This window comes from Ambystoma mexicanum, chromosome 9 (assembly GCF_040938575.1).
Source record: "Ambystoma mexicanum isolate Mex_15411 chromosome 9, UKY_AmexF1_1, whole genome shotgun sequence".
Classification (NCBI taxonomy): domain Eukaryota; kingdom Metazoa; phylum Chordata; class Amphibia; order Caudata; family Ambystomatidae; genus Ambystoma; species Ambystoma mexicanum.
In genome coordinates this window covers 572,566,023-572,638,111 of record NC_090931.1, presented here as the reverse complement: position 1 = coordinate 572,638,111, position 72,089 = coordinate 572,566,023, and the positions used below count along the sequence as shown (strand labels likewise).

The 72,089-nt window shown below is 46.7% G+C and overlaps 3 non-coding genes across 3 annotated transcripts; all 3 read right to left on the bottom strand.

Moving 5' to 3' along the window:
- Positions 1 to 29,957: 29,957 nt before the first annotated feature.
- Positions 29,958 to 30,010, bottom strand: LOC138490578 (U7 small nuclear RNA). Its single transcript, XR_011275522.1, has one exon. It is a non-coding gene; the product is annotated as a U7 small nuclear RNA (small nuclear RNA).
- A 19,963-nt stretch (positions 30,011 to 49,973) lies between these two features.
- Positions 49,974 to 50,026, bottom strand: LOC138490579 (U7 small nuclear RNA). The gene has a single exon (XR_011275523.1). It is a non-coding gene; the product is annotated as a U7 small nuclear RNA (small nuclear RNA).
- Positions 50,027 to 65,670: 15,644 nt separating this feature from the next.
- Positions 65,671 to 65,723, bottom strand: LOC138490580 (U7 small nuclear RNA). The gene has a single exon (XR_011275524.1). It is a non-coding gene; the product is annotated as a U7 small nuclear RNA (small nuclear RNA).
- Positions 65,724 to 72,089: the final 6,366 nt, after the last annotated feature.

The window sequence follows — 72,089 nt, the reverse complement described above, 5'->3', positions numbered from 1 at the left end:
GACACTCACCGTGTTCGGATCGGTCTTCAGTAGGCCTGCATCTTTCTTCTGCGCTCAGCTCCTGACAGAACAAGAACACCGTTAGGAACAGCCTTACCTTGCGGCGCTTCTGGCCATCATTCATCGCTTCTTCTGTTCTGCGAGCATCTTCAGCGGTGTCATTCCCATCCCGGCACACCGCTTCCTAAGGAAAATGGAAAAGAACAGAAAAAAGGCATTAGTAAGCATTCTGCAAATCTTCGCTTATTTTTAAATACTGTATGAGCTTCAAACGCTTACCTGAATCCCAGCCCTCTGGGGGAACTCTGTCTCCGGAACTTCTCATCCATCTGCAAGAGGGAAAAGTCACTCCAGGTTAGCGTGGAAACATCTAGAGGCGCTGCATACCACGCTTACCCACCGCATGTGTTCTTCATAACCGGCATCCATGCTGAAAACGTTGTGCACCTAAAAGATACAGAAAAATAACTCAGTTCAATGCAAATACGAAAGGGGTGCATTGCACATCGTGCTCTCACTCACCTTCAGCGCTACTCATCTCAGCAGCACGCCGCCATCCCCGGACGCCGGCCATCATCTAAGGAAGGAAAGGAACGAATTTAGAGAACTGTTTAAAAGACTCATTATACTTACCTGTCGGACTCTTGCCAGTGAAGTAACTAGGCAACAATGAGCCCACATCAATCAACGCGCCCCTGCGCTGAAAGTAGGACGGAGAGCACACTATCCAAGAAAACAAGGTGAGCTGTGGATCAAAGGGAAGGGTTGGACCCCGGGGAAGAAGGGGTTCAAGCACACAGAGACAATAGGGGGTTAAACTCTACCAATCTGTGTTTCAGGCCCAGTCTCCAGTCGAATGGCCTCCAGGGAAGGGTTTGAGGTCGTAAGAGGTCAGAACAGGCTGAGTGACGTCCCCATGGATACCAGGTGAGCGTTACACATGGGTGTCGCCGTTGGTGGTGGTTCCAAAAGCTGATGGTCGCATTCGCCTATGCGTGGACATGAGGAGCCCTAATGTTGCTATACAGAGAGAGAGACATCCTGGACCTAGCATTGAAGACATGATTATTCGATTAAATAGAGCAACAAGGTACACAAAACTTGACTTGAATCAAGGTTATCACCAACTTGAAATTGATCCTGAGTCCAGATATATTACTACATTTACAACTCACGAGGGTCTGTATAGATATAAGAGACTCAATTTTGGAATATCTTCAGAGGTGGAAATATTCCAAGAAGCAATCAGGAGGGTAATTGCACCTATAAAGAATACATTCAATTACAGTGATGACATATTAGTATACGGTATCACTCAAAAACAACAGGATGATGCATTGGAGGAAGTGTGTATGGCACTGCAAAATAGTGGACTGACTTTAAATTAATCTAAATGTGAGATAAATAAAGAAGAATTGCGGTTCTTTGGGCACATATTTTCTGAAAAGGGAATAAGAGCAGGTTTAAACAAAGTAAACCCCATTCTTGAACTAAAGCCGCCAAAGGATGTGACTGAATTAAGATAATTCTTAGGAATGACAGGCTACTGTGCTCGTTATGTGCCTGAGTTTGCAAGGCTAACAGACCCTCTGCGGCAGCTGTTAAAGAAAGAGACAGTATTCTTATGGGATGGAAAATGCAACAGCAGCTTTGAATTGATAAAGAAAGAACTTGTCAATGGTCGACAGCTAGCTTATTACAACCCTGAATGGGAAATGGAAGTCACTGTGGATGCTAGCCCTGTAGGACTTGGAGCAATTCTTGTGCAAATTGAGCCAAGAAATGAGGATGGAAGACATGTCATAATGTATGCTAATCGGGCCTTAAACAAAATGAATAGGCATTTTCGCAGGTAGAGAGAGAGAGAGAGAGTTTAGCCGCTGTGTGGGCGTGTGAGAAATTTCAACATTTCATAATTGGAAGACCATTGAGTCACGCTCATCACTGATCATCAGGCTCTGGTATCATTATTTGGAAATCCGAGAGTCAAATTTCCGCAAATTGAAAGATGGGGAATACGCCTACAAGAATATGACTATATTATCATACACAAACCTGGAAAAGAGGCAAACCCGGCTGATTACCCATCTCAACATCCAACAGAAACAAGTGATGATAAAATGCAAAGAGAGGCAGAAAATGATGTGTCATATTTGTCTTCTAATGCCTTACCACCGACCATATCAAGGACAATATTTGCTGAAAAAAGCAAAGCTGATCCAACAATTTTGGTGGCCATACGTCTGAGTGCGACTGGTCAGTGGAAAAAGATGTTGAAAGAATATGAGATGGAAAGAGAAATAGACATGAAAGAGTTGCAGAGGTTGGTGAGAATCAGTGGGGAATTGACATCAACAGATGATGGTATGCTCCTTAGAGGAAATAGACTGGTGGCACCTAAAAGTCTAAGGAAAACGCTAGTAATGATTGCACATGAAGACCAGAGAGGAATAACAAATACGAAGAAGATACTAAGAAAACAGGTGTGGTTCCCGTGGATGGATATTATGGTTGAAGATATCGTAAAAAAAATGTTTGCATGCCAAGTATCTGCATCAGAGAGCAGTACTTGTCCGCTTCAAACTGTCCCACTACCAGATGCACCTTGGAATCGAATATCCATGGACTTCTACAGGCCTCTGGAAGAAGGGGGATACCTGTTAGTAATACTGGATGAATATTTGCGATTCCCTCTGGTAAAACATGTGTTGTCGACAGCATTTCATCATGTGGTAGGAGTTTTAGATGAAGTGTTCAGTGAATGGGGAATCCCAGAACGGTCAAGACGGATAATTGACCTCCATTTCAGGGACATCAATTTGAGAGGTTTGCAGCATATTTAGGTTTTAAACACCAGAAGATAACTCCTTTCTGGCCACAGGCTAATGGAATGGTTGAGAAGTTTATGCTCAATTTGAAAAAAATAAGACAAAGAGCTGTACTCCGCATGAGATGACGGGGTATTCGCCATCTGAGCTAATGATCCGATATAAACCCCAAACTCGGATCCCGCAACTTAATGACTAAACACTTGAAGAAGATGAAGAGATAAGGAGACGGGATGAAGAAAGGAGAAAGAAAGTCAAAGAATGGGCTGATTACAAAAGTAGAGCAAAAGACAGTAGTGGCCCTCATTACGAGTTTGGCGGTAACCATGCCGCTATTGGCGGCATGGCTGTCGCTGAAATTGCGTCGGGGTCCGGGTCCTCGGAATGAGGATTTACCAGGCCATTCCGAGTTCGGAAGGCCCGGTAATTCCTCCCTCCGAGGACACGGTCCTTCCCCATTCCCATTTCAGCCCCCATAGGGCTGAATGGGAATGGGAGAGGGAGAAAACAACGGGGCATTACGAGATGGCCCGTTGTTTGCTCCCTCTTCCCCTCGCGGGACCCGGTAAGCACGCCTGTTTTTCCCAGGAGTGCTTACCGTGTCCCGCGAGGGGAACCCGTAATGCGGCGGTATGGAGTGAACAGCGGCGGCACCTTTTACGGCGCCGTTCACTCTGTACCGCCAGGGTCGTAATGAGGCCCAGTATGATTAAAGTAGGAGAACGTGTATTAGTACGGCAGAGGATACGGTCTAAGTTAGAATCAAGATACAAACAGGTGGTGTGGAAAGTTAAAAGAGTAAAGGGACCCATGATCACTGCTGTTGATGAGAATAACCATGAAGTAACAAGGAACGCATCGTTCTTTAGGAGGATGTTTCAAGAGGACTATGATGGCAAGGCTGGAAGCAGAATGGGATGTAACGTTAATGATGAAATAATTGACAATGACATGTGGAACGACATAAACTCAAAAGATACTGCTCAGAACGATAGAGAAATGAGTGGAAATGAGGGTGGTGGTTGTAGCGATGGTTATTTAAGTCCAAGAACCGAGGTGTTACATCCTAGTGAGTCAGGGTGTGACGGATTGAGAGAATATGATTCCGGAATGATGCAGGTGAGAAGTCGTCCTCAGCGCGTGGTGCGTAAGCAAGACCGACTAATTGAGGAAATGTAGATGGTAATTCACTGACCTGTGAGTACAAAACACCAATGTTAATGTCATATTTTTATAGTTAATGGTTTGAAGCATCTCATGTCATAACTAATTTAAATGATAAGTAAGGGGGGGTGTTGTATTATTACTGTTGTTAGAATGTTGGAACGATACTAGGTCATGGGGAGAGAACGATGGAATCTGGTGGGAAAATGTAGAATGTAAAGTTGACAGTTGATTTGTAATGATTAAAGAATATGGTTGTGTGTCAATAGTCTCCAGTTAATTAATAAGTAGGCCGAAAAAACAGTGTTCAAAAGCTTTTTTATTTCTCCTGAGCTTTAAACCAGGGATTACCACGTTTGGGTTTAGGTAGTTTAGTTTTAAGTGTGGCTACTTCATCAATGGTTGATTTAAGGTATCAGTGGAAGGAAGGGGATATAATACCTGGATTGGAGGTATTGTTTGGGTGGTCCTTTAGCAATTTAGTGAGGATGGGGGATAATTTGTCCTGGGTGAGCTCATGTGAGTTTGTCACCAATGCTGGGATGGTTGGTACAGATCGTACTTCTTTGGAGTTGATAATTGAGACATTAAAACAAATTAGGTAATATCCTAACCAAAAGACATTGCTGATCTCTACTAGGGATACTTTAGTGTTCAAGGTGAGTATCCAGTCAAGGATTCTACCTTTGGTGTTGGTGGGTGCATTAACAATTTGGGAGAATTGCATTTCCTGTAATGCGGTATGGAATGCTGTAGCTCTATGGTCAAGAGGGTCATTGAAACTGAGGTTGATATCACCTAATAATACTAGTTTAGTATTAGGTTTTAGTATGGGGGTAATGTGTAATGGGATGTCAATGTCGGGATGATTGGTGGAACTTGGTGATCTATAGAAAAGAAGGAAGTTAATGGTTGTTTTAGGATCAGTGGTAAGTTTAAGGGGAAGGAGCTTGAAGACCTCTATTTTGTCAATGCTGCAAACTCTGAATTGTAGGGAGGATTTAGCGATGATTGGTACTCCTCCTCCCACTGAGTCTTGTCGGTCTGATCAAAGAATCGTGTAGTTTTTGGGATGACTAGCGTAAGTAGGGGGCCTGGTAGCCAGGTTTCAGTGAGAGCTATAAAATCTAGTTTGTGTTCCAGAATGAGGTCATGTATTTCAGAGGCATGTGCACCTAGTGATTGCACATTCAATAGGGCACCTTTCAAGTGTGAGTTAATAACTATATTCTGCGGGCAGCGTGTGACGGATGGGTTCATATGTGGTTTGTTACAGGGGGGCAGTGTTTTAGGCAGGTGGCACAGCGGGTTAGAGGCGCCTGTTACTGGAGTGGAGGTTTGATTAGTGTGGGTGTGAACTGGGGTATTTGGCAATTTGTCCTGTTTTACGAATGCTGGGGTGCGTTGGTGAGAATGTGAGAAGAGTCTAGATTTCCTGTTTGCTCCTACTATATGGATGACAGATGGTGGGATGCTGTCACAGGTTCTTACTCGTAGTCGTTTCTGGTGCATTGGACCTTGGCAGGGGACTGTGAGGGGAGAACTGACTAGCAGGGGGGCGTACAAGGCAGGTGGGATCGGGATCCGATGTGGTTGATCGGCTTGCATGTATAGTGTTGGTAGTGTTCTTGGAAATGCCGGTAGATGGGGGGATTCCAGGTGGGAAAGGTGCTGTTTTGGGTAGGCAAGGCATGGGACAGAGTAGTGGGTAGTGCCTTGGGCAGTAGACAGGGACCAATCCCAAATAATGGTACGCATAGGTGCCTTTGGTGCAGGGTAAAGAGAGCTTGCCAAAGAGAGCTTGTGTGAGGTTCATGATGGTGAGCAATGTGTCAGGTGGGTTAGAATGTAGGTTAGTGTCAATAAATATATCGTGGGATAGACAGAGCAGATTGAGCAGTTGGAACATTGCAAAGATAATCTTCTGGGCACAAAACATTTCCCGTGATTGCAAGGTGGACTTTACTTAATGGGCAGTATCGTAACTAAAGAGATGCATAGTGTCAGAGTAAAAGGATTACTGAATAGCATAATGTGATATAGTAAAATAAGAATACACAGGTGAACATATCAATCGTGGTATGCTGGAGCGTACAGTTAGTTGCATACAATTGCAGTACCGAGCTAAAACAGTTCACTGTTGGTAGCTGACGTATATTGTATATTGCTATAAGACATAATTAGTTGAAGTGGACATGGACAGAAACTAGGTGTGTCTACTTTTTAGGGCGAAACATACATTTATAGATGTGCGTTACTGTTAAGCACATCAGGGTGGCAAGCTACTTATTTGTATTACAGCGGCAAAAGGGGGAATCATAAGATGCTGTTGACAGTGAAGGAGAAAAGTAACACTGGAAAGTCCCTGAGAGCATTAGCTGCAGGGCACGCTTACCAGGAAGTGTGGTCTATCGGTTAATCAAACAGGATGTTAGGTCATCGGCAAGGGATTTTCTTTAACAGGAGAAAGGTCGGCGGTGGTCTGTCCAGGGAGATCAAGGGATACAGGGCAATATAATGGCAATCAGCAGACAGTCAGGCAGAATATTGTGCTGTGCAGCCATAACGGCCCGGACAGGCACAGACAGGCCTGTGTATTTGAGGGAGGGTCGGCTGATGCCTTCCGGCACGGCCGATACCAGCAAATGCAGTTGTCAGGCCAATGGGCATCAGGGCTCGTCGAGCGGTTGCTATGCAACCAAATACACAATAGATGCAGCAGCCATTACAGTGGCTCCTCCTGTGTAGAAACACGAACAGAGGGACAAAATGTGTAAAACCTCAATTTGTGTGGCAGCCTAAGATTCAGGGGATCTTGCAGGAAAGTGGGAGCCAGGTGTGGGTGCTAGATGCACGTGGCTCACACCACCTTACCCTGCTGCACGCTCGGTGCTGGCGGAAGAGGAACTACTCCTAATGCGGCGATGAACGTTGCGGGCTGGTCTCCTGCCCACCCGAGGATCACGAGGGAAGTGGTAAGGCCACACATAGGCCTGCGCCTTTGTGGAATGCATTGTTGTGTGGGAGGGCCGGCTGATACCTCCCGGCTCAGCCGATTCCAGGAAATGTAGTTGTCAGGCCAATGGGCATTAGAGCTCGTCGAGCGGTTGCTATGCAACCAAATACACAATAGATGCAGCGGCCATTACAGTGGCTCCTCCTGTATAGAAACACGAACAGAGGGGCAAAATGTGTAAAACCTCAATTTGTGTGGCAGCCTAAGATTCAGGGGATAGAGTGGGGGGGGGCAGATCTCTCTCCAGCTGGTGCCTCCCTTGAGAACAGCTTCCCTGCCCCTCGCAGACCTCATTAAGTTACAGAAACTGCTCAAAACTCTGCTCTTCTCTACATCTTTCCCTCTTCCGCTCTCTAGCTCATCACCCCACTGCTGCTGTGACCGGTGGCCTAATACCCATGAATCCCACACGCTCTCAGGCCCTTCCTCCCAGCCATTACCAGTACCCCCCACACTGCATTGCTTTGAAACACAATCCTGTTGTATAAATGATTTTCAAATGATCAGTAAATAAATAATGGTGCAAACACCAGCTCCAGATTAGGGTTCCCGGGACGACGTCCTTAATTGGCTCTCCGGTTATTGGGGTTTTATGGGCAGAGTGTCTCGTTGACTTACATCTTTTTCTGAGATTAAAATAGCGAAGCAGAGTTGTACTATTTGTGAACACAAAACATTTTAAAATGTTTGAAGCACCCACGTTATACATAGATCGTCCTCACAAGCAATTTCACGGCAACCAAAGGCTGCAATTCTGCATCAAACCGAAATATGTCGGTTTGTCCTCCCAAGCAATTTCACGGAAACCGCGTGGATCTACAAACTACCGGCAGATTATTATTATTATTTTTTTTCCCCTCCCCACGTTGGATTCCAACTTCCCCAGTTACATTTTTTCGCGTGAGGGGCTTTTGAAGTAAGGTGAGGGGGTTCCAGTTCAGCCCAGGTTACTAAGCCCAGCTCCACCGAGGTCCACTTCAGGTGTTGCCTTTGCTTTTCTGCCTGGGCTCTCACTTTCGCCCCCGCCTCGTTCGTGGCCCCCACAAGGTTTCAACCAGGGTTTAAAAGCGCAGCACAGGCCCAGGGTCTTTCACCCTTGACACCTCGCATTGCTTATGGCCCCACCATAAAGTTCATTGATCACCCCCTGGCAGGAGGAGGCACCTCTCCCTCTTGGGAGAACGAGACCACTCCGTGATCATGGTGTCTCCCCTGCCAGGTAAGTATAAACTACCGGCAGATATCCTCACGAGCAATTACACTGCATCCAAAGGCTGCAGTTGTGCAAACAACCGACAGATGTCCTCGCAAGCAATTTCCAGCAAACCAAGGGATGTAGTTGTGAATTCAACCTGCAAATGTCCGCACCAGATGATTAATACAAATCATAGGCTACAATTCCGCATACAACTGAGAGGTGCCTTCAAAACAGACTTCAGTCTGAAAACGGGCTGCAGGAAGAAATACGGGCACTTTTCAAGTACCTATCTAGGGCCTGATTCATTGATTTTTTTTGCGAAGTGCAAAGTGACTTTGCACTTCTGTAAAGTGACTTTGCAATAGCAGGGCAAAGTCACTTATTGTGGCTTGTGGTGGGAGGTTAGGGGGATCAGCCCGGAAACAAAATGTGTACTCCTGGTGGGACATCCGAAGACCACTAGCATACACAGAGTTCTCAACTTCCCATGACCATTCCTGAGAAGGCCATCCATTTCCTTCAGTATCTCTTTGGATTCAGGTGTTTTTCTTTCCATTTGAAATTTAGGAAAACTAGAAGTCCCAGAATAGGACTGGATAGACTTTTCACGCATTGTCACAGGTGATTTAAGAGCTACTACGAGTCGCACTTACTGTCTCCAGGGAAGCGTGCTTCGCCATGCTGACTGCATGGCAGAGACAGACTGTGTCCCTTTACCCTTTCCTCCAGGTCCGGTTTCATCCATACCGGTAGCACGCTTCACTGTCTTGTTGGTGGGGGCAGGCTGTGACACCTGATGTTGGGACTGGCAGAGCCGGATCCAATCTTCGTCGACAGTTGTTGTGGGGCCCCTGGGTGCCAAGCCCAAATGGTTAGAGGTGCTCTGGGAGGCAGAGCAGCAGCTCCATGGTCATTGTGCATGCTGTGAACCCTGGCTCGGCACCAACCATGAGATCCCTGACTCTCCCAGCTCTACAGTCTACCCCTTATCTCACTCGCTGCCTAGCTTCACCCACATTCCGAGAGCAGCTGTTGTGGGTCACCATGCAAAAGTCTTCAGAGTCCGGCTGCTGTCACATATTGAGCAGCGCACCTCCCTGTGCTTTAAGTGGGCTGGGGCCAGCCGGGACGGAGACCGACAGTCTAAAAACAATTGGGCTGAGCATGGGCTCTGCCGGGGTTTCCCAGTCCCACCACACTAAGGCGGAACATTATCCCACCATGGCCGCAGCTGCAACGGGACATTTGCCTGCTGCTATGATGAAGTCAGGCAGCTGTGACTGACAGAAGTGCCAGCCACAGCGTTGGGAAAACTGCAACTTCCTCTAGTGACCCGTGAGAGGAAGTTGCATTTTGCGCAATACTTTGGCTGGCACTTAGCTGTAGTGAGTGTTGTATGGTTTATGCTTCAGCGACTCCATTGTTCAGATTTAATGGTCTGGACATTAGCAGGGTTACACTCCTAGTGTACGCTGAGTGGGTAGTGTGATTTATGGACAGGAGGGTCACCCCACTTTGGAATCCCTGGCCAAGTATAATCGTGTGGATCTGCGCAAACGGGCCCTCATTGTTAAACTTTGCAATAGGCTGCAAGACTTATCCTTGGCCTCAAGGCCAGCGACCGTATCTCTCCAGCCCAAAATCTCTCCACTGGCTCCCAGTGGCTGCAAAGATCAAATCAAGACCCTCTGCATCATCCACAAGGCGTTCTGGGGCCTGGGACCAGGCTACCTTGAACTCTCCCTCCCTAAATTCTCCCCTGCTAGAGCCCTACACTCCTCTAATTCCAACTTTCTGACTGTCAAACGCTACTCTACGTAGAGAGTGGGGGGCATATCTCGCTGCGGCTGGTGCCTCCCTTTGGAACAGCCTCCCTGCCCCTCTCAGATTTGAGCTGGACCTCTTTAAATTCAAGAAACTGCTCAAAACTCAGCTCTTCTCTACCGCTTTCCCTTTTCCCCTTCCTAGCTAATCACCCCACTGTTGCTGTGACCGTTGGCCTGTTCCTCACAAATCCCACATGCTCTCAGGCCCTTCCTCCCAGTCATTGCCAGCACCCCCCCCCCACCCCCACTGCATTGCCCTGCGGGCCACTAGCTGGTGGCTCCACATACCACCCTTGAGGGCTGCCTTTAATGTACTTATCCTGAGGTGGTCCTCCTGCTCCCCTTAGCACGTCCCCCTTGGGCCCTCCTCCAGCACTTGTCCACTCCTCTGCTCCCCTTTTCCATCTCTCTTCCCTGCACTTCTCATCAATACACTTGCATGGCGAATGCCACAAGGCCTAGTAGAACCATGACTGTATATATATTATTGTTTTTTGTTTCTTGCCACTGTTATTATTTTTCCTGTTCCCTTCCCATTTAGCCTTGTGGTGCTTTGTAACACAATCCTGTTGTATAAAGTGCCTTACAAATGATCAATGAATAAATATATAATGCTGCAGCAGATGATAAATTAAGAGATTTTGTGCATCAACTGGCGAGCGCCAGCTCCTGATTAGGGTTAACGTCACATGTCCTTGATTGGCTCTCTCCGGTTGTTGGGGTTTTGTGGGCAGATGCCGTAGGAACCACGTGTCTCCAACTTAATCAGCTAATGTGGGAAGCTTTGTGCGATCTGCAGACTGCACTTCTTGTGAACAATGGGATCCACCATGCCGACACATCTGGACAGGATTGCACTTTTGAAGATGCTGTGGGTTCATACAGTTGTGTATATACTGCCTAGTTTCCTTAGTCCCACAGACAGCATCTAGATTTCAATTAGGCTTTAAGCAGTGGACGAAGTGTAAAAAAAAAAGGTAATGGAACTATGTTTCCTCTGCCCCGCCCCCTTTTCTGCTCACTACCCCCATTCTCACTGTCACTATCACCATTCAATCCCTATGCCTGGGTCCTTCCTTTCCTCCACTCCACCCTGCAACATTGTGTTATACAACATTTCTTGTAAGTCTGAAGAAAACACAATGAAGGAAAATGGATTTAAGTGATCATCCTTATTGTGTCATTGTCCCACTTAGCATCCACCTTCATACAGTTCCCCCTTCACAAACTACCATATGCACAACTTAAAGAACACGGCCAGCCACAGACACACCCCTCCAATTGCCTGGAAACATGTCTAAGCCTTCAGCCCTTCATATGCAGTTCCCAATCACCTGGGCATTTTGGCTGCTTGGGAATGGGTTTTGTATCCCAGGCAGCCTATTGAAATAAATAATCTTCTTTCAGCACCTGAGAGATTGCGCAGTACCATGTTGCAATGGCTTGAAATCAACAGAGCACAAGTTCGAGCCCCCCACAAGAATGAAGTAAATATTACTTTTAAATGTTGCCATCACGGAACAGTGTTGTGGTCCCTAAAAGTAAGGGAATGATGACAGGTTACCTCGAAAAAGTAAGTTTAGTTCCTGCACACTTTGACCTCTGGCTGTGAGTAGGCTAATGAATGCGAGTGAAGTGGATTTGCATGTTCATCTTTAGGTCACGCCCATCAAGACTAGAGCGTGAACATCATGCAAGCCACGCCCCCGAATGAGCCCACCCCCTCAATTTCTCATCCCACTCAAAGCACTGGCACCTCCCGTGCCCATGCCACTTTAACCAGAATGTTTATTTTTTTTATTAAACAAATTTCCGAAGCCTCCGTTTTCGCCTCAAAATGTTATTAATTTCTGTCCCCCTTGCGTCAAGCACTAGCACTCAAACAGATGCAACTAAACGCAATAGTAGAAACTGCTCCAATAAGGCGGCAGGGTGTTGGTGCCTTTGAGGAGTGTCTCGTTGACATACATCTTTTTCTGAGGTTAAATTAGCGAAGCAGAGTTGTACTTGTAACCACAAATTATTAATGACGCACCCACAAAATAGACAGAAGACAGTTCGTCCTCACAAGCAATTTCACAGCAACCGCAGGCCTTGGTTCTACAAACTACCAGCAGATATCCTCACGAGCAATAACACTGAATCCAAAGGCTGCAGTTCTGCATAAAACCGACAGATGTCCTCGCAAGCAATTTCCAGCAAACCAAGGGCTGCAGTTGTGAATTCAGCCTGCAAATGTCTGCACCAGATGTTTAATAACAATCAAAGGCTACAATTCTGCATACAAGTGAGAGATGCCTTCAAAACAGACTTCAGTCTGAAAACGGGCTGCAGGAAGAAAAACAGGCACCTTTCCGGTTTCCTATCTGAGGCCTGATGAATGATATTTTTAGCGCAGTGCAAAGTGACTTTGCACTGCTGTAAAGTGATTTTGCAATAGCAGGGCAAAGTCACTTTGCAGCAGTGCAAAATTACTTTTCACCGCGTTAGAAATTCCATGAATCAGGCCCCTAGATAGCAAACACCAGTGGTCTTCAAACTGTGTGACTGGCCCGAAGAATGCCCAGGGGGGTGCGAAGTACTTAAAACACAATTACACTGACTGTTTTTTAGTAAGAAATATAAGCATTTAATAGAAAATATAAGCATTTATGGCTTGTGGTGTGAGGTTGGGGGGATCGGCCTGGAAACAAAATGTGTACTTCTGGTGGGGGGTCAGCATAAAAAAGTGTGAAGACCACTAGCATACACAGAGCTCTCAACTTTCCATGGCCATCCCTGAGAAGGCCATCCATTTCTATTTTTATCTCTTTGGATTTTAGTGTTTCCAAGTCATTTCCAGCAACCTCCCTCGTACCTCCCCCCCCACTGCATTGCCCTGCAGGCCCCTGCCTGGTGGCTCCACAAACCACCCTTGAGAGCTGCCTGTACTAGAACTTAGCCTGAGGTGGTCCACTTTGGCTCCCCTTAGCACTTCACTCTTGGGCCCTCCTCCAGCACTTGTCCACTCCTCTGCTCCCCCTTTCCTTCCCCCTCCCCTGCACTTCTCTTCAGTACACTTGCACGGCCGGATGACACATGGACTAGTATATATATATTATTTCTGTTTTTTGTTTCTTGCCACTGTTATTATTTTTCCTGTTTCCTTCCCATTTAGCCTTGTGGCACTTTGAAACACAATCCTGTTGTATAAAGTGCCTTACAAATGATCAATACATAAATAAATAATGTTGCAGCAGATGATAAATGAAGAGAATTCGCACATTAACTTGCGAGCGCCAGCTCCTGATTAGGGTTAACATCACACGTCCTTGATTGGCTCTCTCTGGTTGTTGGGGTTTTGTGAGCAGATGCTGTAGGAACCACGTGTCTCCAACTTAATCAGCTAATCCGGGAAGCTTTGTGCGATCTGCAGACTGCACTTCTTGTGAACACTGGGATCCATGAGGCCGACACATCTGGATAGGACTGCGCTTTTGAAGATGCTGTGGGTTCATACAGCTGTGTATATATTGCCTTGTTTCATTAGTTTCACAGACACCATCTAGATTTTAATTGAGCTTTATGGAGTGGTCGAAGTGTAAAAAATATGTAGTGGAACTATGTTCTCTCTGTCCGCACCCTTTTCTGCCCACTACCCCCATTCTCACAGTCACCCTCCCCATTCAAACTCCATACCTGGGTCCTTCCTTTCCTCCACTCCATCCTGCAACATTGTGTTTTACATTTCTTGTAAGACTGAAGAAAACACAATGAAAGAAAATGGATTTAAATGATCACCATTAGTGTGTCATTGTCCCACTCAGCATGAATAACCAGCCCTACCCACGACAAAGGTCGCACTTTTGACTGGCTGGCAGACTGTAATTGCACCACGACCATCCAACACTCCACGCCCGTGGTCAGACCACAATCTCTTACTCTTCACCATCGATGACATGTCACAAGAGACAAGCACCCCTGATCTCATCCAGCACGCCTTAGCAAGGAATCCTCGCAACCTCCCCCACAACAACCTACTCCCACACAGTATGCCGCTCACCTCAGGCCCCCCACCCTGACCTTAACCCCAAGGATATGGTCACCCTGTACAATAACACCATCCCCAATGCCATCAATAAAATTGCCCCACTGGGCATGCACAAACCCAGACCTGCCACACACCACAACTCTTGGTACACCCCCAACTCATAGCACTACACCTAGAAAAAAGAACAACCGAAAACACATGGAAAAGTAAAACCCCACTGCACGTCAACAAGCAACAATTTGTCACATCAGCATAAAATTACAAAAAAGCTATCCTCCAAGCTAAAGGAAACTCCTCCAACCAAAGAATCCTGGAAGCCAAATACAGAAAGCTCTTCCTGATCTTATGAGCTAGAACCCCCAGCCCTCCCCTGACCATTGCACGAAAGATTCACAATGGTGCATTAACAACCAAGAAGCTCTCCTGGGCAAAGTCGCCACACTCCAAAACAAAATTAACTCAAAGAAACCTAAGCTAATGCCCCCTCTCAACGCAATGACCAGGCCCAACCCAGCCCACGCTTATCTATCCCGAAATTCAAATTCACCCCAGTAACCATCCCAGAAACCATCAAAAACATACATGGTCTAAAACCTTCCAAATGTCAAGCAGGCATATGTCCAGCTTCACTCATAAAAGACTTGGCTGAAGATCTGGCCCCTTTTATCACAACACTGATTAACAATTCATTCACCTCAAATGAAGTATTGGAAAATCTCAAAGAGGCCAGGGTTCTCCATCTCCTCAAAATACCCACGCTTGATCCCAACATCTCCACAAAGTACCGCCCAATCATGACAATACCCTTCCTCTTAAAAATACTGGACAGAATAGCATAGATGCATATACAAAAATTCCTGGAATCACATCGCGCCATGAAAAACACTTGTGTATAGATGCGTTACAAATGCCATATCATATCATATCATATCATAAACTTCTTAGCCTCAGACAATCCGGCTTCCATCCAGGCCATGGCACAGAAAACGCCCTCTTGGACCTAAAAATCCAAATGGACTCAGTAAAAGACAATGGTAACAAGGCCACACTGGTACTACTAGATCTATCGGCTGCCTTTGATCTTGTCAACCATAAAATACTGCAGACATCTAGCCTCAGAGGCCAACTTCTCTGAACAAGCCATAAAATGGTGGAATCCTTCTAGCCCCAGCGCACCATGAAGGTCTTCTCCACCTCAGCGGCAGCACCCCCTGCCCCAGTCACCTGTGGACCCTTTACAATGTATTCACCAAACAGTTGTTCGATCACCTAGATAAATTGGGAGTCATCTACACCAGCTATGCAGTTGATACTCAAATACTCCTTCCTATCACGGGCAACCACACCCATGACACCAACAACTTGAACAAAATGTTCACAACAATACAAGCTTGGATAGCTCACAACAAGCTTTGCCAAACCGACGACAAAACCGAGATTATCCTGATTGGCAACCAATCTCAGATCAACAACCTTTCCAACGACTATAAGACCTTCACTATTGACGGCAACACCATGCCCACACCCAGGGAGGTCAAAACACTGGGTATGTACCTAGACTCCTCTCTCACCATGACCAGGCAAGTCAATGCCATTGCATAAGTAGCAGCCTACAAAGCCAATCTGATTAATGCCAGCAGATCATTCTTGACTACCGATAACTGCGTTACGCTATCCAGAGCGCTAATGCTTTCCAGAATCAACTGTTGTAACTCCCTATTCATAGGATCCAACACCAAAAATATCAAAAAATGTAAAATAATTCAAAACAACACAATAAGAGCAGCACTCAACATTCCAAGAAGGAATCACATCACGGCAGCCAGACGCAAATGCCACTGGTTGACAATACTAGAACGCATAACGTTCAAAATCATATCCCTTACAGACAAATGCCTAGCTAACAGTGCCCCCAGCTATCTGCTAAGCCTGATCACTAAGTCCCAGTCCTCCAGAGCAACCAGCGCGGCTTACTCCTCCTGCCTGGACATCCCGCACTGCAAGAGGCTAAATGCAGGAGGCAGCAGCTTCCCAGTAGTCGTAACAAAACTTAGAATCATAACCCTCTAGAATTAAGATCTGACCCCTCACTCTGTTCATTCTGTAAAGCACTGAAAACATGGCTTTTCAACCAAGGGAACTAGACACTCTGTCCTACTTCACCGCACTCCTTGCACTGCACACGCTACTGTTTCTACACCACAGCTCAAGACAGCCACCATAAATTATTTAAATGTAACCACAAGCAACATATGTAACCCTGTTGCATTTCAAATGTATCAATTGTAAGAATGTACCTTATGCGACCAACCTTAACTATGTATGTAACCACAAGTAACTAAAACATTGATCTGCAACCACTACCCTTCTAACCAGCACATTGATGCCTCCAGCCTAAGTGTGTTTAACAAATGCCTAAATAAATAAATAAATGCACCTTCATACAGTCTCCCCTTCATCACCCACCATTTGCACCTCTTAAAGAACATGGCCAGCCACAGACATACCCCTCCCATTGTCTGCAAAAAAGTCTGAGCCTACAGCCATTCATATGTAGATCGCAACCAACCTGGGCATTTTGGCTGCTTGGGAATGGGTTTTGTATCCCAGGCAGCCTATTGAAATGCATGATTTTTTTTTTCAGCACCTGGGAGATTGCGCAGTGCAATGTTGGTCTGGCTTCACACCAGCAACCCGCAGGTTCGAGCCCTCACAGCGGTGAGAAAAAGAACGTTTTTAAAAGTTGCTGTCCCAGAACAGTATTCTGGGTCCTGAAAAGTAAGGGAACGATGACAGGTTAGGTCGTACCCTTTAGCTCCAGCACACTTTGACCTCTGGATTTAAGTAGGCTAATGAGTACGAGTGAAGTGGATTTGCATGTTCGTCTTTAGGTCACGCCCATCAAGTCTAGACCATGCACAGCATGCAAGCCACGCCCCCGAATGAGCCCACCCCCCTCAATTTCTTATCCCACTTAAAGCACTGGCACCTCCCGTGCCCATGCCACCTTAACTAGAATGTTTATTTGTTCATAAAACAAATGTCCGAAGCCTCCGTTTTCGCCTCAAAAGGTTATTAATTTCTGTCCCCCTCACTTCAAGCACTAGCACTCAAACAGATGCAACTAAACGTAATAGTAGAAACTGCTCCAATAAGGAGGTGCCTGGGAGGAGTGTCTCGTTGACATACATCTTTTTCTGAGGTTAAATTAGAGAAGCAGAGTTGGACTATTTGTGACCACACATTATTGATGACGCACCCACGTTACAAACTGAAGACAGTTCTTCCTCACAAGCAATGTCACAGCAACCAAAGGCTGCAATTCTGCATAAAACCGACAGAGGTCCTCGCAAACAATTTCACGGCAACCGCAGGCCGTGGTTCTTCAAACTACCGGCAGATCCTCACGCGCAATTACACTAGTTTTGTTTTGAACCGACAGATGTCCTCATAAGCAATTTCACTGCTAACGTAGGCTTCTGATGCTACATACACCCGACAGAAATTATGACAAGTAATTACACTGAATCCAAAGGCTGCAGTTTTGCAAACAACAGACAGATGTCCTCGCAAGCAATTTCCAGCAATCCAAGGGATGTAGTTGTGAATTCAGCCTGCAAATGTCCGCACCAGATGTTTAATAACAATCAAAGGCTACCATTCTGCATACAACTGAGAGATGCTTTCAAAACAGACTTCCGTCTGAAAACGCGCTGCAGGAAGAAACACGAGCACTTTTCTGGTTCCTATCTAGGGCCGGATTCATGGAATTTTTAGTGCAGTGCAAAGTGACTTTGCACTGCTGCAAAGTGATTTTGCAATAGCAGGGCAAAGCCACTTTGCAGCAGAGCAAAATCACTTTTCACCTCGCTAGAAATTCCATGAATCAGGCCCCTAGACAGCACACACCAGTGGTCTTCAAACTGTGGTATTGCCCGAAGAATGCCCAGGGGGGTGCGAAGCGCTTCAAAACATGATTACAGTGACTGTTTTAAAAAAGAAATATAAGCATTAAATAGAAAATATAAGCATTTATGGCTTGTAGTGCGAGGTTGGGGGATCGGGCCGGAAACAAAAAGTGTACTCCTGGTGGGGGTCAGCATAAAAAAGTTTGAAGACCACTAGCATACACAGAGCTCTCAACATCCCATGGCCATCCCTGAGAAGGCCATCCATTTCTATTTGTGTCTCTTTGGACTCTGGTGTATTTCTTTCCCATTTGAAATTTAGGAAAACTAACAGACCCAGAATGTCAAGCAAAAACAGGACTGCATGGCCTTTTCACGCGTGGCCACAGGTAACTTGAGAGCTCAGCATACTTACTATGTGCATAAATTGTACAGTGAGTTCCACAAAACATCTCTGCAGCCAGGTCTGAACAAGTACACAGAAGAGGGGCTCTTCTCTAGTGGGAAGAGCCCCAAATGTCAATCGGGCATGCCCAGCCTAACATCTGCACCCCACAAGTCTTTGGAAATCCACTGGCAATTCTCTCGCCTTTGTAAATGAAGACACATATTTAGACTTCATTGTTATGATTAACAAACAATAATCAAACTCACATTAATTATATTTCCCGACCAAAGTCATTTTGAGCAAAACCAAAAGTTGATGGCTGGAAGGTTTTGAATAAATCGTAACTATGGCCACAGCTCTGGGCCACCCTCCAGACCATCATATTTCAACCTGCCAAGCCAATAGAGCAAGTTATTTTGAGTCACTATAATATTACAGAGTGTATAATTATCACTTGAAATATTATATAGCAGTTTAGTTCCAGAAATTAATGTGGTATACTTCATGCCGAGACCAGGGGCTGATGGCATCCAGGCATTGTTTGAAGAAAAGTTTGCTTCCTCTAGGGGTAGAAGAGGGTGTTGTGTATGGAGGTAGTTGGCAGTCACAGACACTGGGTAGGCGGCACTACAGGACTCAAGTCGATGTGCACTTGAGTGGATATTTCCTGTGATGCCACTTCCTATTTACTATGTTAGTAGGCCCTCCCACCTTTTTTGGGTTTCGACGCATTTTGGTGCCTTAAGCCACCAAATGGCAAAACCATTGCTACAGAAAAAGCAAAGGCGGCTAGCAGCAGACTATCTCATTGGCATGGCAACTGGCAACGCTTGTGACAGGAATCTGCCAAAGCACTGAGCGTATATTTGTGACAACCTCCGCATATGAACAAATGAGTGATTCTCTAACAATATTTTCACCAAGTAAGAGGACCGTTTTCTGCGTGGCAATGTTTAATTTCATGATGCTCATTGTTCTTTTTTCGTACGCCACTTAGCCACGCCTAACTGTGCGGTGAGATTTATAATGGTCATGCCTACTCTAGTCAAAGGTGGTGAGCAGACTTCAAGGATCTTCCCAGAGACAACCGCCTTTCTTAACTATGGTGACGGCTTCCTTGTTTTCTGTTGTCCTTGAGATATCAGGTGCCTCCAACCTAAAAGGGGCTGTGAAAAGGAGCGTGGCTGGATACTGTGGGCACAGGATGGTGGAAACATTGGGCCTCATTACCGACCTTTGTGGGCCCGGTAATTCCCATTCGCGGGACCCGGACACTGTATGTCCCCATTCCCATTTGAGCGCCCATAGGGCTCAATGGGAATGGGGAGGATGGTAACAACGGTCCCGTTATTAACGGGTCCGTTGCTAGCATCCTGTTCTGCTAGCGGGTGCCGCTCTGCACGTCTGGTCTAATTAGGTGTACAGAGCGGCCCCGCGAGCAGAACTTGGAATGTTGCAGCGAGGTAACAGTGCCGTTAGCACTACCAGCGCCGTTGTTGCCTTACCGCAACACTCATAATGATGCCCATTGTTTTAAATGGACAGATAGCGTGAGTGAACGAAGAGCTGGGGAGGGGCTGCAGGAGGCCCATCCTCAGTTAAGGAGACACGTAACCGTGGCTCTGTTCTTTTGTGTTGTCTCAGGTTTGTAGGGCTGCACGACGATAACCCTGCACAAAGTTTTATGTGACCACAAGCTTCTAAAACCAGATTCCAGAGGGGTCCTGTGCCACCCCACTAGCCTTGTGAATGCAAAAGGACAATTTATTATGGTTGGCTTATTTGCTAAAAGAGGCGTTGCTGAGGGGTGGGGGGGAACTGAGGGGCCTATAGCCCCATTTCTTTTGGTTGTAGCCCCGGAGAGAAGCTCAGGGGCTACAATCACTATACTAGATAGCCCAGAGTTCTGACAGTCCCGACATTGGTGTGGCACCGGATCTTTTCCAGACCTTGCAACACCCCTGTTTGCTAAGCAATCCAGCCTTTACACAGGGAATTCATTGTTTTTCCAGGATGACACAAGTGGTACAGGGGTAGCTGAGAGCAAAGCCCACGTTTCCTGAATCCACTACCAATATCTTAATAGGGGAGTTTCAAGCATTGCAGGAGTGGGACGGGGAGCCTCAAAAGAAGTCCTGCTACTTTTCCCCCGAAATGCAAGGCATGTGATTCCATACGTTCTAATTCACGCCCCACACCCATGCCCACCCGAATCAACTTTTTGGGTAACATTAGTGGCAGGTGGCATTTTAACACATATACATAATACAAAATATATACATGCAGGACCATTACAGATGCAGGAAAGTCATCTATTACAGCTCTGTCCAGGTTCTGTGGGGCCAAATACATGTGAACCTCTAAATGTGCATATGGATTGCACCAAAGGTAGTGACTTCACATCAGTCTTTGATACTTGGAGGCACCATGGATGTGACTTTAGAATAAGTTGTCATAAGTAAGCTAAGCGGCAAATAACGTTGTGGTTTAAAATACCTAAATTGCACTATTATAATATAGGGACTAACTCTATAGTCATTAGGCTTTTTTTAAATCACAGCACAACATATTAACATAAGCTATGAAGTAAATCACTTACAAAGCTGCAGATAACACCAATTGCGATTCAATGATTTGCCCAGGATCACGCACTTTGGTTAAATGATGAAACCGGGATGTGGACAGTTTAAGCAACTGAACACAGCTTCCCTGATTTAGCTGATATAGATATTTATTAAGTTTTTGCTTTGCATTTCATGTGCTTAGATAATACTTTATTTATAGCAATGTCTTGGAAGGAAACCACATTACATAATAAACTAGCCTTTCATAACAAACTAGCTATACACTATATACATTGTCATAGAAATGTCTTGACCAATAACGGCTTTAGTTTTATTCTCCCCATCTTGTATGCAAAGTCACAATAGCTTCATGCAGATTAATGTGAACCTAACAAATCGCCCTTGGGGTTTAAAGCCATGGTCATTATTTCATAAAACGCAGCATTATGCACCCTTCTCACTTCTGATAACTCCATTCACATTTTTTAAGGCACAAAGGTCCCTGCTAATAGTCCCCTCCCTCCGATCAATGTGTAATGGCTCCCATTGTAATGCTCTGTGCCAGGACAAAGCGGGTGCCGAGCAGGAACACTGTGCTGGGCACCCACATTGCCTTGCCAGCGGGACACCTTTCCAGTTTCACACCATATGAGAGTGCTGAGGGGTCCCACTGTGAAATGCCCTGGTCTGCCTCTAACAGAGCCACTGAGGGGGGATGCCCCCCTGGCCCAATCACTCAGTACTCCACTGCATCTTAACCACTGTACCATATCCACCAAGAGCAGTCTGCCTTGTTTCTGTCACCCACAAGAATCGGTTGGGAGTCATAGCTCAGGTCCACCCTGGATGTGTCAGGAAAGCCAGACAGTTGTCTGGACTTGTGGGATTAAAAGCAGGTATTGCGTTTCGAGGAGATGCAGGTGATGTCATGGAGGCGGGTGGTGACTGGGCACCTTGGGATGTCCAATGGAAAACACTTCTGTCAAAACTTCTGTGCATGTTTTTAAAGATGTCTGTGTACTGGCGTTCGGCCCACTTCCCAAAGAATTCTGCACACGTTTTCAATGCGTTTCTACATTTTTGCAAGGTGCACAGTTTTTGGAAACGTTTTGCTTGATTTGATAGTGTCTTCGGCATCCTTTAAAAGATATGCACATTAAGGGCCTGATTCATGAAATTATTTGTGCGGCAAATAGGGAATTTGCGCACCAAACTGCATGCAAAATCCCGTTTGTTGATTCATGGAATCGACTGCGCAGCACTTTTTTGTACTTTGCAGGGACTTTGCGCAGGCTCTGCACATCTCTGCGAGTGACTGAGCGCCTTGCGCGAGACACCACGCAGAGCTTGGGCATGGCTTGCGCAGAGGGCAGGGAAGGGGGAGGAATTCGTAAAATGAGGAAGAACAAGGGAAAATGTGGGCATTACGAGGGACAGTCCGCAGGCACTCCATCACACGCTCACTATTGCATGGAACAATGCGTATTCATTGATCCGACCAAGCAAACTCTCGGCAGGGAAATGGCCACACAAAGCCCTCATTCTATACACCACCCGAAGGCAGGCGTACAGACAATTGCACAAAGGATTCACCATGCAGAGGTAAGATCGGGTGTCGGATTTAGGTGTGTGCGTGCGCAGCCGGGGTTCCGATCTAACTTAGGGGTGCGTGTATGCAGCGTAGCGGGGTGCAGGAATGGTTTACGGTGGTACGCACACAGATTTTCAGAGTTTTACTCGAGTTACAATAAATCGTACCCATGTTTTCAGGGTGCCGGTAACATTTACGGAGGACCCCGCACAGGGTCCCGAGATACAGGCCTGCTTGTGGGGGACCCCATACACTGTTATAAGTGTGCATGTATTTGCGCCCGGGTAGTACGCTAAGGTAGCTGTTTCTGGCTGTTTTTGCTTTGCGTGGGGGCGTGTCGGGGGCATTCTGGCAACGACTTGCGTATATATGGTTACTTTGCGTGAACAATTCCATGAATACATGGAGTGCGCAGAAAAACTTCTGCATGCAGGCTCGTGCAGAGTCGTTCTCGGCATGCAGGCTTTGCGGGATATCTGTGCACTTTTGCATGAATCGGGCCCTAAAAATGCATTGTACATGTTTTAAACACCTCCTTGCACTTATTCAGAGATTCACATTCTTTTCAACTAGTTATGCACATTTCTTACAACGGTTCTTTGAACTTTTCAAAGAAATCTTCTCACGTTTGTTTGGTTCACTTTTTGAAAGCGTGCACACACATTTCTGGGCACTTTTTTCAAGAGGTTTGCAAATGTTTTCAAACAATTCAATGCACTTTTCCAGAGTTCTGAGCACATTCATGATTTTGTCTCCTTATTGAATGAGTTCTGTGCACTTTAGAAAAAGAAGCATCTCTCCCTTTCTGAAAGTGTTGTGATTTCTCATTGAGATGTCAATTTTTTTCTCCAGAATTCAATAAAATTTTTAGACTCACGCATACTTTTTCTTGCAGTTAGTCATACTATTTAAAATAATTTTGGCCAGTTTCAAAAGGATACACACTTTCAACGATCTTTATTCTCTTTCTTTATAAAATGTGTACACAACATAAAATAACTGTCCCAGTTTTGAAAGGGTAATCGTTCTGATTTAAGTAGATTTGTGCATGTATTCCAAATAGTCCTGCAATCTTTTTTTTAAAGTTTTCAAAACTTAAAAAAAAAAATCCAGAACGTTTTGTTGAAGTATTTAACGCACCATTAAAACAAATGTAGAAAAAACTCTTATGTGCCCTAATCTGCGCTTGGACTCCTGGATTTTTCTATTCATAGCTCACAGATGTCTATTTGCAGCATTGATGCCAAAAAGGACCCATGAGACCTTTTAATTGGCCCATTTTTCTGTCTTCTATAAAACCTATGTCAGACTTAGGGCCTCATTCACAGAACGATTAGCGCGGACCAAAGTGACTGTGCACTGCAAAAGTAATCTTTGCACTGTGCTAAATCGGCCCAATGCACCCAAAAGGCACTATGTCCGTGCAATTTAGTGCTTATTTAAAAATTAGGCCCACTTAGCGCAGTGCAAAAGTACTTTTGCAGTGAAAATTGACTTTGCGCCGCAAAAAAAACACTTTGCACCGCTCTGTGAATCAGGCCCAGTTCTACGTGTTTGTTGGCAGTGAAAAGTCACTTTGCACCGCACAGAATGTTCCATGAATTAGGCCCTAATTGTTATTTCTTGTCCCACGATGGAATCTAATAGTGGCTTGTTTAACTAATTTCTCCTAATCAGGAGTTATGTACAATGTCATGTGACACTGTCACTTTCAAGGCTAGAATGGCTAAGGGCCTGATTCATGGAATTTTCTGCACGGTTCAAAGTGACTTTGCACTGCTTAGAAGTGACTTTGCACTGCAGACACAAACCCTGATTCATGGAATTGTGCAAAGTGTATTTTTACAGTGCAAAGTCAGTGCAAAATTAATTTTGTACTGCAAAAATGACTTTGCACTGCAATAATACATGAACCAGGGTTTGTGTCGGTAGTGCAAAGTCACTTTTCAGCAGTGCAAAGTCACTTTGAACCATGCAAAATATTCCATGATTCAGGCCCTAATTATCTTTCTTTTAGCATCCAGAGGGAGTTGGGCTATATTTGGGCTTCCTCTGGCTCATTGGGCTACATGTAGGTTTCTCTTTCTGGATGGTTATCATACAAGCATCATTTTTTGTAGCGGTGCAGTACAATTGCCAACATACAGATGTCCACATAAGGAATCTCAGATTTCTTATGAGGACATCTGTATGTTGGCATTGTTACTGCACTTCTCAAATCTCAATGTGATTCCTCTGAGGACATCTGTATGTAGTCGGTGGTATTGCACCTCTCAATTAAAATAAGATGTGAGGACATCTGTAAATCGCAATTCATTGGAGAAGTGCAGGGCAGTATCACTGACAAATGTTTTCTCCTGCTCACAACCTGTTTCCATTTCTATTTCATGTTTCCCTGGTTCTTGTTTATTTTATTTCATTTTTGTGGAAGAGCAGTACCACTGACAACATACAGATGTCCTCATAAGACATCTCAATGTAATTTCTTATGAGGACATCTGTATGTTGTCAGTGGTACTGCACCTCTCCAATCTCAATGTCATTGCTTATGCAGACATCTGTATGTTGTCAGTGGAAGTGCACCTCTCCAATAAAATAAGTTGGGAGAACACCTGCAAGTTGCAGTTCAATAGATAGGTACAGTCCCACTGACAACAAAGAGGTGTCCGTGTAAAAAATCCCATTCAGATCAAAAATGCAATATAGGACAACTACGACCAAAGACTGTAATTATAGATACAACAAACTGATGTAACCCCCACCTTGCGTTGCTGCTCCCGCCTTCCCCTTGGGCTGTCCCTCTTTCCCCTTGTGCTGTCCCTCCTCCACCTTGTGCTGTCCCTCCTCCTCCCTTGTGTGGGCCCACCTTACCCTCTTGCATGGTCCATCCGCCCTCTCTTGTGCTGTCCTTCCTCCCTATCTCTTGCACTTTTGCTTGTTTGGCTCCTTTAAACTTGCGTTGTCACTCCTTCCCCCTTGGGCTGTCGCTTCTTCCTCCTTACGCTGTTGCTCTTTCCCCCTTGTGCGGTTGTGCCTTTCTGCTTTATGCTGTACCTCCTCCCTTTCTTGCGCTGTTCATCATCTCTCCCTTTTCACCCCTTGTGCTGACCCCACTCTTCCTTGCGCTGTCCAACTTTGTATTTTCCCTCCTCCCCTTGCACTGTCCATCTCCTATTGCTGTCCCTCCTCTCCCTTGCACTGACCCTCCTTCCCCCTTGCACTTTTACTCCCCCTTGAGCTGTGACACCACCCCTATGCTGTCACGACTCCCCCTTGTACTGTCACCCCTTGTACTGTCCCTCCTGTCCCTTGCACAGTCCCTCCCCTCTTGTGCTCCCCCTCCTCCCTCCCTTGCGCTGTCCCTCCTTCCAAACCCTTGTGCTGTCACTCCTTCTGCCTTTCCCTGTTGTGTCTGCCTTATTTTACCCGTCACTCCTTCCCTCTTGTGCTGTCGCTCGTTCCCCCAGTGCTATTGTTCCTCACCCCCTTGCACTGTTTCTCCTCCCACCTTTGCACTGTGCATCTTTCCTCCCTTGCACTGTCCCTCCTCACCCCTTGTGCTGGGCCTCCTCCCATTGCACTCTCTCTTGTGCTTTCAGTCCTCCCCCTTGAACTTTCCCCCCACCCCTTGCACTGTTCCTCTTCCCCAAGAGCTGTCCCTCCCACTTGCGCTTCCCCTCCTCCCTCTTATGCTGTCCCACCTTCCCCCTTGCACTGTCCCTATTTCCCCATTGCGTTGTCCCTCTTACCTCCCTTGCGCTGTTGCTTCCCCCTTGTGTTATCGCCCCTACTCATTGTGCTGTCCTTCCTCCCCCTTGCACTGACACACCTTCCCCCTCTAGCGCTGCCACACCTGCCCACATTTGTCCCCTTTGTACTGTCGCTCAGTCTTCCCTTTGCCCTGTCATTCCTTCCTTCATATTTTGTACAATGCTCCTGTGCACTGTTGCAGACCTACTTTTCACCTATTGCATTCGTCGTCGTGTTGCCATTTATTATTCATTCCTCCCTCCACAGTAGTTCTCTCACCCCCCGGCACTGCCTTCATTCCCTACAATGCTGTACTTTCTTCCTCTTTGTGCTTTCATTACTCATTCCTTCTCCCTGTGCTAAATGTAAAATGCAATAAACAACTACAAATGACAAAATGATTGGCTTTGCCAATGTGTCTTTTCCCTAGGCTCTATACTCTTTACCTCCCCCACCCATCCCTTTATCATGAACTCCCTGTCCCTCTTCCTCATCTCAGTACTTATACTACCTATCACGGTCCATATCAAACACCAAAAATATCTCCTGCGGCGTCGCACAGGGATCCAGCTTCTCTCCCCTGCTTTTCAACATCTATATGTGAACACTGATGAAAATCATTCGAACCTACGGTCTAACCACCCACAACTACACAGATGACACACAACTAATTGTGAAGACGAACACAACACAACAACAAAATAACTGACTCAACTAGTGCCTCACAGACATCTACAATTGGATGACAAGGAACAACCTCAAACTGAACCCAGCAACAACTGAAATAATGCTCTCACCTACAGAAATCAACACAGGCAACCAATTCAGATATTTTCCAACCAATTAAAGTTAGAGCAAGACATAACTTACATTCAGGTAATCCAACACCATCCCATGGACAAACTTCCTTCACCCAGGGCCATGCAGAAAGAACTGTAGGCAGGCTACAAACTTGGGGCTCCAGACACAAAAGCCAGACATTACCTCCACGTCCCTCTTCCTCGTCTCAGTACTTACCTTTGAGTCCTTGTTTCCCTCACAGGAATGCCTCTTTCTTCTGGAGGTATCGAACCTCCCACTTACCCACAATCCAGTGTTAAAAAATGTTCGGGAACCATTGACATCTTCTCAGTGTCGGGTTCTGGGAAACCACCGGGCAGCAGGCCTCCCTCATCCCTCTTTCAGGAGGGCAGAGGTAGGGCAATAAGGTTGGCATGCTCCTGGACGTCATGAGGCACAAGGAGATCCAAATGAGCAAAAACAAGCATGCCAGGAGCTAGGTTGGTGAGAATGCTCTTGAGCCCCCCGTAGGTGTCCTGATTGTTCACCCCCTCAGTGACCACAGTAGGTCCTGGGGCAGCGGGGAAGCCGTGCCTAGGCCTACAAGGTAAGGAGGTCAGGTGGGGGGACTGTACTGAAGGAGGCCCACCCAAAATATGTACATGCCCATTCAGCAGAACTGTGTGGGCATTTACAGATGTTAATGTCACTGTTGTGGGTTCAACTATATTAGCTATACGCCCCACTTGTTAGACAATCCTGGCTACTTCCCGGCTGTGCCCCATGCACTGTCACTCCTTCCCCTTTGTGTTGTTGCTCCTTCCCATTGTGCTGTCGCCCCTTCCCCATTGCGCTGTTGCTCCTTCCCCCATTTGCTCTGTCACTCTTTTCCCCCCAGTTGTACTGCCACTCCTTCCTTTACGTGTTGTCCATTGCTCCTGTGTACTGTTGCTGGCCTAGCTTTCATCGACTGGATTTTTTTTATCCTCCCTCGTGTTGCTGTGTATTTCTCATTCCTTCCCCCAGAGTGATTCGACCCTCCCCCGGCATGGCCATTCATTCCCTCCCATGCTGCTATATCTTTTTCCCTGTGCTGTCATTCCTCATTCCTTCCCTCTGTGCTAAATGTAAAATGCAAAAACCACAAACTACAATGCTATTGGCATTGCCAATGCTTGTTTTTAGGCAGGTGAGAGCCCATTGAAGTGAATGGGCACATAGGGGGCTTAGCGGTAAGTCAGCTGATTGCAAGGCGGGTGACACCCATCAAAAGTTTGAGAGTTGCGAGCTATGCACTCTATCCCAGGGTGGACGTCCCAGCTTCACCACACAGTACTCACATCATTCAAGGGCTGATGAGAGTTGTCCCAGCCTCAACTGGGCCCCCTCACCACGCAAAGTGTGTTTTCCTTATCCCTTCGTGGTAGTGCCAGCAGTGATACACCCATCTTTGCCCCTTAAAGCCCTGCAGCAAGAGGATCACAGTTCTATGTCCTTTGGACGTGAGTAGAGGTATGTATTACACTCAGCGCTGGCCAATGGGCCGGCTCTCGCTGGATCTGAGATCCGGCAACAGATGCGTAGCCGGATCTTGGGATCCGGCCAGCCTCAGTGCCAAATAGCCCATCAGAAACTAAAGGGCTATTGAAAGGGAAAAAAATAAAACTGCTTTCCACGCTACGTTAGGGAGTAGGGGCGGAGCTCCACACAGCACTTTGACGTCCTGAGTGCTCTTCTGGCTCGACTCCCTACCTATATCACAGGCAGCAGGAGCCAAGGCAGACCCTCAGCGTATCCGGGGGCTCGCCTCTGTGACCTAATCTGCTCCGTGCAAGCACACTGTGCACAGCCTATGTGCACAGTGTGCTTGCACAGAGCAGATTACATCACTGAGACGAGCACCCAGGTTTGCTGAGGGTCAAAGACCCTGTGACTGAGCAGAAAGCAATGTTCACTGAGCCCCCCAGCTTCACGGGCTCCGTCATCATTGCCATTGCCAATTGAATTCTGGTATTTGTAATTTGGGATGTCAAAATACATTCTGACACGGACAGTGCTGGCTTGAAAAGTGCACAAACCATAGCAAGGTACGCTTACTATGGTTTGTGTACTTTTCAAGCAATGAAAGAAATTGCACAATTTTTCAAATATTATTTTTAACATTTCTTTTGATCGGAGTCCAACTGGCAGCTCTGCCCCTTCTGAACTCTGCCCCTTCTGAACTCTGCCTCCCTCCTCCAAACTCCACCCCCACACCGGCCCTTGTGGGATTCCCCTCCAAATTGTTTCCATTTTCACCACTGATTACCATGCCAGAAGGGAGTGCAGAAACACTTTTGTTTGGAAAGATGTGTTGCTATCATGAAGGCTTTTGCCAATAAAGTAATGGGACGAGGATGGAGAGATGTGGAGGTAATGTGAGTCACACCTACTCTGACTCACCACCAAAGGAAACTATTGAATGAAAACCTGCTGCTGCAGAGGAGTTTCCTTTCTGAGATGGCTGCACAAGCCTAATGTTCAATAAGCATTCTTTCTAGGTTACCCTTGTGCAATCAGTTTATAATGGAGGCACGTTTATTTATTGTGCATTTGTTATGCGCTTAAACAAGTAAATTGTGTTTCAAAACACCCAAAGGGCAACTAGGAGGGAGCATGGGTTAGAAACACAACTGTGAAACTCGTCAAGTTATGACAGCATAAAGAAGTAGCTGCGTTTCACGTTAGTCGCTCATTTGATTTCATCACTTTAAAAACTGTCAACGTTTTGAAACAAACAATTCACTCAAGAATGTTGTCAACCACTGCCTTACAATTACGAATCAGCACTAAGCGCTGTCCCAGTAAATGACGCATCTACATTACCAGATCTGCAAAAGAAGTTAATTCTGAAATCTTTCATCAAACAATAATAGACGGCTCCCCACAAATGGGGAACCTACTAGACAAATAGTAAAAGAGCTACTCAGTGCTTAGAACGAAGAAGTGAGTCAGTTACTCTTTATAAAGAAGACACTTAGCACTATTAGGGCGACATTATAGCCTTCGCTCGAAGCGCCAAGTAGACACATTCATAACTCATGGAGCCAGCCAAATCGGGTATCGCAAGACTTTGAGCTATACAACTCTTAAAAATGAAGGAAAAGGCAGAGAAGTCAAACAAAATCAAAATGAGGGTTCGGTGATTTTGCAAAGGATTGTGGGTTTGCGTCTGATTGACATCCAAGGCGCTTCCGACTAGAGAAATGCCCCTCTCCCTTATTCTACCTGTTCAGTTCTGACTGTTCAGACGATAGTGTGACTGTAATCTCCTGTTTCTTCCTGTATTCAGAATGACTTTTGTTACAAGTTGAACGCGAGGACGTGTGTAGGCTGTATGCAGAACCTCAGCATTTGGTTGCAGTGAAATTGCTTGCGAGGCAGAACTGTAGCCTGTGGTTACTGTGAAATCTCTTACGTGGAAAACTTGCAAGTGCCAGACTATTATGCAAAGTTTGGCGGATGTCTGCACTGCCTAAAGAGTGTATTCGCCAGCTTCCTGCTAGTGCGAGGAAGAGGAGCTCCTCATGCCTCCCCTGCAGGGCTGTAAGTGGCGTAAGAAACAGAAGGGGAGGGGGGGTAATTTTGGGTGCGGCTTTCAGGATGGGCGTGGCATGAAAAGTACACAAATATATAAATGTATGTAAGCATTTATATATTTGTATGCATACCTTACTATGCTTTGTGTACTATGCAAGCCATCTTTTGTAAACATAGACATATGTTACATATGTCAATGTTTATCAAAAATGGCTTGAAAAGTATGCAAACCATAGTAAGGTACGCACATAAATAAATAAATCCTACATTTGCATATTTGTTTGTGTGCCTTATTCTGGTTTGTGTACTTCAAGATGGCTTGAAAAGTACTCAAACCATAGTATGGTTGGCACACAAATATATAGCATTGATACATTTGTGTGCGTACCTTATGGTTTGCATACTTTTCAAACCATCTTTTTTAAACATTCTATGTTTATAAAAGATGGCTTAAAATGTACACAATTCAATAAAGCTTTGATGTAGAACAAAGTCAGAGCCATCTTTGTCAGTCGGCAAAGCTTTATAAAAGATGGCTTGAATTGTGTACTCTTCAAGCCATCTTTTATAAACACAGAAACATGACACTGCGTCCCCAGGTTCGCCAAGGGTCAAAGATGCCTCAGTGACCTCAGGAGGGAGTGGGGAAACAAAGTACAGTAAGTTCCTCTGGTGACTCCTCGCGTGAGGGGTCGCCAGAAGAAGTTACAGTGACTGACAGAAGTGCCAGCTTGCCTGACTTAATGGCGGGAGCATCTCCCGTCGTGGCTGCAGCCGTGGTGGGGTAATATGTCCCGCCGTGGTATTGTAGGACTGGGGGGCCACGGTAGGGCCCCGGCTCAGCCCCACCTTTTGGAGGCTGCTGGGGCCTGTCCCCGGCTGGCCCTGACCCACTTAAAGCACTGCTCTCCTGCCCTCCTGCACCCCTGCCCTGAGCAGCAGGAGCGGAAAAGTGTAAGGGTACCAACAGATAGTCGGAGCACAGCACCCCTGCACTGTCCCACCCCTCCGTTGGCCTCCCTTCTCATGCTGTCATCATCAGCAGGAGAAGTAAGGAGTTGGGTAGGATTAGGAAATTGTATCAATTCTCCAATGATTTCCTGCCTTTAGCATTTAAGAGGGGTCCACTGAGGTGGGACAGTTTAGCGTTGCATCGCCCCTCTTCTACAAACCACCTTTACAAAGAAGAGGCGACACAGGCGAGTGTGAGCGAGTTTAGGAATAAGTGCGGCAGAGGGACTGGGCAGTTCCATGGCAGCTGATAGCAACCCCTGGCAAAGGTGTTCGAACATGTGTGGACATTTGATGGCAATCTTTGGCAATGCAGAATGTACCCGAAACATAATGGCAATCCTTGGCGATGGGGCAAGGACCTGGGAAGTTGCTGATCATCCGTGGCAATGGGGCAAGCAGTTTAATGCAATCCTTGTTGAGGTTGCTCGGTATCTGGGCACTTGTTGCGAAGGGGGCATGCTTCTTGGCATTTTAGGGTAGGAGGTTAGGGAAGCAAATACCAAAGCAGTTCATTGGGATGCTTGGCAGTGGGACACATTCCTATCCTTTTGATGGCAAACCCTGGCAATGGGGCAAGTACCTGGGGATTTGATTATCTTTGGCAAAGCCGGGCTTGCCCTTAATGGATCAGCACAGGTAGCAGTAAACTATTCTATACATTCAGAGAAATAGCAACAGTCAGTTAAAGTACTCAACTTCTCATCTGTAAATTACCTATTCTGAATTACTTCCATCAAGCTCTTATTCATTTTTTGGAGGATTTTATTGGATCAGTTAACTCTATTTCCCTGTTTGTTTCCTCATATCTGTAATTTCAATCTATTTGCAACGTCTCAAACAATTAAAAATAAGACACAGCCTACTATGGTCACTTAAAGTGGAAGTAATGATACTGATTGTTTTTGTCATTGAGTGTAAAAACCCTGTTGTAAATATATAATCTTAGTTGATTCTAATTTTCCCCAGGTATGACATTAAGCATTATTAGGTTCCAATTACATAGTAACTCTGACCGCGTTCTTCCAGCTTCATTAACAATTCGTTTCAAAGTTGCATCAGGGATTTCTAGTTCATCCTTCATCCATTTGTACTAATTGGCAGTAGTGTGGGTAGGATTGTCTAACAAGTGGGACATAAAGCTAACGGAGATGAGCCCACCTCAAAGGCGAGCCTGCAGAGGGCAAGGGTGTTTGTTCTGCCTCAGGCCCAAAGCACAGCAGCGACCAAGCATAGCAAGGGAGCAGAACCAACCAAGTGGGGTTCTCCTCCCAGAGACCTTGTTTTTTTAAATAATGGGTTAAATGGTGGATTTGACAGTACACTTATGGCAACAAATTAGGCCCCAAAACACACAGTTTAAAATAGGTTTGTAGGGTAAGACATTAAAAAATCCATTACATGCCAAGTCACCAACACTGGAGATTTCCGATATTACGCTATTGTACACATTTGCATGCTGATTCTGCACATATTTGTCTATGCTGGTGCCCCTATATACGCCAGTATTTGGACATAAGAACATGTCCCTGCTTGATTTGCCCATAATGCAATTAATAACACTATAACAATACATGTTCATGCTGGCTCTGCCAATATATGCCACTATTCCCTCAAAAATCATACTCCGGTTGGCTTTGCCTTAATGCCAGTTTTTAAAAAATCCAGACCAGTGTAACAAAACATGTCCTTGCTGGCTGCACAAAAGTGCCTCCCCTAAATAAGAACACTCATCATGTTGTATTTGCCCCTAACACCAGTAAAACATAAATCCCAAGTCACAGTAAGAACACATTGGGCCTCATTACGAGTCTGGCGGTAAGAAATAGCAATTACCGGCATGCCGGTACTAGCATGTCTGTGTTACACTGCCCCTCGTAATCAATGGGCGATTACGAGTCTGCGTGCATGCGCGTACCGGTATGCTGGTAACAGAAGCGCTGCCATGCCTCTAAGGTTCTTACCGCCTCCGATAGCGGCATCATTGAATGCGCACAGACCCCCACCGGCATCGCTGAATCCACTAAGAACGGCACTGTTTACACCGGTAAGCTATTACCGGTACCAGTATTACAGCCACCGGAAGCAACGTCATCGGGCCGGAACGGGAAATGCATCGGCGGCCATCTTTGAAAACACAATCTATTGCCATCCACTGCAGACAGGACCTGTTTCAGAAAACACACGACCCTGCCTGCCAGATCAGGAGTAAGACAAGCAGAAAAGGTTCACCTTGTCTGTGAAAACCCAGGTTCAGCGATGATGAACTTAACATGCTTGCAGATACACTCGTCGAGCATTCTGACGTGTTGTGCGCTGACCTGCGCCGTGCAGCGCAAATTAGGAAAATAAACATATGGCAGGAGCTGGCAGGAAGGTATATGCCATGGGAACAACCCCACACAGTGTGAAGGACTGTCGGAAGAGATGGTATGACCTGCGACTGCGAGTGAGAAACATCCTGTCCGCCAACTGCAGCCAGGGGTGATAACAGGTGGTGGACCTGCCTCACCCATGAAGCTGGCAAGGTGGGAGGAGACGTGTTGCTTTGTGATGGATATGGAGGCAATTGAAGGAGTTGGCCATGCGGAGATGCTAGTCCCATCATTGGACGATGACGGTGAGTGACCCTTTGCGCAATACAGAAGCCACCAAACATACCTAATATCCCAAGTACAAAGTTGTACTCCAAAAGGGAAGTAGATGAGAGCAAATACATGGCCCATCAACCCCACCTAAACACATCCCTAAACCAAACACCACATCCCGGCCACAAAAACACACAAGCAAACCCAATCCCACAAACAAAATGACCACACAAACAACATATGCATGCACACACACACACACACTCATCCCTGGTGTGATGCTGGCATCACCACCGTCCCATTAAATTGCATGCTGCACGCCTCTCCACTCCCGAATACACACTTGATACACAACCAAACAGCACATGGCACACAGCCCCTGAGCCATGGCTACAGTACAGAAGCAACAACACACCTGTAGGCAACCCAACAGACACCATGGACATCATGGCAGCACCACAAGGGTGCTAATACAATTCCCCCCCAATCCTGCAGGCACCATGTGTGCCCCTCAAACATGCAAAATACGATGCACATGACCCAAATTGTACCAACATCGATACATGCAGGATGTAAGTTCTTCCATGACTGCCTCTCCATCCCCAACAGGCACGGATCTTGACAGCGACGGCAAACATGCCACATCAACAGGGAAGACACCTGCACGCATGGGCAGGGGTGAGGATGACGCCACCAGGCCATCAACCTCTAGGGCTGCAACCCATAAGACAGGCACACCTAAATCACGCACCATTGCCCAACAGGGTGCACACCCCCAAGACCAGGACGAGCAGCCACCTGCAACAGTCACACAGGAGCACCATGCCGGAGACACATGTGCCATCAAGGCCCACTTGCAAAAAGGTGCAGTGGCCAGAAAGGTCGGACCAATGAGGAAACTGGCCCTCCAGCAGACACCACTTGCTGATAATGATCCAACCACAGTGGCCAGTGATGTTGAGGGTTTGCATTCAATGGCCACAAATTCCATGGGCGAGCTGGCAGCCTCAGCACAACATAGCGCTGAGGAGGACGATGGGCCTGGAGCTGAACTCACTGCAGGACCTACCATGTTGGGGATGGCCAACACACCCCTAGCATGCAGGACAAACCACAGTGCTCCCCTGAACATGTGGCTGGTGCCCACAGCTCCGTGGAGGAGATGGCTGTCCAGTTGGACTCAATTTGGGCTGAGGGGGTGTGGGTGTGTTGAGGGGTGGTGGGCGTGGGTGTGCGGGGGTGTTGGGGTGTGGGGCCTGGGTGTGCGGGGGTGTTGGGGGTAGGGGGTAGCGGGCATGGGTGTGCGGGGGTGTTTGGGGGTGGGGGGCATGGGTGTGCAGAGGTGTTGGGGGTTGGGGGGTGAGTTGTCTGTAGTGTGATGCAAGTGGAGGGTTAATTCATGTACACAGTTCCATTTCATTAATACACCTGTTGTGTGAAAAAAAGTTACTTGACTGCACATTGCTTCTTGAGTGTTTGTCAATGTATTGTTCAAAAGTGACCAGTGCCCAGAGTCCTCCAATCCCAGTGCCCAGTGTCACACTTTACCGGCACCTCTGTGACCCAGTGCATCAAAAATATTGGGCTATCAATGATTGGTTTACAGTACGTCCCTCACGCGCATCACGACATGGCCGATGTGCAGCATCTTCTTCATCATCATCATCTTCACCCAGTGGTGTCTGGTCCATGTCAGGTGGCAGAGGTACGTTGCGCAGGATGCACATGTTGTGCAGCATGGCACATTCCAATACAATCTTGCCCACCTTCTCGGGCCCATAAATGAGTGCCCCACCCGACCTGCTGAGGCAGCGAAACCGTGCCTTCAACAGGCCAAAGGTCTGCTCTATAACCACATGAGTGTGTGTATATGCACGATTGTAGTCCTCTTCGTGCCGGTTCAGTGGATGCCTGACAGGGGTGAGGAGCCACGACTTCAGGGGCTAGTCAGCATCACCTGCATGGCAGCAGAATTAAGTGTGATTGTGACTTTTCATGCCATTCCACGTGTGCACTGCCTGTACATTGTTCATGTCCATATGCACTACTTTTCAATTGTTAGCCATTGCCTTCACATCTGCGCATATATCAGGCCTGTGTACTACTCGGCAAGCCATGGTGGAGGGCATGGGTGATGTACACAACTTAGAGACCTTGACATGAGATACACCACTCACCCAGATGAAGTGTGAAGGTCCATGATGTACTCACATGTGAGGGCTGTGTGGCCGGGAATGAAATCAAATGCATGTTGAGCACTGTGTGATGCATTTGGGTGATGTAAAACATGATACCCATGGGTTTGACTATCATGCTTCAAAGAAATTGATGATGCCATGCACATGTCTCTCAACACCTTCACCCATTTAACCATGGCACAATGTGATTGGTGGTATGGTCCGCCAGTCTAGGAATACGTCCCTTTTATGATGCAGGGTGTCAACTGGCATGCTGGTAATACCCCTTAGCCCCCCCCCAATTAACCCCATGGCCCAGGAAGCAGACAGGTTGCATATGCAAGTGACCTTCCCCCCCCAAAATGAACCCCATGGACCTGTGGTCAGACTTACCCAGCAGTCAGGCATGTCGTGCAGCATGTCGTTCCATGTAGCGGGGGAGTGTGGAGTTCTGCAGCACCATTGCATCATGTGTGGATCCTGGGAATCTGGCACAGCAATGTGTTATCATCTTGCTTGCATTACACACCAAATGGACATTGATGGAGAGGTATTGCTACACCACCTCCACAGCATGCCGGACTACTAACTCCACATGGGTGCAGTCGAGGGCACCAATGACGTTAGGCATGACTGCCAGTGCATGGAATGCAATTTTGGTTTCATTCACCTCCTGTGCAGTCCGTGGTAGGGATATGTAGGCACTTGCGTGCTTTAGGAGTGCATCCAGCACCTGGTTCAGCACACTGGAAAAACATGGCTGCGAGATGCCATGTAGCTGCCCAAATGTGTGCTGGTAGGTGCCTGTGGCCAGGAAGTGGAGCACACTCACTACCTTCAGCACAGGGGGGATAGCGGTGCAGATGTTGATCAGGCTGACCAGGTTATCATGTGGGAGATCCACGATAGTGGTGATGGAGTCCCTGTCCAGGCGGTACAGGGTGTGGATCTGTGCAGGGTTTAGGTCGAATGGACTGGCCCTTATGCGAGGGATTGGTGGCTGCCTGCCAGGAATTGCTGTCTGCACTGGTGGCATTTGCTGGGCCAGTCTCACCCTCCTCCTCCTCCTGTGTCTCCTCTTTAATCCCTGGTGTACTGCCTGCTCAAGGAGTAACAGTGCAGGCATGTCCTCCAGCTCCTGTATTGCAACAGCTAGTGGAATCATTTTGGTCTTGTAAGGCTTGTGGTGTGTGGGTGTACACCTTTTGTGCTGGGCCAAACTCCATTTCCTCCACCTATGCTGATTGTGTGCACCTGTGGCAGGTCTGAGCACAGCAGATTTGGCATTGCAGGTCGTGATGGCCCGGTCTGGTAAATGATTCCGGTATTGCCTTATCGGTATCGTTATTACCGGACCACCAACCTTGTAATGAGGCCCATTGCCCTGAGGGCTGTACAAATGGCAACATGAAAGAACACTCATAGGGCATGGTTCGTGGAATATTTTGTGTGCAGGGACGCGCAAAGTAATTTTCGGCATGAGGAACTTTGCAGAATGTATGCATGTTTTCCAGGAATTGGGCCCATAATGTTGCCTTTGGCATGACACCAGTAAAAAATGCCTTGTCACTATAAGGAAACCTGCCCCCCCTGCCTTCCCCATGTACCTTCCCCATGTAAGAATACTCATCATGTAGCCTTTGCCCTTAATGAGAGTACAACATTCCATGCCACAGTATGAAAGATCTAGGCTGCCAGCCCTATTATAATACCTACAACCTAGCGAGCCCCTCCTTCATGTAATAACACTCATCAAGATTGTTTTGCTCTGCCCAAAAATTACAGTAAAACATACCATGCACCAGCCAAGTACCCATACAACTTCTCTGTCATTCACACAAGCACCCAGGGCATTTACACTCATTCTCACTCAACATGCACTTCTACCTATGCACACCATTCACACTGCATTCATTCATACAAACGCATTTACAGACACTCCCTTGCATATGCACCTTTACACAGACACCCCTTCACATGCATGCACGCACACATTCATATGTACAATCCTCTCACAAATGCATACACGCAGACATAAATGCTTATTTTCCATTACCTGTTTACCTCCAGACTCGAACAAAATGCCTACTTCGCTACTCTCTAGGCCTCCAGCTGCTGTACTCCACACAAACAGGAACCAGGGAACAGGGAGTGCTTCCTTGTTCCCGGCATATCCTAAGGAGCCGGAGAGCAAATCTTGCTAGCTTGTTCTTAAATCCTTTTTCATTCTGATGTAAGAGTGTTAGTGTGATAGAAGAGGATAATGGTGTTCATAAACATTATTGAACAAAATATCACTTTAAATTGCAGTATTTTAGCAGTAGGTCTCTGATGGACGGATATCATGCAGCAGTGTAAAAGGTTCAAAACGATATGTTAACAAGTAGTTTTATTCACCCATCAGAGGCTACCTGTGGGGCGACCTTTAGTTTTCTTAAGGGCAGGACTTAAGATAGTTTTGAAACCATCAATATAAGGACTCTACCATAAACACGCTTCTTAAAATTAAAATGTCATATTCTTCTAATAACTCCATGTTTCTCAGCTGTTCATAAAGCAGCTATGCCCTCTAGATTTCCAGGATATGGCTTTAAATTGGTTAATATAATTGCTAGGAATGAGCCAATTATTTTTTTTGTAGAGCACTAAGGAGTGTGGATCAATCTGTGTCACCCCCACCCCTAAAATGCAGGGAATGTTTCATGTTTACATGCTCCACCATCCTATTGCAACACTTCTCCCAGCTACACGTGATCCTTTTTGTATTTCAAACCTCTTATATCATTAAGAGATTTTCCAGCCAATTACAGTAGAAGCAAGACATTGGGCCTCATTACGACCCTGGTGGACAGCCGTGCCTGTAATACAGGCACGGTTGCCGCCGGAGTCGTTTTTTTTCCAGTGCCCTGGAATGGGCAATTACTGGGGTATTACAACCCCAGCGGACCCGATAATTGCCCATTCCAGGGTGGCAGAAAAAATGTGTCCTCATTCCCATTTGAGCCCCATAGGGCTCAATGGGAATGGGGAAGCCGCATGCACCGGCAAATGGTGCTGGTGCATGCGGCATGCTGTGCTTGTGGGTGCCGCTCTGCCCACCAGGTCCGACCTGGCGGGCAGAAAGGCACCCGCAAGGACAACTCATAGTTTGCCAGTCCGGGAACTACGGTACTGGCAATCTTACTGGTACCGTAGTTCCCGGACCGGCACACTTGTAATGAAGCCCATTGTTTACATTCAAGTGTTTCACCGCCATCCCATGGACAAACTTCCTCCACCCAGGGCCATGCAGAAAGAACTGTAGGCAGGCTACAAACTTGGGGCTTCAGACAAAAAGGCCAGACATTACCTCCACGTCCATCTTCCTCGTCTCAGTACTTACCTTTGAGGCCCGCTTGCCTTACAGGAATGCCTCTTTCTTCTGGAGGTATCGAACCTCCCAAGTACCCCCAATCCAGTGTTAAAAGAATTTCAGGAACCATTGATAGCTTCTCAGTGTGGGGTTCTCGGGAACCACAGCAGCAGGCTTCCCTCATCCCTCTTCCACCAGAGCAGAGGAAGGGCACTAAGGTTGACGTGCTCTTGGATGCCCTGAGGTGCGAGGAGGTCCAAATGAGCAATAACGTGCATGCCAGGAGCTAGGTTGGTGATTATGCTCTGGAGCCCCCTGTGGGGGTCCTGATTGTGCACCCCCTCAGTGACCACAGTAGGTCCTGGGGCTGCAGGGAAGCCGTACCTGGGGCCCACAAGGTAGGGAGGTCAGGAAGGGGGGACTGTATAGAAGGAGGCAGCCAATGGGGGGACATTTTTTGGAGACAGAGGCACCAATGATGGGTACGGACATTCTCTGTAATGATTGGAGATGAGGCTCCTGGGGGTTCCATGGTTACTGCATCTCCACCTGCAAGCAAAGGTCCCGCGCTCTTTGCAGACAGCAATTGAGGCTGGAGAGGTAGTGTGCGCTGGAGTGGCTCTTCCTTTCTTCAGGGGAGTGGCTAAAGATGGCACATTGTATTACAGGCCCTCATTGGCTTGACAATTCTCCAGAAAAAAAAAAGGTTTAGCTGTCCATTGGGAGAAAATAAGTCCAGGTTATATAGCACAAAAGGATTGCAATTTAATTTATGAATGTTATTGAAAGAACATAGATTATTTATCCCAGTGGGACGACAGGCTACATGAAGCACACCATCCTCCTTTTCCTTGTTAGACACTTCTTCAGGCTCATCCCCAGGGCCCTCAGATTCTGATGGGGAGGCAGAAAGCATGAACTGTTAGGGGGCCAGTTATGGCCTCAGAAACTAAATCAGACAATATGAACTCACTCGCAAGTAAGGTCTCTGGTTGGTTTCTGACGTTAACAATGTAACATCCTTCAGAAATGGGAGGACCCTTACCATGTGCCACTTTATGGCCAAGTGATATCCGTGGAATGACTTTTCTCCTGGAAGCAGCTAATATTGAGGATGGTCTAGTCAGGCAGTTGTGCGGGATTACGTGGATATTCTGAACCTTTGCCTAAGGTATATGGATAGCCAAAACAGTTTGGGAGGCTTTTAGTAGGTGTGTAAAGCCTTAGAGGATGGTTTGGACTGTCTTCCTATTCTGGTGGATATGCAAGAGCAGGAGGAATATTTCAGAATTTGCTCAGGATAGGGTTCGGGGTGCAGCCCAGTTTCAGGCATAGATCGGCTGGAGCCTAGAGCAGCAGCAGGCCTCTCCCGATCCTCCTCCAGTGGGATGGTGGTAGGGCCAAAACAATGGTATGCTCTTGGACCCTCTGCAGGGCAAGAGAGGTCCAATGGATTGGAAATGCACGTGTCTGGGACTGGGCCCAGGCATTGAGTCATACACCATGAGTTTCATATGCTCTTTTAAGATTGAGAGTGTAATTGTGTGATTGCATGATCTATATTATTACTACTGTGTTATAATTGATGATGTTTTGCATTGATTCATATTTTTAACATTTTTGAGATTGTCAATATTCTTTTGCCTGATAACGTTCTAACACTCATTTTAGTCAGGGATCTTATTTGCAACACCTTAGAGTATTACCTTCTTGGTTTCTAAGTTATCCTCGGCATGAACGCCAAGCAGCGTGAATAGAAACTTCATCCCCATAGTTCCTTACTTCAATCGTGGCCCGAATGCGTCATCTCAGCCCGAAAGAGGCTATAACTGACTTGCGTCAGCGTGAGTCAGTTGTTTCATACGCTCTTTTAAGATTGAGAGTGTAATTGTGTGATTGCATGTTCTATATTATTACTACTGTGTTATAATTGATGATGTTTAGCATTGGTTCATATTTTTTAAACATTTTGATATTGTAAATATTTTTTAGCCTAATAACAATCTAACACTCTTTTAGTGGGGGATCTTATTTTTAGGAGGCATTGTTTGTGTTTTCATCCATACGCTGACGATAGACACATTTATATTGCGATAAAAAACATTGATGATGCATTTAAGAAAATAAATGTGTGTATGGATGAGCTCAATAATTGGATGGCTTACAGTCAGCTTCAGCTGACGTCACTAAGACAGAGATTATACTTTTTGGCCCCAAGAGTAAAATGGTTGTAGAGAGACAGATTACCCCCGCTCATTTTGGGGGAACAACTTCATAATTCCAAAAAGATTAGAAACTTGGGCTGTATATGGCACGAGAATCTTGGCAGTGAAGCACAAGTTGGGCGAAGGTGAAGGCAGTATTTTATGCATTACGTCTACTGAGGAATGTGCTTCCTCTCATTCTGATGGAGGATCATGCAGTGGTGGTGGGGGCAATGACCAACCCCCACCTGGATTACTGTAACAGCCTTTTAGTAGGAATTTCAGCTAATCAAATCACTAGATTGCAGAAGGCTCAGAACGCCGCAGTCAGAGTGATTGGACACCTCAGGAAATGGGACCATGTCTCCATGTCACAGAGTTCCCTCCACTGGCTTATGGTGGAGGATAGCATCAAATTTAAAGTGGCATGTTTGATCTGTAAGTGTCTGAGAGGGCTCGCTCCAGACTATCTTGTTGAGAAGATTGTCCGAAATTGCCCAAGTAGAGAACTTTGTTCTGGGTACAAACTCTTGATTTGTGTTCCAAGGTCCAATCTGGTCTCCAGAGGTGACAGAAGATTCGGTGTCTTTGGGCCAAAAATCTGGAATCAACTCCCCTTTGAGATCAGAGCATGCGAATCGTTAGCCTTGTTCAGAAAAAGGCTGAAAACCTTTCTGTTCAGATACATCTATCAAAGTTCCATAATTAAACACATGCATTACGTATGCCCTGCTCTAATAGCTGTCATCTGCACCCGAATATAGTTGAATCTGTCTGGTGCACGTTAGAAATTTTCAAAATCAAATCAAATCTAAATCAAACACCTAAATCCTTTTGTTAAGGGCTGGGTTTTCTCCAAGGCTGGAAGGTTAAAATCATTCAGGCATAATCAGTACTCTGCCCAACCATAGGAGTCTGGTGGTTGGTAGACTCCAGCTCTTTTCAAAGCCTGGAGAAGGTATTCTGAGAACTCAAGGGCAGAGGGAGTTGTCCTCTCCTGTTCAATCGAGTATTACTCTTACACCAAAATACAGGCTCAAGAACAAAGTCTTAAGTATGTACATAAAGGGGAGAACATTCAAAATGGAAACCCTGCAGACAATCATCTCATTAGTTGAGAAAGCGGGATTCCCTTTGCCAGTAGCCTGGCAGAAAGTATATTATAATGTGCCAATCAGACCTCACAGCAGAGGTTCTTCAGGACTGCCATAAAATGGAGACATTATTGATTTCAGGCCCCCCTAAGGATTGAATACAACTCTTTGCAAAGCTTTACAAAGTTGGTGGCTCTATTGGTTGAGCTTCTCCAGTTCTATGAGATTCAGAAATTCCCCTCCCGGGTTGATCAAAGCAGTGCAGAGGGGGACTGCACAATTTCATCTTCTTCATGTGTGCGAGACATTCAGGATTGGGGGCGTCTCAGGCACCAGCTGAGATTTTATCGAGTTCCCAGAATTTGAGGTTCATAGGTGCTCTATCCTACTCTATGTGTGAAGAAAGTCCTCCTCTGGAAAGGGTCACATGCCTGCAGGCAGTTTTATAAATGGCTCTGGAAAAACGAATGTGCTTAGTTCAATCTCTCCTTGATGTTCAGGGTTACATAAGTTTTTGTGTATATCCTGGTTCCCTGGTCATCCCTTCTTCTCCAGCCCTTGGTTTTCAGCTTCTAAATCAGTGACTCACAGTGGTTTAATGCCTATTAACTTGGGCTTCAGCAAGAGTTGGATTGGTGGTTGCAAGTCTATGGCCACACCACACTGAATGTGCCCAATCCCATCTGATCTTGGATACTGAGCAGAAATGAGAAGGGGTTTGGTCTAGTCTCTCATGTAAGGAACATTGTAACCGTGTATGTCAGTAGCCTGGGGTGGGTTCAACTTTGGGGAAAAGGACTCAGTAGGAGCTATGCATTTCCCAAAATGTGTAGGGACTTGACTACCATTGGTAAAGTTTCTAAAGTGTTCCTTGGGAGGTTGAAGGGCCAAGCAGTTTAGGGCAGGACAAACACCTAATCAGCTATGACATATATCTACCATCATGATTGATTAGGATACGCATTACTGCCCACCTTGGCAGGTGAAATAAACTCCTGATCGGAAGCTGCACTGAAGTTCCTGGAGGCAGTCCCAATTCAGGGGGAATAGCAAATGTCAGGGCAGACAGACTGAGCAGGGTCTTCCTGAGCTCAGGAGTTATCCAGGTTGGATACATCCTTTAATAGGATCTGTCAAAGGTTTGGAATTCCCTTGACAGACCTGTTTGACTTTCCAACATAAGAAAAGGTCACCTTGTTGATTCAGGGTTTCAGGGGAAGGACCAAAATTGCATCTGCATTACACCTGGAATAGCATTAGAACTCCTTTTTGCTCCCATGGTCCTTCTTTTCCAAGGGTTTTCCGGGGAATCAGTAAGAGCAGGTCTCAAAGGCTTCTAGTATTTCTTTATTGGCCATGATGGGGCTGCTCCCCTCGCTCAGAACTCTAGTCCCAGGACAGGTGGAGGATCCCGAGATGCAATTGCCCTCTACTAGCCGGTCAAGGTCCAGCGTATACAAAACCCAATGGTTAGTCTGAAAGCTGATAGAGATAGATTGCTAGCCTTAAGTGGCAGAGACCATTTCCCATTCAAGTTCCCTTGTTTCTTTAAAGGCCTATGATAGGCATTGAGTACATGTTTTAAATGGTGTGGGAAGTCGTATGAGCTTCCAATCCCATTCAATGTATTATGCAGACATTCTGCAGTTCCTGAATGATGGTTTCAGAACTGGTTAGCAGTGTTTACCCTCCAAGCTCAGTGAGCAGCCCAGATAGCTCTGCGAGTCCAGAAGGCATCTTGGAAGGGGAAGCTCCAGTTGGTATATTGTGGAAGTTTTGGTTTCTTCTACACCACTTTCATACAAGGTCTACTTTTAGCGGATCTGCTCCTCATACTATAATTCCTGAGGGGATCTCCCTTTGAACAAATTAGTTGATGTAACATTTCTAATATTAAAGAAAGCTTTGTGTATAGCTATTTCCTTAGTATGTTCCTTTGGGGACATAAGGGCCTGGTGTACACCCCCCTTTTCTTCCTGTTAGGATGTTGGTTTTAAGGAAATGTTACCCTAGTTATCTCTGGAAGATGGTGTCCATCTTTCAGTCTTCTCACAATGTGACTATCCTTGTTTTTCTTTTAGGATCCCAAAATGGTGGATAAGGAGTTTGTCTTGCTATAGATGTCAGAGGAGCAGTCCTGGAGTATCAGACTGAAACTGCTGTTTTTATCAGATCTGACTGTCTGGGTGATGTTTGTGGTCTAGGCGGTAACTTTCAGCTGTTGGATCCAGGTTAGTACAATGGCATGAGATGTGTCTGTTTATCCCACACCTTTGCACGTACAGGGCTGATCAGCATGGGGCCATGACAGATGTCGACACAGTCTCAGTACAGGAGAAATGTGGAGCAGCTTCCTGGGCTGACCCAAATGCCTTCATAGGTCTTTAAAGATTGGCTTTGGCAACACTGGAGATGGAGATTTTGGTGTTGATATACTCAGGGCTGGAATAGAGATATTACCAGTGGTGAGGTGTGTATCAAATGGGTATGGGATGCAGCAGCACTCTGTGTCTTGTGTGTGTTCATAGGGTCCCATCCGCAATGTACAGCTTTGGTGCACCTTGAAGGTAAGTACTGGGACAAGGAAGAGGAACATGGAGGTAATGCCCCGATTACTTATTGGTAATCTTCATTACTCCCAATCCTACTCTTCCTCATCAGTAGACAGTCCTCCTCGCCCGACAAGGGTGAGGAAGGTCCCATTATCTGGTTTGGGAAAAATGTAACATTGCATTGCAGGTAAGTGGGAGAGTATATGCCTCCAGCAGGAAGAAAAAAATGATGGTTTCTGTGAAAGGAGGGAATGAAGAAGAATAGGACCTGAGTGATGAAGATTACCAGTAGTTAATCGGGGCATTTATTTCGCCAATGGTGCTGGGTGACACTCTCATAGTTCTCATCATTTTGTGTTGCCAAGGCAGATGAAAACACCTGATTTTGGGTTTTGGTGTATTTTGTTGGCACAACCTCCAAAATATCACCAACACTATTGCGCCAGATAAGAAAGATAGAGTAAAAAGGGGCCAGAATGTCAGCATGTGGTTGGCATGACAACTGGGAATGCTTTGGTATACTCTGTCAATGGGCCATTTTGTGTGCAAAACCCTGTTCGTTGATTCGTGAAATCAACTGTGCAGGTCTTTTCTGGGAATTGCGTGCCCTTCGTGCAGGTCTGACACGCCTGGGATGACCTGCTGGGAGGAGATTGAATGCCCCCAACTGCGCACAGCCAAGCGTATTCATGGAACGGACCACGCAACATCTGGGAATTCAGCATGCAAAGCCCTGGATCAATCTGCCCTGAAGCCCAAATTGCATAGGAGTCACTGCTCAAAGGTAGGGTCCGATTGGGATTGTAGGGGAGCGTACACGCAATTGGTGTGCCGATCAAAGGTAGGGGTGCGCGTATGCAGAGTAGCGGGGTGGAGGTGTGGTTTACAGGGCTTTGACTGTGAAATTACTCGAGTTCCGGAACATCATGTGCATGTTCTCAGGGTGCTGTGAACAGTTATGGGGGACCCTTTACAATATGGCTGGGGTGAGGGCTTGCTTGCGGGGGACCCTATGCAGGATTATCGGGATGCATGGGTTTGCGCCTGAGTACCACGCATAGGTAGCTGTTAGTGGCTACATTTGATTTACGGGGGGTCTGTCAGGGGCGTTCCGGCCACGATTTGCGCATAGGTTTACTTTGCTAAATAGGTTCCATTAATACGCGCATTGCGCAAAGGTGCCTCATGTGCGAAGGGGCACGCAAAGTCCTTCTCGCCGTGCACACTTTGCGTGGTCTATGCACACTCTTCTATGAATCAGGACCTTAATGTTATTTCTTGTTTCCTTATGCCAATGTAATCCAATAATGGTTTGTTTAACATATTTTCTCCCAATCAGGAGTACTGTAATATGTCACGTGTGTCATCAATTTCAAAGCCGGGGTGTGTAGTGATCTTTCTTTTTGCAGAAAGAGGAAGTTGTGCTGTATTTTTCCTGGCCCTGTTGGGCTACAGGTAGGTTTCTCTTTCTAGATACTGTTACAATATAAACATTATTTTTTGTAACTAGTACCAATGACAACATACAGAGGAGAGGTCTTCATAAGAAATCTGAGAGGACTTCTGTGTGTTGTCAGTGGTACTGCACCTCTACACAAAATAATGCCATGCAGTGCAGCACCAGTGACAACAGAGGTCTTGTAAAGAAATCTGAGAGGGCCTTTGTATATTGGCAGTGGTACTGCACCTCTACAAACATGCCATACAGAGGCCCTCATAACGAGGGCCTCTGTATGTTATTAATGGTACTGCACATCTCCAAAAAATAATGCAAACGACCTACCCAACACTCAGACCACAAACGTTTTTCCAATAATTTTTTGGAGAGGTGCCATCCCACTGACAACATACAAATGTCCTAATAGGAAATCTCAGATTCCTTATGCGACATCCGCATGCCATTATTTTTTTGAGAGGTGCAGTACCAATGACAACATACAGAGGTCCTTATAAAAATCTTTGAGGACCTCTATATGCTGTCAGTAGTACTGCACATCTCCAAAAAATGATGCTGGTAAAACAATGTTATGCAAGGATTATTTTTGGGGGAGGTGGAGTAGCATTGACCACAGAGGTGCGCATGTCTGTGGTACTGCACCTCTCCAAAAGATAATGGCATGCCGATGTCTCATAAGAAATCTGAGATTTCTTATTAGGACCTTTGTATGTTGTCAGTGGGATGGCCCTCTCCAAAAAATGCCTGTAATGAATGAATGCTCAAATCCCGGCATTTTCATATGTGCCTTACGTTTTCATTATTGGAAAAATGTTGTGATCTGAGTATGTTGGGTAGGTCGTTCAAGCATATCTGTCTCTTTTGCAGGGCAGAAATTAAAAATAGCATCACAGGGTCATGAATGACCTAGATATGCATTGTGCATTCCCCTGCTCCCCCTCGAAACACGATTTATGCGCATTTCAAAGCACACCCCGTTTCTAAAATTGGGATTCACTTTAAAATGGGTAGAAATGCCCTTTCTCCTGCTTTATGCAATTGCTTACAACGTGGGCAAAAGGGTATCAGAATGTGTTCATCTATGACTATGAAGAAATGTCAGATTTCGTTTGAGCACATCTACACCAGGGCGATTATTAGCTCCATTGAGAGCAAAACTACAATATAGGACCACTGCGACCAGGCTGCAATTATACATACAACCAACAGATGTACTCCCCACTTGTGCTGTTTCTCCTGTGTCCCTTTGTCCCTTGTGCTGTCCCTCCTCCCCCTTTGTGCTGTCCTTCTTCACCTCTTGCGCGGCCCCGCCTCACCCCTTGCACAGATGATCTGTCCCTTTTTGCGCTGTCGCTACGTCCCTCCTGAGCTGTCACTCCTTTCCCCGTGCACTGGTGCTCCTTCCCCTGGGTGCTGTCACTCTGTTCCCCGGAGGCTTAGAAAAGGTAGGGCCTGAGTGCGCAAGGCCCACTCAAAATATGTACATGCCCATTCAGCAGCACTGTGTGGGCATGTACAGATTTTAATATCACTGCGGTGGGTTCAACTACATTAGGTACAGGCCCCACTTGTTAGGCAATCCTGGCTACTTCTCTGCTGTGCCCCATGCGCTGCCTCTCCTTCCCCTTTGTGCTGTTGCTCCTTCCCATTGTGCTGTCGCCCATTCCCCATTGCGCTGTCACTCCTTCCCCCATTTGCTCTGTCACCCTTTTCCCCCCACTTGCACGACCAGCCTCAGCGCCAAATAGCCCATCACAAACTAAAGGGCCTTTGAAAGGAAAAAAAAAGAAAATTGCTTTCCACACTACGGTAGGGAGTAGGGGCGGAGCCCCACACAGCACATTGGCGCCATGAGCGCTCTTCTAGCTCCGCCCCCCTACCTATCACAGGCAGCAGGAGCCAATGCAGACCCTCAACGTACCTAGGGGCTCGCCTCTGTGACCTAATCTGCTTCGTGCAAGCGCACTGTGCACAGCCTATGTGCACAGTGTGCGCACACAGAGCAGATTACATCACTGAGGCAAGCACCCAGGTTTGCCGAGGGTCAAAGACCCTGTGACTGAGCAGAAAGCAATGACCACTGAGCCAGCTTCACAGGCTCCTTCGTCGTTGCCTTTGCCAAATGAATTCTAGTATTTGTAGTTTGGGATGTCAACATACATTCTGAAATGGACGGTGCTAGTTTGAAAAAATATTTTTAACATTTCCTTTGATCGGAGTCCAATTGGCAGCTCTGCCCCTTCTGAACTCTGTCTCCCTCCTCCAAACTCCGCCCCCACACCGGCCCTTGTGGGATCCCCCTCCAAATTGTTATATTTGGAGAAACACTTTTGTTTGGAAAGATTTGTTTCTATCATGGAGGCTGTTGCCAATAAAGTAATGGGACGAGGATGGAGGGATGTGGAGGTAATGTGAGTCACACCTACTCTGACTCACCACCAAAGGAAACTACTGAATAAAAACCTGCTGCTGCAGAGGAGTTTCCTTTCTGAGATGGCTGCACAAGCCTAATGTTCAATAAGCATTCTTTCTAGGTTACCCTTGTGCAATCAGCTTATACTGGAGGCACGTTTATTTATTTATTGTGTATTTGTTATGCGCTTAAACAAGTAAATTGTGTTTCAAAACGCCCACAGGGCAACCAAGAGGGAGCATGGGTTAGAAAAACAACTGTGAAACTCGTCAAGTTATGAAACTTGACGGCATAAGGCAGTAGCTGCATTTCACGTTAGTTGCTCATTTTAATTAATCACGTAAAAAATTGTCAACGTTTTTAAATAAACTTCCTCACTAGTATTGTCAACACCTTCTTTACAATTACGAAACACCAACAACCATTATGGTCGGCAGAACGACATAACTGTATTACCAGTTTTATAGAAGAAGTTAATCTGAAATCTCTCATTAAACAACAATAGACGGCTCCCCACAAGGGGGGAACCTACTAGACAAATAGTAAAAGAGCTACTCAGTGCTTAAAGAAAGGACGTGAGACAGTTATTCATTACAAAAAAGACACATAGCACTATTAGGGCGACATTATAGCCTTCGCTCCAAGCGCCAAGTAGACACATTCAGAACTCCCAGAGCCATGCAAATCGTGTATAGCAAGACATTGAGCTATACAACTCTTAAAAGTGAAGGAAAAGGCAAAGAAGTCATATACACAATCAATATGAAGGTTCAGTGGTTTTGCACAGGATTATGGGTATGCATCTGATTGACATCTAAGGCGCTTCCGGCTAGAGAAGTGCCCCTCTCCCTTATTCTACATGTTCAGTTCTCACTATTGAGGCGATAGTGTGACTGTAATCTCCTGTTTCTTCCTGTATTCAGAATGACTTTCGTTACAAGTTGTACGTTGCAGTGAAATTGCTTGCGAGGCAGAACTGTAGCCTGTGGGTGCTGTGAAATCTCTTACGTGGAAAACTTGCAAGTGCCAGGCTATTATGCAAAGTTTGGCGGATGCCTGCACTGCCTAAAGAGTGTATTCGCCAGCTTCCTGCTAGTGCGAGGAAGAGGAGCTCCTCATGCCTCCCCTGCAGGGCTGTAAGTGGCGTAAGAAATAGAGGGGGTGAGGGGGTGGGGATAATTTTGGGGTGCGGCTTTCAGGATGGGCGTGGCATGAAAAGTACACAAACAAATATATAAATGTATGTAAGCATTTATATATTTGTATGCATACCTTACTATGCTTTGTGTACTATGCAAGCCATCTTTTATAAACATAGACATATGTTACATATGTCAATGTTTATCAAAAGTGGCTTGAAAAGTATGCAAACCATAGTAAGGTACACACATAAATATATAAATGCTTACATTTATATATTTGTTTGTGTGCCTTATTATGGCTTGTGGTTTGTCTACTTCAAGATTGCTTGAAAAGTTCACACACCATAGTAAGGTTCACACACAACTATGTAGCATTTATAAATGTGTGTGCGTACCTTATGGTTTGCATACTTTTCAAACTATCTTTTTTAAACATTCTCTGTTTATAAATTGTGGCTTAAAACGTACATAATTCAATCCATCTTTTATAAATCTTTGCTGAAGAACAAAGTCAGAGGCGTCTTTGTCCGTTGGAAAAGCTTTATAAAAGATGGCTTGAATTGTGTACTTTTCAAGCCATCTTTTATAAACACAGAAATATGGCACTGCGTCCTCGGGTTCGCTGAGGGTCAAAGATGCAGCAGTGACCTCGGGAGGGGGTGGGGAAACAAAGTACAGTAACTTCCTCTGGTGACTCCTCGCGTGAGGGGTCGCCAGAAGAAGTTACAGTGACTGACAGAAGTGCCAGCTTGCCTGACTTAATGGCGGGAGCATCTCCAGTCGTGGCTGCAGCCGTGGTGGGGTAATGTGTCCCACTGTCGTATTGTGGGACTGGGGGCCATGGTAGGGCCCCGGCTCAGCCCCACCTTTTGGAGGCTGTTGCGGCCTTTCCCCATCTGGCCCCGGCCCCCTTAAAGCACTGCTCCCCAGCCCTCCTGCCCCCCTACCCTGAGCAGCAGGAGCAGAAAAGTGTAAGGGGACCATCAGAAAGTCAGAGTGCAGCAGCCTGCACTGTCCCATCCCTTGCTGGCTTCCCTTCTCATGCTGTCAACAGCAGCAGGAGTAGTAAGGAGTTGCGTAGGATTAGGACATGTATCAGTGCTCCAATGCTTTCCTGCCTTTAGTTTTAAGAGGGGTGCACTGAGGGGGGACCCCTCTTCTGCAAACCACCTTTATAAAGAAGAGGAGGCGACACAGGCGAGTGTGAGCGAGTTTAGGAGTAAGTGCAGCAGTGGGACTGGGCAGTTCCATGGCAGCTGATAGCAACCCTTGGCAGAGGAGTTTGAACATGTGTGGACATTTGATGGCAATCTTTGGCAATCCGGAAGATACCCGAAACATAATGGCAATCCTTGGCGATGGGGCAATGACCTGGGAAGTTGCTGATCATCCTTGGCAATGGCGCAAGCAGTTGAATGCAATCCTTGTTGAGGTTGCTCGGTATCTGGGCACTTGTTGCGAAGGGGGCATGCTTCTTGGCATTTTAGGGTAGGAGGTTAGGGAAGCAAATACCAAAGCAGTTCATTGGGATGCTTGGCAGTGGGACACACCCCTATCCCTTTGATGGCAAACCCTGGCAATGGGGCAAGTACCTGGGCATTTGATTATCTTTGGCAAAGCCGGGCTTGCCCTTCATGAATCAGAACAGGTAGCAGTAAACTATTGTATACATTCAGAGAAATAGCAACAGTCGGTTAAAATACTCAACTTTTCATCCGTAAATTACCTATTCTGAATTACTTCCATCAAGCTCTTATTCATTTTTTGGAGGATCTTATTGGATCAGTTAACTCTATTTCCCTGTTTGTTTCCTCATATCTGTATATTCAATCTATTTGCAACGTCTCAAACAATTAAAAATAAGACACAGCCTACTATGGTCACTTAAAGTGGAAGTAATGATACTGATTTTTTTTGTCATTGAGTGTAAAAACCCTGTTGTAAATATATAATCTTAGTTGATTCTAATTTTCCCCAGGTATGACATTAAGCATTATTAGGTTCCAATTACATAGTAACTCTGACCGCGTTCTTCCAGCTTCATTAACAATTTGTTTCAAAGTTGCATCAGGGATTTCTAGTTCATCCTTCATCCATTTGTACTAATTGCCAGTAGTGTAGGTAGGATTGTCTAACAAGTGGGACATAAAGCTAACGGAGATGAGCCCACCTCAAAGGCGAGCCTGCAGAGGGCAAGGGTGTTTGTTCTGCCTCAGGCCCAAAGCACAGCAGCGACCAAGCATAGCAAGGGAGCAGAACCAACCAATGGGGTTCTCCTCCCAGAGACCTTGTTTTTTTAAATAATGGGCTAAATGGTGGATTTCACAGTACACTTACAGCAACAAATTAGGCCCAAAGGAACACAGTTTACAATATGTTTGTAGGGTAAGTCATTAAAAAATCCATTCCATGCCAAGTCACCAACACTGGAGATTTCCGATATTACGCTATTGTACACATTTGCATGCTGATTCTGCACATATTTGTCTATGCTGGTGCCCCTATATACGCCAGTATTTGGACATAAGAACATGCCCCTGCTTGATTTGCCCATAATGCAATTAATAACACTATAACAATACATGTTCATGCTGGCTCTGCCAATATATGCCACTATTCCCTCAAAAATCATACTCCGGTTGGCTTTGCCTTAATGCCAGTTTTTAAAAAATCCAGACCAGAGTAACAAAACATGTCCTTGCTGGCTGCACAAAAGTGCCTCCCCTAAATAAGAACACTCATCATGTTGTATTTGCCCCTAACATCAGTAAAACATAAATCCCAAGTCACAGTAAGAACACATTGGGCCTCATTACGAGTCTGGCGGTAAGAAATAGCAATTACCGGCATGCCGGTACTAGCGTGTCTGTGTTACACTGCCCCTCGTAATCAATGGGCGATTACGAGTCTGCGTGCATGCGCGTACCGGTATGCTGGTAACAGAAGCGCTGCCATGCCTCTAAGGTTCTTACCGCCTCCGATAGCGGCATAATTGAATGCGCACAGACCTCCACCGGCATCGCTGAATCCACTAAGAACGGCACTGTTTACACCGGTAAGCTATTACCGGTACCGGTATTACAGCCACCGGAAGCAACGTCATCAGGCCGGAACGGGAAATGCATCGGCGGCCATCTTTGAAAACACAATCTATTGCCATCCACTGCAGACAGGACCTGTTTCAGAAAACACACGACCCTGCCTGCCAGATCAGGAGTAAGGCAAGCAGAAAAGGTACCCCTTGTCTGTGAAAACCCAGGTTCAGCGATGATGAACTTAACATGCTTGCAGATACACTCGTCGAGCATTCTGACGTGTTTTGCGCTGACCTGCGCTGTGCAGCGCAAATTAGGAAAATAAACATATGGCAGGAAGGTATATGCCGTGGGAACAACCCCACGCAGTGTGAAGGACTGTCGGAAGAGATGGTATGACCTGCGACTGCGAGTGAGAAACATCCTGTCTGCCAACTGCAGCCAGGGGCAGATAACAGGTGGTGGACCTGCCTCACCCATGAAGCTGGCAAGGCGGGAGGAGACGTGTAGCTCTGTGATGGATATGGAGGCAATTGAAGGAGTTGGCCATGCAGAGATGCTAGTCCCATCATCGGACGATGACGGTGAGTGACCCTTTGCGCAATACAGAAGCCACCAAACACACCTAATATCCCAAGTACAAAGTTGTACTCCAAAAGGGAAGTAGATGAGAGCAAATACATGGCCCATCAGCCCCACCTAAACACATCCCTAAACCAAACACCACATCCCGGCCACAAAAACACACAAGCAAACCCAATCCCACAAACAAAATGACCACACAAACAACATATGCATGCACACACACACACACACTCATCCCTGTTGTGATGCTGGCATCACCACCGTCCCATTAAATTGCATGCTGCACGCCTCTCCACTCCCGAATACACACTTGATACACAACCAAACAGCACATGGCACACAGCCCCTGAGCCATGGCTACAGTACAGAAGCAACAACACACCTGTAGGCAACCCAACAGACACCATGGACATCATGGCAGCACCACATGGGTGCTAATACAATTCCCCCCAATCCTGCAGGCACCATGTGTGCCCCTCAAACATGCAAAATACGATGCACATGACCCAAATTGTACCAACATCGATACATGCAGGATGTAAGTTCTTCCATGACTGCCTCTCCATCCCCCACAGGCACGGATCTTGACAGCGACGGCAAACATGCCACATCAACAGGGAAGACACCTGCACGCATGGGCAGGGGTGAGGATGACGCCACCAGGCCATCAACCTCTAGGGCTGCAACCCATAAGACAGGCACACCTAAATCACGCACCATTGCCCAACAGGGTGCACACCCCAAGACCAGGACGAGCAGCCACCTGCAACAGTCACACAGGAGCACCATGCTGGAGACACATGTGCCATCAAGGCCCACTTGCAAAAAGGTGCAGTGGCCAGAAAGGTCGGACCAATGAGGAAACTGGCCCCCCAGCAGACACCACTTGCTGATGATGATCCAACCACAGTGGCCAGTGATGTTGAGGGTTTGCATTCAATGGCCACAAATTCCATGGGCGAGCTGGCAGCCTCAGCACAACGTAGCGCTGAGGAGGACGATGGGCCTGGAGCTGAACTCACTGCAGGACCTACCATGTTGGGGATGGCCAACACACCCCTAGCATGCAGGACAAACCACAGTGCTCCCCTGAACATGTGGCTGGTGCCCACAGCTCTGAGGAGGAGATGGCAGTCCAGTTGGACTCAATTTGGGCTGAGGGGGTGTGGGTGTGTTGGGGGGTGGTGGGCGTGGGTGTGCGGGGGTGTTGGGGTGTGGGGCCTGGGTGTGCGGGGGTGTTGGGGGTAGGGGGTAGCGTGCATGGGTGTGCGGGGGTGTTTGGGGGTGGGGGGCATGGGTGTGCAGAGGTGTTGGGGGGTGAGTTGTCTGTAGTGTGATGCAAGTGGAGGGTTAATTCATGTACACAGTTCCATTCCATTAATACACCTGTTGCGTGAAAAAAACTTACTTGACTGCACATTGCTTCTTGAGTGTTTGTCAATGTATTGTTCAAAAGTGACCAGTGCCCAGAGTCCCCCAATCCCAGTGCCCAGTGTCACACTTTACCGGCACCTCTGTGACCCAGTGCATCAAAAATATTGGGCTATCAATGATTGGTTTACAGTACGTCCCTCACGCGCATCACAACATGGCCGATGTGCAGCATCTTCTTCATCATCATCATCTTCACCCAGTGGTGTTTGGTCCATGTCAGGTGGCAGAGGTATGTTGCGCAGGATGCACATGTTGTGCAGCATGGCACATTCCAATACAATCTTGCCCACCTTCTCGGGCCCATAAATGAGTGCCCCACCCGACCTGCTGAGGCAGCGAAACCGTGCCTTCAACAGGCCAAAGGTCTGCTCTATAACCACATGAGTGCGTGTATATGCATGATTGTAGTCCTCTTCGTGCCGGTTCAGTGGATGCCTGACAGGGGTGAGGAGCCACGACTTCAGGGGCTAGTCAGCATCACCTGCATGGCAGCAAAATTAAGTGTGATTGTGACTATTCATGCCATTCCATGTGTGCACTGCCTGTACATTGTTCATGTCCATATGCACTACTTTTCAATTGTTAGCCATTGCCTTCACATCTGCGCATACATCAGGCCTGTGTACTACTCGGCAAGCCATGGTGGAGGGCATGGGTGATGTACACAATTTAGGGACCTTGACATGAGATACACCACTCATCCAGATGAAGTGTGAAGGTCCATGATGTACTCACATGTGAGGGCTGTGTGGCCGGGATGAAATCAAATGCATGTTGAGCACTGTGTGATGCATTTCGGTGATGTAAAACATGATACCCATGGGTTTGACTATCATGCTTTAAAGAAATTGATGATGCCATGCACATGTCTCTCAACACCTTCACCCATTTAACCATGGCACAATGTGATTGGTGGTATGGTCCGCCAGTGTAGGAATACGTCCCTTTTATGATGCAGGGTGTCAACTGGCATGCTGGTAATACCCCTTACCCCCCCACCCCCAATTAACCCCATGGCCCAGGAAGCAGACAGGTTGCATATGCAAGTGACCCCCCCCCCTCAAAATGAACCCCATGGGCCTGTGGTCAGACTTACCCAGCAGTCAGGCATGTCGTGCAGCATGTCGTTCCATGTAGCGGGGGAGTGTGGAGTTCTGCAGCACCATTGCATCATGTGTGGATCCTGGGAATCTGGCACAGCAATGTGTTATCATCTTGCTTGCATTACACACCAAATGGACATTGATGGAGAGGTATTGCTACACCACCTCCACAGCATGCCGGACTACCAACTCCACATGGGTGCAGTCGAGGGCACCAATGACGTTAGGCATGACTGCCAGTGCATGGAATGCAATTTTGGTTTCATTCACCTCCTGTGCAGTCCGTGGTAGGGATATGTAGGCACTTGAGTGCTTTAGGAGTGCATCCAGCACCTGGTTCAGCACACTGGAAAAACATGGCTGCGAGATGCCATGTAGCTGCCCAAATGGGTGCTGGTAGGTGCCTGTGGCCAGGAAGTGGAGCACACTCACTACCTTCAGCACAGGGGGGATAGCGGTGCAGATGTTTATCAGGCTGACCAGGTTATCATTTGGGAGATCCACGATAGTGGTGATGGAGTCCCTGTCCAGGCGGTACAGGGTGTGGATCTGTGCAGGGGTTAGGTTGAATGGACTGGCCCTTATGCGAGGGATTGGTGGCTGCCTGCCAGGAATTACTGTCTGCACTGGTGGCATTTGCTGGGCCAGTCTCACCCTCCTCCTCCTCCTGTGTCTCCTCTTTAATCCCTGGTGTACTGCCTGCTCAAGGAGTAACAGTGCAGGCATGTCCTCCAGCTCCTGTATTGCAACAGCTAGTGGAATCATTTTGGTCTTGTAAGGCTTGTGGTATGTGGGTGTACACCTTTTGTGCTGGGCCAAACTCCATTGCCTCCACCTATGCTGATTGTGTGCACCTGTGGCAGGTCTGAGCACAGCAGATTTGGCATTGCAGGTCGTGATGGCCCGGTCTGGTAAATGATTCCGGTATTGCCTTATCGGTATCGTTATTACCGGACCACCAACATTGTAATGAGGCCCATTGCTCTGAGGGCTGTACAAATGGCAACATGAAAGAACACTCATAGGGCATGGTTCGTGGAATATTTTGTGTGCAGGGACGCGCAAAGTAATTTTCGGCATGAGGAACTTTGCAGAATGTATGCATGTTTTCCAGGAATTGGGCCCATAATGTTGCCTTTGGCATGACACCAGTAAAAAATGCCTTGTCACAATAAGGAAACCTGCCCCCCCTGCCTTCCCCATGTACCTTCCCCATGTAAGAATACTCATCATGTAGCCTTTGCCCTTAATGAGAGTACACAATTCCATGCCACAGTATGAAAGATCTAGGCTGCCAGCCCTATTATAATACCTACAACCTAGCGAGCCCCTCCCTTCATGTAATAACACTCATCAAGATTGTTTTGCTCTGCCCAAAAATTACAGTAAAACATACCATGCCCATGTCAAAAAGTGTTAATGCTCCTGTGCCTCCTTCGGCCCCACTCTAGTATACACATACACACACACACACACACACACACACATTCACCCACCAGCCAAGTACCCATACAACTTCTCTGTCATTCACACAAGCACCCAGGGCATTTACATTCATTCTCACTCAACATGCACTTCTACCCATGCACACCATTCACACTGCATTCCTTCATACAAACGCATTTACAGACACTCCCTTGCATATGCACTCTTACACAGACACCCCTTCACATGCATGCACGCACACATTCATATGTACAATCCTCTCACAAATGCATACACGCAGACATAAATGCTTATTTTCCATTACCTGTTTACCTCCAGACTCGAACAAAATGCCTACTTCGCTACTCTCTAGGCCTCCAGCTGCTGTACTCCACACAAACAGGAACCAGGGAACAGGGAGTGCTTCCTTGTTCCCGGCATACCCTAAGGAGCCGGAGAGCAAATCTTGCTAGCTTGTTCTTAAATCCTTTTTCATTCTGATGTAAGAGTGTTAGTGTGATAGAAGAGGATAATGGTGTTCATAAACATTATTGAACAAAATATCACTTTAAATTGCAGTATTTTAGCAGTAGGTCTCTGATGGACGGATATCATGCAGCAGAGTAAAAGGTTCAAAACGATATGTTAACAAGTAGTTTTATTCACCCATCAGAGGCTACCTGTGGGGCGACCTTTAGTTTTCTTAAGGGCAGGACTTAAGATAGTTTTGAAACCATCAATATAAGGATTCTACCATAAACACGCTTCTTGAAATTAATATGTCATATTCTTCTAATAACTCCATGTTTCTCAGCTGTTCATAAAGCAGTTATGCCCTCTAGTTTTCCAGGATATGGCTTTAAATTGGTTAATATAATTGCTGGGAATGAGCCAATTATTTTTTTGTAGAGCACTAAGGAGTGTGGATCAATCTGTGTCACCCCCACCCCTAAAATGCAGGGAATGTTTCATGTTTACATGCTCCACCATCCTATTGCAACACTTCCCCCAGCTACACGTGATCCTTTTTGTATTTCACACCTCTTATATCATTAAGAGATTTTCCAGCCAATTACAGTAGAAGCAAGACATTGGGCCTCATTACGACCCTGGCGGACAGCCGTGCCTGTAGTACAGGCACGGTTGCCGCCGGAGTCGTTTTTTTTCCAGTGCCCTGGAATGGGCAATTACTGGGGTATTCCAACCCCAGCGGACCCGATAATTGCCCATTCCAGGGTGGCAGAAAAAATGTGTCCTCATTCCCATTTGAGCCCCATAGGGCTCAATGGGAATGGGGAAGCCGCATGCACCGGCAAATGGTGCTGGTGCATGCGGCATGCTGTGCTTGTGGGTGCCGCTCTGCCCACCAGGTCCGACCTGGTGGGCAGAAAGGCACCCGCAAGGACAACTCATAGTTTGCCAGTCCGGGAACTACAGTACTGGCAAGCTTACTGGTACCGTAGTTCCTGGACCGGCACACTTGTAATGAAGCCCATTGTTTACATTCAAGTGTTCCACCGCCATCCCATGGACAAACGTCCTCCACCCAGGGCCATGCAGAAAGAACTGTAGGCAGGCTACAAACTTGGGGCTTCAGACACAAAGGCCAGACATTACCTCCACGTCCATCTTCCTCGTCTCAGTACTTACCTTTGAGGCCCGCTTGCCTTACAGGAATGCCTCTTTCTTCTGGAGGTATCGAACCTCCCAAGTACCCCCAATCCAGTGTTAAAAGAATTTCAGGAACCATTGATATCTTCTCAGTGCGGGGTTCTCGGGAACCACAGCAGCAGGCTTCCCTCATCCCTCTTCCACCAGAGCAGAGGAAGGGCACTAAGGTTGACGTGCTCTTGGATGCCCTGAGGTGCGAGGAGGTCCAATTGAGCAAAAACGTGCATGCTAGGAGCTAGGTTGGTGATTATGCTCTGGAGCCCCCTGTGGGGGTCCTGATTGTGCACCCCCTCAGTGACCACAGTAGGTCCTGGGGCTGCAGGGAAGCCGTACCTGGGGCCCACAAGGTAAGGAGGTCAGGAAGGGGGGACTGTATAGAAGGAGGCAGCCACTGGGGGGACATTTTTTGGAGACAGAGGCACCAATGATGGGTACGGACATTCTCTGTAATGATTGGAGATGAGGCTCCTGGGGGTTCCATGGTTACTGCATCTCCACCTGCAAGCAAAGGCCCTGCGCTCTTTGCCGACAGCAATTGAGGCTGGAGAGGTAGTGTGCGCTGGAGTGGTTCTTCCTTTCTTCAGGGGAGTGGCTAAAGATGGCACATTGTATTACAGGCCCTCATTGGCTTGACAATCCTCCAGAAAAAAAAGGTTTAGCTGTCCATTGGGAGAAAATAAGTCCAGGTTATATAGCACAAAAGGATTGCAATTTAATTTATGAATGTTAGAGAAAGAACATAGATTATTTATCCCAGGGGGACGACAGGCTACATGAAGCACACCATCCTCCTTTTCCTTGTTAGACACTTCTTCAGGCTCATCCCCAGGGCCCTCAGATTCTGATGGGGAGGCAGAAGGAATGAACTGTTAGGGGGCCAGTTATGGGCTCAGAAACTAAATCAGACAATATGAACTCACTCGCAAGTAAGGTCTCTGGTTGGTTTCTGACGTTAACAATGTAACATCCTTCAGAAATGGGAGGACCCTTACCATGTCCCTCTTTATGGCCAAGTGATATCCGTGGAATGACTTTTCTCCTGGAAGCAGCTAATATTTAGGATGGTCTAGTCAGGCAGTTGTGCGGGATTGCATGGATGTTCTGACCCTTTGCCTAATGTATATGGATAGCCAAAACTGTTTGGGAGGCTTTTAGTAGGTGCGTAAAGCTTTAGAGGATGGTTTGGACTGTCTTCCTATTCTGGTGGATATGCAAGAGTAGGTGGAATATTTCAGAATTTGCTCAGGATAGGGTTCGGGGTGCAGCCCAGGTTCAGGCATAGATCGGCTGGATGGAACCTAGAGCAGCAGCAGGCCTCTCCCGAACCTCCTCCAGTGGGATGGCGATAGGGCCAAAACAATGGTATGCTCTTGGACCATCTGCAGGGCAAGAGAGGTCCAATGGATTGGAAATGCACGTGTCTGGGACTGGGCCCAGGCATTGAGTCATACACCATGAGTTTCATATGCTCTTTTAAGATTGAGAGTGTAATTGTGTGATTGCATGATCTATATTATTACTACTGTGTTATAATTGATGATGTTTTGCATTGATTCATATTTTTAAAATTTTTGAGATTGTAAATATGCTTTTGCCTATTAAAGTTCTAATAATCATTTTAGTGAGGGATCTTATTTGCAACATCTTAGAGTATTACCTTTTTGGTTTCTACGCTATCCTCGGCTGGAACGGCAAGCAGCGTGAATAGAAACTTCATCCCCATAGTTCCTTACTTCAGTCGCGACCCAAACGCGTCATTTCAGCCTGACACAGGTCATAACTGACTTGTGTCAGCGCGAGTCAGTTGTTTCATATGCTCTTTTAAGATTGAGAGTGTAATTGCGTGATTGCATGATCTATATTATTACTACTGTGTTATGATTGATGATGTTTAGCATTGGTTCATATTTTTAAAAGTTTTTGAGAGAGATTTTAAATATTTATTAGCCTAATAAGAATCTAACACTCATTTTAGTGAGGGATCTTATTTGAAACATCTTAGAGTATTACCTTTTTGGTTTCTACGCTACCCTCGGATCGAACAACAAGCAGCGTGAACAGAAACTTCATCCCCCATAGTTCCTTATTCAGTCGCGACCCGAACGCATCATTTCGGCCCGACACAGCCCATAACTCAGTCGTGTCAGCGCGAGTCAGTTGTTTCATATGCTCTTTGAAGATTGAGAGTGTAATTGCGTGATTGCATGATTTACATTATCACTACTGTGTTATGATTGATGTTGCTTATCATTGGTTCATATTTTTTCAATTTTTGAGATTTTAAATATATTTCAGCCTAATAACATTCCAACACTCATTTTAGTGAGGGAGCTTATTTTCAACACCTTAGAGTATTACCTTTTGGGTTTCTAAGCTATCCTCGGCTCGAACGCCAAGCGGCCTGAAAATAAACTTCATCCCCCATAGTTCCTTCTTCAATCGTGGCCCGAATGGATCATTTCGGCCCGACACGGGCTATAACTGACTCGCGTCAGCGCGAGTCAGTTGTTTCATACGTTATTTTAAGATTGAGGGTGCAATTGCGTGATTGCATGATCTATATTATTACTACTGTGTTATGATTGATGATGTTTAGCATTGATTCATATTTTTAAAATATGCGCAAAGGTGCCTCATGTGCGAAGGGGCACGCAAAGTCCTTCTCGCCGTGCACACTTTGCGTGGTCTATGCACACTCTTCTATGAATCAGGACCTTAATGTTATTTCTTGTTTCCTTATGCCAATGTAATCCAATAATGGTTTGTTTAACATATTTTCTCCCAATCAGGAGTACTGTAATATGTCACGTGTGTCATCAATTTCAAAGCCGGGGTGTGTAGTGATCTTTCTTTTTGCAGAAAGAGGAAGTTGCGCTGTATTTTTCCTGGCCCTGTTGGGCTACAGGTAGGTTTCTCTTTCTAGATACTGTTACAATATAAAAATTATTTTTTGTAACTAGTACCAATGACAACATACAGAGGAGAGGTCTTCATAAGAAATCTGAGAGGACTTCTGTGTGTTGTCAGTGGTACTGCACAGCTACACAAAATAATGCCATGCAGTGCAGCACCAGTGACAACAGAGGTCTTGTAAAGAAATCTGAGAGGGCCTTTGTATATTGGCAGTTGTACTGCACCTCTACAAACATGCCATACAGAGGCCCTCATAACGAGGGCCTCTGTACGTTATTAGCGGTACTGCACATCTCCAAAAAATAATGCAAACGACCTACCCAACACTCAGACCACAAACGTTTTTCCAATAATTTTTTGGAGAGGTGCCATCCCACTGACAACAAATGTCCTAATAGGAAATCTCAGATTTCTTATGCGACATCCGCATGCCATTATTTTTTTGAGAGGTGCAGTACCAATGACAACATACAGAGGTCCTTATAAAAATCTTTGAGGACCTCTATATGCTGTCAGTGGTACTGCACATCTCCAAAAAATGATGCTGGTAAAACAATGTTATGCAAGGATTATTTTTGGGGAGGTGGAGTAGCATTGACCACAGAGGTGCGCATGTCTGTGTTACTGCACCTCTCCAAAAAATAATGGCATGCCGATGTCTCATAAGAAATCTGAGATTTCTTATTAGGACCTTTGTATGTTGTCAGTGGGATGGCCCTCTCCAAAAAATGCCTGTAATGAATGAATGCTCAAATCCCGGCATTTTCATATGTGCCTTACGTTTTCATTATTGGAAAAATGTTGTGATCTGAGTATGTTGGGTAGGTCGTTCAAGCATATCTGTCTCTGTTGCAGGGCAGAAATTAAAAATAGCATCACAGGATCATGAATGACCTAGATATGCATTGTGCATTCCCCTGCTCCCGCTCGAAACATGATTTATGCGCATTTCAAAGCACACCCTGTTTCTAAAATTGGGATTCACTTTAAAATGGGTAGAAATGCCCTTTCTCCTGCTTTATGCAATTGCTTACAACGTGGGCAAAAGGGTATCAGAATGTGTTCATCTATGACTATGAAGAAATGTCAGATTTCGTTTGAGCACATCTACACCAGGGCGATTATTAGCTCCATTGAGAGCAAAACTACAATATAGGACCACTGCGACCAGGCTGCAATTATACATACAACCAACAGATGTACTCCCCACTTGTGCTGTTTCTCCTTTGTCCCTTTTGCTGTCCCTCCTCCCCCTTTGTGCTGTCCTTCTTCACCTCTTGCGCGGCCCCGCCTCACCCCTTGCACAGATGATCTGTCCCTTTTTGCACTGTCCCTATGTCCCTCCTGAGCTGTCACTCCTTTCCCCGTGCACTGGTGCTCCTTCTCCTGTGGGCTGTCACTCTGTTCCCCGGAGGCTTAGAAAGGGTAGGGCCTGAGTGCACAAGGCCCACTCAAAATATGTACATGCACATTCAGCAGCACTGTGTGGGCATGTACAGATTTTAATATCACTGTGGTGGGTTCAACTACATTAGCTACAGGCCCCACTTGTTAGGCAATCCTGGCTACTTCTCTGCTGTGCCCCATGCACTGTCACTCCTTCCCCTTTGTGCTGTTGCTCCTTCCCATTGTGCTGTTGCCCATTCCCCATTGCGCTGTCACTCCTTCCCCCACTTGCTCTGTCACCCTTTTCCCCCCAGTTGCACGACCAGCCTCAGCGCCAAATAGCCCATCACAAACTAAAGGGCCTTTGAAAGGAAAAAAAAGAAAATTGCTTTCCACACTACGGTAGGGAGTAGGGGCGGAGCCCCACACAGCACATTGGCGCCATGAGCGCCCTTCTGGCTCCGCCCCCCTACCTATCACAGGCAGCAGGAGCCAATGCAGACCCTCAGCGTACCTAGGGGCTCGCCTCTGTGACCTAATCTGCTTCGTGCAAGCGCACTGTGCACAGCCTATGTGCACACTGTGCGCACACAGAGCAGATTACATCACTGAGGCAAGCACCCAGGTTTGCTGAGGGTCAAATACCCTGTGACTGAGCAGAAAGCAATGATCACTGAGTCAGCTTCACAGGCTCCTTCATCGTTGCCTTTGCCAAATGAATTCTAGTATTTGTAGTTTGGGATGTCAACATACATTCTGAAATGGACGGTGCTGGTTTGAAAAAATATTTTTAACATTTCCTTTGATCGGAGTCCAATTGGCAGCTCTGCCCCTTCTGAACTCTGTCTCCCTCCTCCAAACTCCGCCCCCACACCGGCCCTTGTGGGATCCCCCTCCAAATTGTTATATTTGGAGAAACACTTTTGTTTGGAAAGATTTGTTTCTATCATGGAGGCTGTTGCCAATAAAGTAATGGGACGAGGATGGAGGGATGTGGAGGTAATGTGAGTCACACCTACTCTGACTCACCACCAAAGGAAACTACTGAATAAAAACCTGCTGCTGCAGAGGAGTTTCCTTTCTGAGATGGCTGCACAAGCCTAATGTTCAATAAGCATTCTTTCTAGGTTACCCTTGTGCAATCAGCTTATACTGGAGGCACGTTTATTTATTTATTGTGCATTTGTTATGCGCTTAAACAAGTAAATCGTGTTTCAAAACGCCCACAGGGCAACCGGGAGGGAGCATGGGCTAGAAAAACAACTGTGAAACTCGTCAAGTTATGAAACTTGACGGCATAAGGCAGTAGCTGCATTTCACGTTAGTCGCTCATTTTATTTAATCACGTAAAAAATTTTCAACGTTTTTAAATAAACTTCCTCACTAGTATTGTCAACACCTTTACAATCACGAAACACCAACTACCATTATGCTCGGCAAAACGACATAACTGTATTACCAGTTTTGTAAAGGAAGTTAATCTAAAATCTCTCATTAAACAACATTAGACGACTCCCCACAATGGGGGAACCTACTAGACAAATAGTAAAAGAGCTACTCAGTGCTTCAAGAAAAGAAGTGAGACAGTTATTCATTACAAAAAAGACACATAGCACTATTAGGGCGACATTATAGCCTTCGCTCCAAGCGCCAAGTAGACACATTCAGAACTCCCGGAGCCATGCAAATCGTGTATAGCAAGACTTTGAGCTATACAACTCTTAAAAGTGAAGGAAAAGGCAAAGAAGTCATATACAAAATCAATATGAAGGTTCAGTGGTTTTGCACAGGATTATGGGTATGCATCTGATTGACATCCAAGGCGCTTCCGGCTAGAGAAGTGCCCCTCTCCCTTATTCTACATGTTCAGTTCTCACTATTGAGGCGATAGTGTGACTGTAATCTCCTGTTTCTTCCTGTATTCAGAATGACTTTCGTTACAAGTTGTACGTTGCAGTGAAATTGCTTGCGAGGCAGAACTGTAGCCTGTGGGTGCTGTGAAATCTCTTACGTGGAAAACTTGCAAGTGCCAGGCTATTATGCAAAGTTTGGCGGATGCCTGCACTGCCTAAAGAGTGTATTCGCCAGCTTCCTGCTAGTGCGAGGAAGAGGAGCTCCTCATGCCTCCCCTGCAGGGCTGTAAGTGGCGTAAGAAATAGAGGGGGTGAGGGGGTGGGGATAATTTTGGGGTGCGGCTTTCAGGATGGGCGTGGCATGAAAAGTACACAAACAAATATATAAATGTATGTAAGCATTTATATATTTGTATGCATACCTTACTATGCTTTGTGTACTATGCAAGCCCTCTTTTATAAACATAGACATATGTTACATATGTCAATGTTTATCAAAAGGGGCTTGAAAAGTATGCAAACCATAGTAAGGTACACACATAAATATATAAATGCTTACATTTATATATTTGTTTGTGTGCCTTATTATGGCTTGTGGTTTGTCTACTTCAAGATTGCTTGAAAAGTTCACACACCATAGTAAGGTTCACACACAACTATGTAGCATTTATAAATGTGTGTGCGTACCTTATGGTTTGCATACTTTTCAAACCATCTTTTTTAAACATTCTCTGTTTATAAATTGTGGCTTAAAACGTACATAATTCAATCCATCTTTTATAAATCTTTGCTGAAGAACAAAGTCAGAGGCGTCTTTGTCCGTTGGAAAAGCTTTATAAAAGATGGCTTGAATTGTGTACTTTTCAAGCCATCTTTTATAAACACAGAAATATGGCACTGCGTCCTCGGGTTCGCTGAGGGTCAAAGATGCAGCAGTGACCTCGGGAGGGGGTGGGGAAACAAAGTACAGTAATTTCCTCTGGTGACTCCTCGCGTGAGGGGTCGCCAGAAGAAGTTACAGTGACTGACAGAAGTGCCAGCTTGCCTGACTTAATGGCGGGAGCATCTCCAGTCGTGGCTGCAGCCGTGGTGGGGTAATGTGTCCCGCTGTCGTATTGTGGGACTGGGGGCCATGGTAGGGCCCCGGCTCAGCCCCACCTTTTGGAGGCTGTTGCGGCCTTTCCCCAGCTGGCCCCGGCCCCCTTAAAGCACTGCTCCCCAGCCCTCCTGCCCCCCTACCCTGAGCAGCAGGAGCGGAAAAGTGTAAGGGGACCATCAGAAAGTCAGAGTGCAGCACCCCTGCACTGTCCCATCCCTTGCTGGCTTCCCTTCTCATGCTGTCAACAGCAGCAGGAGTAGTAAGGAGTTGCGTAGGATTAGGACATGTATCAGTGCTCCAATGCTTTCCTGCCTTTAGCATTTAAGAGGGGTGCACTGAGGGGGGACCCCTCTTCTGCAAACCACCTTTATAAAGAAGAGGAGGCGACACAGGCGAGTGTGAGCGAGTTTAGGAGTAAGTGCAGCAGTGGGACTGGGCAGTTCCATGGCAGCTGATGGCAACCCTTGGCAGAGGAGTTTGAACATGTGTGGACATTTGATGGCAATCTTTGGCAATCCGGAAGGTACCCGAAACATAATGGCAATCCTTGGCGATGGGACAATGACCTGGTAAGTTGCTGATCATCCTTGGCAATGGCGCAAGCAGTTGAATGCAATCCTTGTTGAGGTTGCTGCGTATCTGGGCACTTGTTGCGAAGGGGGCATGCTTCTTGGCATTTTAGGGTAGGAGGTTAGGGAAGCAAATACCAAAGCAGTTCATTGGGATGCTTGGCAGTGGGACACACCCCTATCCCTTTGATGGCAAACCCTGGCAATGGGGCAAGTACCTGGGCATTTGATTATCTTTGGCAAAGCCGGCATTGCCCTTCATGAATCAGAACAGGTAGCAGTAAACTATTGTATACATTCAGAGAAATAGCAGCAGTCAGTTAAAATACTCAACTTTTCATCCGTAAATTACCTATTCTTAATTACTTCCATCTAGCTATTATTCATTTTTTGGAGGATCTTATTGGATCAGTTAACTCTATTTCCCTGTTTGTTTCCTCATATCTGTATATTCAATCTATTTGCAACGTCCCAAACAATTAAAAATAAGACACAGTCTACTATGGTCACTTAAAGTGGAAGTAATGATACTGATTTTTTTTGTCATTGAGTGTAAAAACCCTGTTGTAAATATATAATCTTAGTTGATTCTAATTTTCCCCAGGTATGACATTAAGCATTATTAGGTTCCAATTACATAGTAACTCTGACCGCGTTCTTCCAGCTTCATTAACAATTTGTTTCAAAGTTGCATCAGGGATTTCTAGTTCATCCTTCATCCATTTGTACTAATTGCCAGTAGTGTAGGTAGGATTGTCTAACAAGTGGGACATAAAGCTAACGGAGATGAGCCCACCTCAAAGGCGAGCCTGCAGAGGGCAAGGGTGTTTGTTCTGCCTCAGGCCCAAAGCACAGCAGCGACCAAGCATAGCAAGGGAGCAGAACCAACCAATGGGGTTCTCCTCCCAGAGACCTTGTTTTTTTTAAATAATGGGCTAAATGGTGGATTTCACAGTACACTTACAGCAACAAATTAGGCCCAAAGGAACACAGTTTACAATATGTTTGTAGGGTAAGTCATTAAAAAATCCATTCCATGCCAAGTCACCAACACTGGAAATTAGCATGTGCACCTATATATGCCAGTACTTGGACATAAGAACATACCCCTGCTTGATTTACCCGTAATGCAATTAATAACACTATGACAATACATGTTCATGCTGGCGCTGCCAATATATGCCATGTTGCATTTGCCCCTAACACCAGTAAAACATAAATCCCAAGTCACAGTAAGAACACATTGCCCTGAAGGCTGTAGAAATGGCCCCATGTAAGAACACTGATAGGGCATGATTCATGGAATATTTTGTGTGCAGGGACGCGCAAAGTAATTTTCGGCACAAGGAACTTTGTAGAATTTATGCACGTTTTCCAGGAATTGGACCCATTATGTTGGCTTTGGCTATGACACCAGTAAAAAATGCCATGTCACAATAAGGAAACCTGCATGTGGCAGGGCCTTCAGGTCCCTCGGGTGCGGCGCTGCTCCTGGTCCCCCTGCGGGGCTTGGGGTCCCGGTTGAGCGGGATTGCCTAGCTCGGGTCTTTGCTGGACTCCGGACCGCAGCGTGGGCATTGTGTCCCGGGTCCGGCTGGGCCCGGTGGAAGGTAAGGAGAGGGGAGGGGGCCCTGTGCTGGCTGTTTTTCTCATCTCCTTCTGGTATGGCCTTCTTGGCATCCCATTCATGCCGGCTCCTTGGTGTGCCTTACGGAGGCAGGTGACTCGCCCGGTTGTGTTTTGCAAGTTTGTAGGCCGCGCGAGTACATCGCGGCCTGGGTCCTGCAGGACCCGGGATGCGGTAAGGGGTTGGGGGCTTTGTGAATGTTTGTGCCCTGATTCTCCTGCCATTTGGGCTGTGCAACGACATGCCTCCTGTTTGATGCAGCGTTGCCTAGGGGATTGTTTTTTTTGGTTTTTCCATCTTGGTTGGTGCCTTCTGGAGGGGTAGCCATAAGCTCGACAGGTGGAGAATGGGGCTGTAGGCTACATGATGCAGGGCTCAAGCCACCTCTCAGACCTGTGCTGTGTATACAGGTGGCGAGTTACTGGTGTGTTTGTGTCTGTGCTAGCCATGGACGCAGGCCCCTTGTCCTGTCCTCTTCCTCTGAACTACACGGGGGACGGACAAAGGAGATGGATTTGTTTTCCCTTGTCCGGCATGGAATTATGGAAACTGCTAATGCATCATGGAAGTAACGGCCCTGCTAGGGGTTCCCAGTGTCTCTTCTTTTAGGGCCAAGGTCCTCTGGGGCCGACGTGTTGCTTTCACGTCTCCTCTCAGAAATGTGGAAGTAGTATGGCAGATTGTGGCACATGTCTGTGCTTAAAGGGGTTCTTGAAGCCCCTGGTGCAGTTGGAGGAGGCTGTTCCTTCAGTGAGTTTTCCGGGATAGGCATACCCCAGGTATGGGGTTGCCTTTGGTGTCTGCTAGCCGGGATGGCTTGCATTGCCCCGCTTGGTGACAGTACTCTACCCATTGATGCCAGCCTGGTGGCTCCTCTGTCGGCTGAGGGGGCCATGGTCTGCTGGACTACCAGGCTGTCCTGTAACTACCTTTTGATAGGTCTGATCTTTTTGGGGGCTGACAAGCATGCTGTTATATTGTGGCGCAGGCCTGCTTCAACGTCCTGTGATTTTCCTCTGGTGCAAATGCAGTGACTGGCGGTTTTCCCTTGCTCCTCATCTCTATCTTCTCGGAGGTGAATGGGACCGGTGGGGTTCGGCTTCCTGGGTACTGGGCTCCTTCCGGAGGGGGTTATCAGTTGCTGTTCCTGTCTCCTCCTGTCTCCTCCTGTCCAGGTTTGCATGGTTAGGACTTTGGTACCCAGCTCACGGACCAAGTAGTTGGCCATGGGATACGTTCTCTCTGAATTGTTGTTCTGGGTTACGGCTTGCCCGTTCCGCTCCCTGTTCATGGTGCGATTGGCTACCGGAGTATTTTCCATGCTGGTGACTCCGCTGGTGGTTTTTCCCTACCTGGATGATTGGTTGGTCGAGGAGTCCTGTCGGCAGGCTGTCCTGCCTCATCTCCCTTTAGTCTGCCAGGCATTGTGGGACTGGGGTTCGATAGTGAACTGGCGGAAGAATCAGCAGGAGCCTTCTCAGGATCTAGTTTTCATTGGGGCACTGGTTTGCCCCGGGATGGAGAGGGTGTTCCTGTCCCTAGAGAGGGTCCGTCGATTGCTGACTGTTCTGGGCAGGATTCTCAGACGGCAGTATGTCCCGGCTCTCCTGTTGCTGAAGTTATGGGGCACGTGGCATTGTGTGTGTTTTCTAGTTCCTTGGGCCCGTCTTCAGTTACGTCCCCAGGTGTTTTATCCTCTCTACCACTGGCTCCTGACGTCTCAGCTTTCGAAGCTTTGATTTCAGTGTCCCCAGCGCTGCGGGTCTCTCTGCTATGGTGGCTGGGGTTACAAATCTACAGGTTGAGGTGTCCATGGTCCTTCTGCCTGTGGCCTCTCTTACTACCGACGCCAGCGGAATGGGTTGGGGGGTCTACATTGGAGGTCCTCTCAGCTCAAGGGTTGTGAGATCTGGGGAGAGCCATCGATCATCCAATTGGTGAGAGTTGTGTGCCATTCTCCGAGCTCTGGTGTACTTCGAGGGGTTGCTGGACGCTTGGGGGATTTTGGTCAGAACGGACGATAAACCGGCCTTGGCATATGTCGACCCCCAAAGGGGTTTCGGCCGCTCCTTGAATTCTCTGGCATCTCTGATAGGCACCTTGGGGGAATTGCATCTGGTGTCTCTAGTGGCCTCACATATCAAGGGGGTAGACAATGTTCGAGCAGATCTTCTCAGGCGCCTTTTTCACTCCTCTGCGGAACTGGTCCTGTCGGCCCAGGTCTTTGCGGAGATCTGTGTCAGATTCGGGACCCCTTTTCTAGACCTGTTTGCATCCCCGGCCTCAGCAAAAGTTCCCCTCTTCTGCTCTCAGTTTCAGGCCGAGGGGGTGGGTTTGGGGGGTGGACGCCCTCTCTGTACAGTGGCCTTGGGGTTTCCTTTAAGCCTTTCCACCTATTCCCCTTCTGCCCCGGGTGGTTCGGCGCATCAGAGTGTACAGGGTGACTGTTTCATTGTTAGCTCCGTTCTGGTCCCTCCGGTGATGGTTCCCCTCTCTGTTGGAGCTTTGGTCCCAGGAACCTTGGCTGGTTCCGAAGTGGCCTTATCCCCTTCAAGGGGATCTGCAGTTGGAAGTCCGCCAAATGCAATGGGCAGTGTGGCTATCGCTTGGTCTAGGCTGATATCTCAGGGGTTCTCAGGTCCGTAGTCGAATACATAATGAATGCTCTTAGGCCTTCCACTTTGAAGGCGTACGGCAGGCATTGGGGCCATTTTCCGAGACTGGTATGGGAGGTCTGGGATCCCTCCCCTGCGTTCTGGCCTCCCTGCTATCCTTCAA